Source organism: Thermobia domestica, chromosome 8, assembly GCF_964235325.1.
Source record: "Thermobia domestica chromosome 8, izTheDome1.hap1.1, whole genome shotgun sequence".
Taxonomy (NCBI): Eukaryota; Metazoa; Arthropoda; class Insecta; order Zygentoma; family Lepismatidae; genus Thermobia; species Thermobia domestica.
The window spans coordinates 13,524,854-13,585,801 of record NC_137461.1 but is presented as its reverse complement, the minus strand read 5'-3'; the positions used below and the strand labels follow the sequence as shown (position 1 = coordinate 13,585,801).

The 60,948-nt window shown below is 33.1% G+C and overlaps 1 protein-coding gene across 1 annotated transcript; it reads left to right on the top strand.

Moving 5' to 3' along the window:
* The first annotated feature begins 24,689 nt into the window (after window positions 1-24,689).
* LOC145691755 (uncharacterized) lies at window positions 24,690-52,074 on the top strand. Its single transcript, XM_081767076.1, has 6 exons — window positions 24,690-24,734; window positions 29,885-29,977; window positions 35,209-35,271; window positions 46,307-46,369; window positions 50,921-51,097; window positions 51,941-52,074. Exons 2-6 carry the CDS (start codon window positions 29,908-29,910, stop codon window positions 52,072-52,074), a joined length of 507 nt encoding a protein of 168 aa, XP_081623202.1. The 5' UTR covers window positions 24,690-24,734; window positions 29,885-29,907.
* The last annotated feature ends 8,874 nt before the right edge of the window (window positions 52,075-60,948 follow it).

The following is a 60,948-nucleotide window of genomic DNA, read 5'->3' as shown; positions in this document are numbered from 1 at the left end:
AATATTTTTGTAATTGATTATACTCTTTACCTGTTCTCTGCCAATAACAACTGTATGAATTATAAAGGGCGCCTTGTATTCTTCACAACTTCTTTAATAACAATCATTATTTGAATCAATTTATTATATAAAGCTGGTACACAGGATAACTAAAACCATTTATCTATAATGTGATGTTTCGTAGGGCGCCTTATGTAAAACTGCACTGTACTTTTCACGGGTTCTTTACCAATAGTAACTGTATGTATTTATTGTACAGAACTGCAGTATACAGAAGAGTAAATAAAATCGTTCATCTTTGATGTGGACTCGCAAGGGCGCCTAATGTAAAGGGCGCACTGCACCTCCCACGGGTTCTTTACCAATAAAACTTTAAGAATTTATTACTAAAAACCTGTACCTTTATTTATACTGTGATGTTTCGGAGGGCGCACCGGGACATGTCCCGGTGTCCCGGTGGGCCAGCAAGGGCCTGGTACTGTTGTGAACAAGTATTGAATTTCACGCAGAGATTTTGCTTGGGCTTTACAGCACAAATAAAAATAAGCATAATAGCCACATACGGATGAACTAAGACTTTGCATTTGGCTATTATTATATTTATAGTACATACAATGAAGTTTTAAGAATGCAAAATATTGTGGTACATAAGGAGGAAGGCCATAGCTGTCAAAATATTCTCCAACACCGCGATTATCAATATAAATTGCAATCCAATGGCTTCCTAATTTTGTGGATGGATCTGTATTTACAATGATTGCCAGAGGAAGATAAATCCGTGAGGGCAACTCATCGCTTGCAAATACCCCGGTAAAATGATTTCTGAATAATGGACTACCGTTTAAAGCACTAGCTAATTGTAATGTATTCAACATCGTGAATAGAAATAATACATAACGTATACGTACCTTGTAATTTAAAAGTCCAGGATAATGTTGTGCTGGTGGTCGATCTCTAGGAGTGAGGAAAACTCCCCATACACAATACAGTTTGCAGGTGCTGCTAATTTCTCTTGGAAATGAACTTCCAATCGGATGGCTCCATGTCGTTGTAAATTCCAATAGTGACAATCTCCAGCAGAAGAATCGGGAGTCAGGTCAAATACAAACAGTGTATATCCATTCTTGTAGTCGGCTCTTGAAATTGTATTTCCAGTATTGGTAAAATGTATGCCAGAGCCTGAGAACAATGTGTGGTACGATGAAATGAAGAGATTTTCTTCAAAGTTGGGTTGCAATGGTCTTGAAGGTACAGCTTTTCCATCCACGTACAATGTAAAGAAATTAATGTTTAGATGTTGAAATTCAAATGGATTGCTGGTAATAGTTCCATTGGATGCTTCATTCGATGTAAATCCTACAATAATACGATTTGGCAATGTTCCCATAAACAGGTTATGAATAGTTTTGTATTGTATATCCTTCGGGATGGTAAATGATTTCATTTGAATCCTTGTCACAGGATACTTTGCCGATGTAGATTGTAAAATTTTATTGTGTGCCAATTTTACACTAGGGCTGATGCTGACATTTTTCACCTGCAACGATGCATCTAGAATATTGATTTTTGCATTGACACCACTTTCACTGGCCATGAGACAAAAGTTTGGCTTTGCAGGAATAAGTTTCACACGTAATTCCACTCCATGAATTGAAAATTTATCTTGATTAAAAATGTCACAATAAAGATGTCCAATCATATCAAATTTCATACTTTGTTTTGTCAGTTCATAGCGTTGTTGAAATCCTTTGTTCTCCCTGGTGGTTACGTTCATATGACCAACCGTATCTTGAAACCACATTGCTGTTTGTAAATGTGTATTTTTAGCTCCATCACTATAATTGAGCAGTTTTTCCAGGTACGAACGATATGGATGATTATGTGACGGAAATGAAATCAGTTTATTGTTCAAGTAGATTTGTACTTCACTAAACATAGCATTTAGAAAATCATTAACAGGTGCAATTGCTTTATCCGTTTTGGTGAAGGAGGAACCATCTGGTTTCACATTTTGTGCTTGGATGTACAATACGGTTTGTGGCAAATCAATATATTCATCACTGTTACCACTCACTACAAATTCTATTGGTAAATTTTCAGCTATTAAACTAATTGGTTTGTAGCCAATAATACGATTGTCCAGAACACTGGTTTGCGTGGGTAACGTTGAAAAAATGTCCAATTCACTTTTTACACATTCACAGGATTGATGATGTAAGAAAGCCATCGTTGAATTAATCAAAAATATCTGGTGACGATGCCAATGATCTCTTCTTCTTCTTATGTGATAATTTACGTCTCTTCGTAGGATTGATGGTGTTGTTGATCGTTGGAAGGTCAGCATCAAACTGAGAGCAGTCATCCCATTTTCGTTTATGATATCCACTTCACAGCATAGTTTTCAACTTATTTTTAGCTTTTTCTTGTAAATGTGTTTTTGCCTCTTGCATACGTTGATGAAACGATTCTTCCGCGGTTGATTCGAGATCACAACATCATTAATCATATTGGCACCTGATTTTAATAATTCTTTTCCCACAGTTTTAGCTCCTTGCTTCACAAGTGGTAACACTGAACGAAATAAGCCACCAAGGAAACTTACAATGCCATGTCCTGCTTGATAGGGACTTCCCACATAGACGTTGCCGATACCGGACAACGCTTATTTTTGGTAGTATTGCAAATACGGATCAGTCATGACGACGACGACGGAAATGTAGTTTTGTACACACCGTTCCAAAGGTGAATGGCATACGATGACCTGTGCTATCCCTTATATCGATTTGTATTTGCTCAAAATTCATTTTTTCCACCGGAACATAATGTGCAGGATTAAAGATTTGTATTACATGCCTTCTAAAATATGATTCACAGGATCCATGTTGACAATTCGTAGCAAGGGTACCATTGTATCTCACACAATGACAGATTCAATAATGTCACAATAGAAGTACATTTGTGATGGTAAGCCTAATCGTACATCCGGTGTATATTGTCCCTTTTCCATATCTTTTAAATCACTTTTCGGTTCAAATCCAAGCATTAAACTAACACTTGGTGAGATTTGTACAGAAGTATGGATTTCCTTATTGGGATGTCTTATGAGGCATATAGTGTTAGTTGTGTCATGAGATATAAATAAATTGGTTTCTTTATGATGTAGAATAATTGCATAAATAAGATCCCGTATATTGTTATTATAGCGTACAGGGGTCGTTAAAAACTTTCACGGTTCTTGATCACTACTACTTGATGATTTGTAATATATTTTATTGTTTTTACTGTTAATGTTCAGCAAAGAATGTGGATAATGAATCTCTACTATTGCCACATCCCATTTCTGGCGAAACTCTACACGTCGTTGTAATTTCGTAATATATGAAGTCAATGTATTTTCTGGAAAATAATCCATGGAACTATTACTGGGAAGTGTAACGTAAAAATCTTGATCAGGTTCCATTCTTCTTCTTCTTCTTCTTGAATGAAGTTGCAGGGATCCACGAATTGAATGAGGAAGGATATCCTTTCCACAGGACGAGATACTCCTTTCTGCGACCTTTTGTTCTTGTACGTAATATTTTATCAATGAGGAACGTAGAAGGGAGCGGCACTGGTTGTAATTCTTCTCTGTAGAAAACACCATCGATGAGTTGATGATTTAAATCCTCTAGTCGATACACTGGTGGGTTTCTTGGTACAATGGGTTTTACTTTAAATATTTCCCAAGACCAGTTCTCCAGGTATCCCTTGTCAAAGATACGTTTTGTTTTACTAATGCGAACAGTATCACCAACAGATAAATCCGTATCTTGTTTTGAACGCTGTAGTTTTTTGTCGTATAAGTTATGCCACACCTCCAGTAAATTGTCCTGAGAAACGTTTGCAGGTGCCATTTTAATACTGGAATGCCGACTTTCATTGTATGCTTTTACAAGTAAAGGCAATACTTTGATATATTTGTATGTTTGATATTTGGTAAAGTATTTCCACATACGATGTTTCAATGTCTGATTAAATCTTTCTGCGATGCTGGCTTTAATATCTGGATCCTTTGTTGTAACATGTTGCACGTTGTGTTTCCTGAGAAACTTTTGTACTGTCTTGTTGGTAAATTCAGTTCCTTGATCACTACGTAGCACAATTGGTTTCCTGTCCTGGAAAATCATTTCAAATGCATTCACTATATCCTTGGCACTTTTTGAGTGGCGAGGATATAGCCCAAAGTGGTACAGCCCACCCGTACCGACTAAACACATCAATCACTGTAAGAATATAGCGGTAATTGTCATTATAGTTTTGAAGTGATTGTAAATCATTTAAATCACATTCCCATTGATCATAAATATTGTTGACAAGATAAAAATCTCTACGGAAAGGACGACGTACAGGACGATGTAACGTGTAGGTAGGTTGTTTGTTTAACCAAAGTTTTATTTTGGCTAGAGGTATAGATTTTCCTGTGGCTTGCCATAATTTCTTTGCAGTAGAAAACGATGGAGGATGTGCTTAATTGTAGTAAATGGATTTCAACTTTCTGTTCATGGTTTGTACGTTGACCATTGTGGAATGATACGTTTTCTTTTTGGTCGGACTTCTAAAACATCATCATCATCATCTTCTTCTTCTTCTCCGAAAGAAAATAACTCAGGTGCAGGTTTTGGTGGTGCAGATCCTTCAGATGCTGTTGTACTATTATGCTTGACAATATAGTTTAATCTTCGTGGATTACCAATCAATTCTTGAGGTGTGTTTGACGATACAAGATAGTTGAAAATCAATTCCCAGCCTTGAGGATTAGAATGTTTCCTCGGTCGAGTCACATCGCACATTACATCTACAATATTGGATCCATGTAGTTTATTTTCGTTGATGTACACTGTTCCTTTATTATCCCACGTAATTGAGTCATCTTGTTTGAAACGACGGAATAATAGTTCGGCTTTCTTACGATACATTTGTGGTAGTGCGGCTAAAATTTTTTATTTCGTGCTATCGTCAATATTTGGGACGTCACCATCAGAATTCATTGATGTAATTGTAAGTGGTATTGGTTCTTCTTGTTTACGTATCACATAAATATATTTCTGTAATATTCTATTGTACTGATTCCATTTTTCTTCATCACTTGGATACGATGTAATCAATATAGATTGCATTTCACGATCAAGAGTAGATTCTCGATTTTCACTCGCACGGGATGATGATGCATGCATTCGTTGAAGCATTTCTGGTGGCACTAAACCATCTTCTTGATATGTTCCATGATGTTTATTGTTTAAACAAAATACTGGATAACACACTTCCTGCAATAAGTGCAAGTAATGCAGGTAAGAATCCTCCTTGTTGTACGGCTAAATGTTTCTTCTTTTTATCCAATGATTTTGTATTGTATACGAGATAGCGGAACGTGTTCTTGTAACGCTTTAATCTTGACTTCTGCGCAATTGTCAGTGGAACATTGGCTTTTAAGACATTATAACAACATTCACAAATACTATGAATTAATGAAGCGTCTGCATTGGCAATAATAGCTTTACGCAATCTTGGTTTAGCTTTGTGGAGAGCACGTAGCAGATCAGCGTGTTTCACTGTAGGAGACATCGTGACAGACTAAGTAATTCTTTTCCCATGCATGTAAAAATAATTTAAACATGTTTTGTTGGTACGTAAACATAATGATGCAAATCGTCGGGAAAAATATTTGTACGAAATCGCATTTCATTGAGTGTATCTTGTTTAAGATCCATCAGTAAATAGCCATGTCGATTTCTTGTTGCGTCTGCATAACTTTCTTGTAGAAACAGTGGATGCTCATTCATGATTTGGTAACTCATGCTTGATTTGTGACTTGATGATGCGATCCTTTCGTGAACATATCAACAATATCACTACTCACCTCTCGCATATGGTCATCAATAATAATCAAATGTGGTCCATCTTGAGGCTGAAAATCTTTCATTCGTGGAAGTCCTTCGTGAAATTCTACTGGAACCGGCATTGTTGCCTACACGTCTTGCCATTCTGCATAATACCAATATATCTTACGAAATGTTGCATTGATCATGGTTGGGATATGTGGCAGTAATCGCTTCACAAAATACGTTTTTCCACACCCACTAGGTCCTGTGAGAATACAGGTAAATGGATGTTTCCACTGTGTATCCATGATGAACACTAACACCTTGTTTCAAAAATGATGCGTATTTAAAGCGAGTCCAATTTTTTTTGTTTTAGTTTGTAAATTCTTGCACTCACTAGTAAATGTTGGCGAGACACGGAAAAACCGTTCATCTGTTTATCGAATAGTTGAAAACCGTTTATTTGTTAATCGAATACTAAAAACCGGATAAAGTTTAACGGTTAACCGTGAAAGCTGATCACTGTTTGATTTAAATTCTATTTTAAAATTTTTCGTTTGAAATTTGTTTTGAAATTTTTGTTTCAAAAATTTTGTTTGATTTTTTTTTCAAAATTTTTGTTACAATTATTTTTTGTTTGATTTTTTTTTCGTTTCAAAAATATTGCTTCAAACTTTTTGTTTTGAAATTTTTTCGTTTCAATTTTTTTTGTTGAAATTTTTTTAGTTTCAATATTTTTGTTTAAATATTTTCGTTTCAATTTTTGTTTTAAAAAATTGGTTTGATTTTTAGTTTGAAAGTTGAAAAAAGTTTTAAATGCCATGAATCTTGTTCAAAGTTTCCACCTAATTCCTAGAGAACATTGACCAGAGACCTTGTCGCGCATCAAAACCAAATCATCGATCACGTGACCGTACTACACCCGAAGGGTCCTACCAAAATTGAAAGGGGATACCCGTCCATACCTTATAACCTTATCAAAGAGGATAAATTGAGTCAATAACCGAACACGTGGTTGTACTAAAAAAAATTGGCAATAGGACCACCGAAACATATTGAGGTCCAGTACTATGCTTAAATTGGACAATTTCAGTGGAACCCCTTGCCAAATTTTAAAAAGGGTGATAGAATATACCCATGTCTTATGATAGGAAATGGACCCCTTGTAATCATAGGATCTCATCAAAGGGACCTCATAGGCAAAGGATAAAATGGACCAAAAACCAAACACGTGGTACAACATATTTCTTACGTTTATATTTTGGCAATTTTGTACCCCTAAAAGGGAACCAGAAGGACCATCCAAATTTATCATGATGCATATTGAGGTCCTATACTATAATACCAAATGTTTAAATTTGACATTTTCCACAATTTAAGGGGTAGGCCAAGGTACCCATCCCGCGGTGCACCAATTTATCCATGTCTTATGATAGATAATGGGCCCCTATACATGACCATAAAACCATATAAGGTAATAGGACCTCATCAAAGGGGGATAAATTGGGCTAAATACCAAACACGTGGTTGTACTAAAATTTTGACAATTTTGTACCCCTAAAAGGGGACGAGGTGAACCATCCAAATTTATAGTGATTTATATTAGTGTACTATACTATAATACCAAATGTTTAAATTGGGCAATTTCCAAAATTAAAGGGGTGGGCCGAGGTACCCCTCCCAAATTTTTAAAGGGGTGCACAAATTTATCTATGTCTTATGATAGGTAATGGACCCCTATACATGATCATATAACTATATAAGGTAATAGGACCTCATCCAAGGAAATAAATGAGGTCAAAAACCAAACACGTGGTACAACGTATTGCTTACGTTTATATTTTTGGCAATTTTGTACCCCTAGAAGGGGAACGAGGTGGACCACCCAAGTTTATCATGATACATATTAGGGTCCTATACTATAATACCCAATGTTTAAATTGGCCAATTTCTAATATTTAAGGGGTGGGCCAAGGTACCCCTGCCAAAATTTAGAGGGGGTGGTCCTAAGTACCCCTCGGTCATTGACCCCAGGCCAAGGTCATTGACCTTTGACCTATGAGGTCACAAAGATCGGGGTCAAAGTCCAAAGTTAGGCAGAGTGCTGCCATTACTACTCCAGGCCTGCGATGAAACAAATACAAGGAAAGTCATAGCTGAACTTTATGTATTTTGTGGTCCTGAATGCAAAAAATAACGAAAACATTGTATCACTTCCCGTTTTCTTGAAAAATTCAATTTATACTTAAATTTGTATGTACATTTAACATAGTAATGTTTCTTCGGCTATGAATATCTTCCCTCCCTGCCTGAGCACATACCACTGTTGTGAAACCGACAGAATATCCCTCTATGAAGCCCCCCTTTGCTTCCCCTCCGCTATCGTCGCAAGCTTTCTCTAACAAGAATGTCGCGCGAAACGTGATCGTTATCTTTATCCGCTAACCTTGAGGAATGCGCGCCAAGCGAGCGTGGCATTCGCCTTCTATTGTTTGTAGCTTGATTTGGATTGATCCAGAACGTGTATTTCTGACGACTAAATTCTATCGACGTTTCTGGAGTCATAGGAAAAAAATATAAAAGAAATGTCCTCATAAGCGACTCCATTTATCTCTCCTTAACCCAGAAGATCTTGTACGTACTGTGTTTGCAGTAAGATGAAAGACGTGGAAAGTTTTATGTTCGTATCTTGTTCTTTAATGTGTAGCGTGCGCAGATACTGTGACAAGTAGAAACTCCATTACAGAAACAATAGAGTGTAGTAAGACGAAATACTTGGATATGTTCAATTCGTGTCATGTTACTTTCATGTGTTGTGTCGTACATGCGCAGATACACTGACAAGTAGAAACTCCATCACAATTGTTGATTGTCTCTGTGCGTTTCGTGAAACGTGGCTTCGATTTCGAGACGCTGTAAGACATCAAAGATATGGAGCGCAAATATCAGAAACGATGGAACAAAACCATGCTTGCCGACTACTGTTGGATGTTAACAGACTGAGATTCAACATAAAAGAAGAACCTCAAGAAGAAGCTTCAAAGGAAAAAGAGTACGTACTAAACAGAAACTTTTGTTGTTGATTTTGTGTAGTTTTTAGCTCAATTTGCAATTTTTTTCACATTTTCATGTACATGTGCTAATTGCTTTTTCTTGGTCAATCATCTTATTTTATGTAAGGTACCTTAATACACACAAGTTACAATTGTACGTAGCTGATTTTCTTCTAGAAACTGCACCATACTTTGATGTAAACAGTTATATCTAAGGGGAACGTTTTGTTTTTCTCTCGGCTAGATGCAGGTAGTGTGATCTGGCAACAGTGGTTTTCTTATTGCTGGAACATCTCTTTGCCTCACCAGGAATTGATTGTAAATAGATATACATATTTACATGGATAAAAACACTGCTACCAGATAGTACATACCAAATTGTTCGAGAGAAATCCTTTTCACGTAGAACTTCGGCAAAGTATCGATATCAATTTTACAAAAGTCCTGACGTGATGGAACAAAATGAAGGTCATTTTCGAAATCAGCCCACCAAATAATATAAAACTCACAGAAAACTTATCTTGTATTTTTTAAAACTTCAATTTTGCAGGCCTATGCTATTGTCTCTAATTAAATTCAAAATAAATAACAGTTTTTTACATCATATTTTAAACATGTAGAGGTCAAATCAGAAAGGCCCGTAGAATATACGTATAACCTTATTTGAAAGCGTAAGTTCTTTTGGTTCTAGCATTATTGAATATAAGCAATTTACAACAAATACATAGTGTATAGTAACGATTTTAAATATCTTTATGTTCAGCGAAGCCAAGGTGCGTATGCATATATGCTACCGATTTCAATTCAATAATAATTTGATTTATGCAGAGGCTTACTATCATACTAATATGATACTTTGCAGGTAATTAGGTATGTTGTTCCCAGTCTAATATTTTCTCGTTCAGTCAGCTCTGCAATATGCAGTCTGAACTAACAGTTGTGACATCGTATTTAGTGATTGAAACAAACAACCACTATGATTACGTGCCTTATTATTTCAATCACTTTCGCTCTTATTATTCTGAAATAAATAGCCTATTCCGGTGAAATGTGCTGGAAATATACTAGTATAAAATGTAGTGTTGGATATCATATATGCTCACGATAAAACACCGATATCTTAAAACTAAATATACCTAATAGCCATTCCTCTTTGTGCCACTAGGATTACATGCTCCTTACATCAAATTTTTGAGTTTCAGTTCATATAGTTTTGAAGAATGTTTGAAAACTTTTAACAAACTCTTGTTTAAAATTTTAATATAACAATTAACACTGTAGTGATCGCGCGGATCACTATTATGATCCAGGGATATATCTTTTGTTGCTGCTAGGAGTTCATAGAACGCTTGACCTGGAACAGAAATCTACCTCCCCCCCTATAATGTGGAACAGATCAGTGCTCTTTCAGCTTTCCTGCTGTCAAAAGTGCGTTTACCGGGTTCTCGGATTTTAGTTGGATCTCTAGAACAAACACGGACTACATTTTTTAAAACTTGACCATTTTGGTTTTTGGTATAAGTGTTTGTTTTTTATATGTTGCGTATATTTAGTGTTTAAAATGTCGGAACGAGACCTTGAACATATACGACGAACAGAGAGTGACTGTGACAGCATTGTTGGTATAGAAGACTCAGACAAAGTAGAGGAAGACCTCTTGATTGATAATGAGGTTCCTTCTGAATTCGACAGTAATGCAGGTCAACAAAACGAAGACGCAGAGGCTGCAGCAGAATCTCCAGTACCTGCAGAAGTAGCAGAGGAAGATATTCCAGTAGAAGCAAGACCTGCAGAAGAACCTCAACTACCTAATCTTGATTTACGTGAGTTTTCCATAGATAGGAAATAACGTAAGGAAAGAGAGCCAACCCATGTCAATATATTACCTCCTTTTCATTCACGTGGCCATCAGAGTGATGCTAAGATGCTTGTACACCGGTTGGGACATTTGCTTGCCTGATTGACAATAAAATAAGTAAATTTTGTTATAAGTTTTTTTATAACTTTTGTTAAAATTACAAAACGTCTTATAAATATGTGTGTTTTCTTTTAAATAAGAAAAAATATTATTAAAATGTGCGTTATACTTTGCTTTATACTCTCCGCCTACCATATAATAACAGTGCTATAAAAATAACCGTGTGAAAAAATTAAACTGTGCCTCACAATAGTGATCCGCGCGACTACTGCAGTGTTAATAAAGGGGTCTAATTATATTATAGTCTCAGAAACATAGTTTATAATTATGTGTATTGACACTAGTAAATTGTTCTTCCTCCATTATTCTCCATACGAGATTTAGTTACCAGCTTTCCAACCTGGAAGTTTCTGTGAAGAATTTGCGATTCTTAGTTACTCCATTAGTAGAATTGAGCGCAAATGCGAGTCAATTAGCAAAATAAAGGTCATCAATTATGTGGTCCATCTTAAGAACATCACCACGAATGTTTTAGTCATGCAAGGAGGTGGTAATGTAAAAAAAATCAACGCAAAATACATTCAACGGCGGGATAGGGCTAGGAGACTCAAGTTATATTTTGTCAATTTATTGTAAGTCTGAAGTGAACTTACTGAATTTCTTTGAATTAACATTAACAATAAATTCATTTTTGTTTGAATAATTACAAATTATCTTCCTTAAGAGATAAGTTAAAACTTCAGATCTTATACTTTCAAGCAGTTACAAAATGCTGTACATGTTTGTCTTTAGTACCCATCCTGGATCTCGTCTTTATCTATGATTCCAGGTATTGCATGAGAACCAAAAAAAATGTGAAAATGATAATTCCTACGTAATTTTCTTTAGGGCTATACACAACAAATGCCTCTAAATATTCCAGAAGTAATGTAAATGAGATTAAAGTAAGACGTGCAAAAGAAACCGAAACAGATAACGAAAGCGGATAGACAGAACTGACCGAAAAACAAATCAATCACTTCGCTGTTTATAGATTCATAGGAATTGGTGTTGAATGTATATATTCCTATGCTGGCCAAGCATTATCTGAAAATTACAGAGACCGGTGTAGACGCAGATTAAAATTTATGAAAACTAAAAGAAATCCATATAAATTACCCTTACTGTTAGGTTCAATATTAAGGTTCAACTTTCAATTCAAAAGTTCGAATCATTAGCCCTTCAAAGACAAAAGCAAAATATTAGCATCTGCCACGAAACCAGAAAAAAATTGTTATATTACTTGCCAAACTATTTGTTTTCTTTCATCAATCGTGTAATTACAATGTAATAAGTTTACTCCAGACATAAATAAAGATACCATTCTTTAGTTACATTGTATGTTTCGAATTAAATTGAGTTTGGAGACCACCACTCCCGTGATAGACCGCCGGGAGACCGGGACATGTCCCGGTGCTTCCTCCTAAACGTCACATTATAAATAAAGGTACAAGTTCTTTTATAATAAATTCTTATAGTTGTTATTGGTAAAGAGTCAGTAATAAATGCAGTGCGCCCTTTACATAAGACACCCTTGCTAAACCGCATCAAATATAAACTGTTTTACTTATTATTCTGTATTGCACAGTTTTGTATAATGAATATATACTGTTACTGTGGGTAAAGAACCCGTGAAGGTACAGTGCGCCCTTTACATAAGGTACACTTGCGAAACCACATCAAATATAAACTGTTTTTTTTTATTATTCTGTATCGATCAGTTTTGTATACTGAATACATAGTATTATTGTTGATAAACAACCCGTGAAGGGTACATTGTGCCCTGCGAAAAATCACATTATACATAAGTAATTTTAGTTGTTCTTCTGTGTACCAGTTCTGTATAGTAAATTCATATAGTGGATGTTGGTGAAGAAACTGCGAAGGATGCAGTGCGCCCTTATAAAAGGCTGCATGCGAAATTCTCACCTTATAAACATTTTTCTAAACTCTTCTGTACCGATGTATATCAGTTTTGTATTATATATACATACAGTTGCTATAAGCAGAGAACAAGTACAAGTACAATCACTTTTCAAAAAATATGTAAAAAGACAGTAAAGCAATTAACATGTATGTCTAATTGGTAAGATAATATAGGAGTTTTTCATGCTGCCAATCATTTATTGCCAAAAACTTTCAGAAGTTAAGTGCAATGGGTATAGCACAGTTTGAACAGTTCAACTTCCTTTTAAAGCTCTTAATTTGCACATTTGGTTGTTCCTATGTATTTTAGAGCAGTGTTCGAATAATTAATGCCTATTGCATTTCTAAAATATGGTAGTCATATTGATTTATTGGTTTGACGTTTTGACAGTTTAGCTATTTATGTTCCTAAACAAATGTGTTGGTTTTAATACATAAAATGGCCTCCGTATATATACAGAGTGTAACTTGATTAATATAACGAACGTCAGGGGGTAATTCCTGACACCGAGATAAAACAAAATGTACCCTGAGTGTAAAAATGCCTCCTTTAGGCGTCTTGATTACCCAAAAAATCTGTCGGAGAAAATGTAGAAATAGCCATAACTCAACAACAAAACGTTGGATCGAAGTAGAGTTAAAGAGAATATCCATTATTTTTAGTCGCCGGTTTTACTAGTGTACAATCTGACATAGTGCAGCGGTGACGTAAGTGACTCCCGAAACAACTGGAGTATTCCTTCGAGTATTTTATGAAATGTTGAGTCAGGAAAATGAACAACAATCAAGTAAAAAATTTCAACCATCAAAAATAATAACACATTGTTCAAATTAGGAAAAACACAACAATGGACATCCATTGCTTCAGAGGGAAATTCGAAGTATTAGGAACCGGTAGCTTCATGTCCTTTTTGTGCTCGGAATAATGCATGATGCAATGTATTTCGTCACGGTATATTTTACGTTTTCTTCAGTTATAAGCGTAAAGGTAAACATTACAGCATGCATTTTCCGAATACGGGAAGTCGTCCTGCTGATCGCCCCAAAGAATTCGATGTTCATTGCTATCAAGCCTTATCGTTTGCCTGTTTTGGAGGAATCATAAAGTCAGAGCATATCTCGAAATTCGGTTGATGGCATGTCTAGGAATTTCATCCTGTATAGAATAGTCTATACACCCACTGATAATTAATGAAATATTCATTTTTGCATTGGGCATTCAAAACTTCCTTTACGCTGATAAGGACCACCCTCCACAGTTTCTGGAATTCGAAATAGGTCCTGTTGAAATTTGGCTCTTTCGCGATTTTGGACAGTCCTAGCTATGAGAACGAGAATTTCTTCAATTTTTAATAAGTCACTTTTCGTCACTTTTCGCCATTGGTCCATATAAACTTTTTCTCTTATTTTGATGTAAGGAATCATATCTTACAGTTTGTCTGTATAGTTCATTAACATCCAGTATATATATCGGGTGTTCTAAAAGTGGCGACCACAGACCAAAGAGAAGTATTCTATAAGTCAAAATAAAGCAAATAATATATATTTGCATCCATATTCAGTTCTTGTATGAAGGCACAAATTGCACTATTTGCCAACGTTGCAAATAAGAAACCATAGATTAAAGCTACCAATTTATTAAATAGTTATATCGATTATTTCCAGCTGGCGGCTAAAGTAGTTCTTGATTGACACTAGCGTCACATATTAGTGTAGCAATCTATTCAACTGCTTGTTGTATTTGTGCAATGATACTAATGGCTTCTAGTTTGATTCCCCATAGCAGATGTAGGAGGCAACGGAAGGCATAGCTTCATATATCATTTTCTCCTTTAATTTAGCCTGTAGATTAGCGCTCTGTAGTCCGTGGGCGCCATATTAAGAATATATATATATATATATATATATATATATATATATATATATATATATATATATATATATAAGCAAAATAGTTGTACGTATATGTGATTAAATATATGACAATATACTTCTGGCATATCCCAAAATATTCTAATCAAGATTGCTACATGTGTTGTTACAATTTACTAAATGTAAGGTGGTTATACCCTTACATCATCTATGAGGAACTGGTTGGGTAGTTACATAAAAATGATCGAAAACGACGGACATTGGTGTCGAATCAACAGGTTTTTTGTCACTAATAAAATGGTAACACTTCTAATGTCGTTTAAGTCCAAATTTAGCTTCCATTAGCGCCCATTGAGCGTACGAACTTGTACATAAAATAATTAAAACAAACAACACTACTACGAAAAAAAAACATTGTTTTGAGAGTCGCTGAAAAGAATTGTGATAATCCAGATGCCATTTAAATTCACGTTGAGCGCTAGTTCGCCTAGAGGTATGCGAAAAAGGGGAGCATATTAAATGAATGAACGTTAAGTACAAGTAGTAATTAATCCGTAGTAGTTAGGGTCTCAGTGATCAATACAAACACGTCCAATGGCGTTTAAGGTCAATTCAGCCTTTATTAGCACACCCAAAGTGAGCATCATGCATGCAATGAATCATAAAGTCAAATCCACTGTTTTGAGAGTCATAGAGATGAGTAGTCACACTTCTAACACTGTTAAATAAAAATTATATCCATACCGGTAACCGGGAAGAAGATTTAACAAATAAAATGCATATGATGACCCAGATTGCTGTCGAATACACCACTGTTCATCATCTAGTAATGTGTATCTCCCGGTAGACTAAAATCTTGATTATTCTTTAGCCCAAGTTTAGACACACGTCGGAATGACAGCTGTCCTGAGAATTTACGGAGTCTACGTCGAAGGTGTTGTCAGTCATTATTTATACCATTGGTATATTAATTTGTAAAAGAAACACGTCAAAAAGATTTGCTTGTATATATGTGCGTGTATGTGGGTTTCACCACCAGTCTGAAAAACGTTGATTTATTTCAATCATTCTTTTTACACGAATGTTATAAAATCTAGAAAAAAAGGTTGTGAAGTATGACACACATAACTTTACTAGCAGTGGGGCTAGAAAGGAGTAAGGCGTAAACATAGTAAAAAAGAACATATATAATGTCGAATTCATAGTTTACATGAGTACGGAAGTGAATACATACAAACTCGATGTTGTTATTTCCAAGTTCAGCCCTGATTGTGGGTACAATACTCTAGTACCTTCTTGGTCGAGTCGGGATGGAATAACACGTAAAGATAATAAAAACGCCTATTACAGAGTAGAATTCATAGTTTTTAGAATCCATAAGTTTTGTACTGATACTCTTCATCGTACTTTCGTGCACTTCATCTTGCATGAGCATGATAGGTGAGGTAGGTGAGGAGGAGTGAATTTAAAATAACAAACACTATCTATAATATGATCTAATACACCATTTTTGTTACTAGGGAAAAGGCTAAACCGTTTGTTATTAATTTGTGTAGCACAGTTCTTATATACAGCAAGATGGAGTTTTACCATGTCTACTTGATTAAAGTATTTTTATTTAGTAGAAACTTGTATCTTACTTTAAGCCAGAAATAGATTATGCTTCGAATTATTATGACTATAGTTTCATTGGAAAAATGACTCTCGTAATCCCCCTAACTCTGAAATGTACGTAAAATATAATTAGAAAGTAAAAAAACTTGTGGGGTTTTAATATTTATAAAGGTTTCCTACACATGCATAGTCTTATTTGGACTGTGTAAGAAACATTTTCTTCATTAACGAAAATAATGTGGGTTTCACGATTAAGAAATACCCTCAGATAAAGTTTATTTTTACCCGAATGTACTTAGTTTTATTCTCTTCTTTTATAAACTTTACATATCTGTTATAAGCCCAGAATCATTACGTCTAGTGTCGACCGAGTTACAAACTCTACACCAAAAATCACATTAAAGGATTTACTTTTGGCATGATCGTTGGCCTAAATTCCTTAAGTCTGATGAAATTTATGTATTGTTCTAATATCTATTAATACATTATCGTTATCAGTAAGAATATGTTACCATTAGACATATTCTGTTTCTGTTTGTTGAAAATATATGAATTAAACAATATTTCGCGTCAGTAATATTTTATCATTTATAAAGCGTAGAAGGTATAACGATAAATATTGGAAACAACTCTAATATGTTACATTTCGTCAGTATTCGCAATTCACAGTTTTGAAATAGTTGAAAATTCGAGGTTATGTTCCATACTAGTTTTAATGTCAGTTCTTCGCACGAGAAAAAAGTTACGAAAAATACTTTGAGGATAGTTTTATATAATATTTTCCCCTATACTACACGTATATGAATTAATAGTTAAGAATTATAAAAATAAATGGAAATTTAAAAATGTGTTCAGATCGTAAAGATGCTGTTTTCTTAAAAAAGGTTAAGATACTGACTGCCTTAAAATACATAAATTATAGAAACCCACGGTGATATGTTTCCAAAATATACTAATAATTTTATTTTAAATAAGTCAATTGGTTTATCAGTTTGGCTGAATTGTGAATAGAAGAGAAATTAGAATACATTTTAAGTTCTCTACGGTGCCTTTTAAGAGCGACACTTTTGATATCGGTCAATTTATCCGTCAATGCCCTGAGTACGAAAGTTAATATAGAGAGCTACACCTACCTAAAATGATATTCCCATTAGGTTCTATACATCCATCTTTATCCTTCTCAGTTAGGATTCTTTGAATTATGACTTCCGAAAATATGTAATTTCTTTTAGTAAGAGGTTCATATTCCAATAATATCTTAAAACAGAGAAAACTTATGATGTTCTGACTGTTGACCACTTTCCATCTAACTTAGAACCAACATTTAAATATAAATGGTAAAGTGTTATTATATACCATTCAAGAGCAATGCTGACTGTATTAATTATTTCCAAATTATCTTTTTTTTTTGGCCCTGCTTATGAGACAGCGAAGGTTCATTTCAATGTCTTAAAATATATACTTTACCACATCTCTATACAAAAAGGAGAAGTTTCTGAAACACTAAAAAAACTGTTCTATTAGTTCAGTTAAAAGTCTAAAATGTATTACTCCACCTAGTTCACTATTCATCTAATCTTTATCACCAAATCTCTATAACTATCTTATCACATTTTTCTCTGCATAAAAAAGCAGGATATTTTTAAATTATAAAGATGGCTTTATATTTGTTATCAAACATTAATCTCAATGCACCAACTTAAGCATATTCTTACATTGTTTCTACAAAAAAATAAATGAATATTAATATTAAAAGAAGTGTTTCACTTCGTGGAATGTGGTCGAATTTTTTCAAACATAAAAGCACAACCACGATCATATTGTGTTTGGAGTTAATGCAACTTTCACATATTCAAATTATTACTAATTCTATTCTTCTCAAATTTCTATGTGTGTTTGGTACTGAACTAATAAAACGGTAATGCATGTTTCATTACTTTTAATGTCGAATTCTCTCCATGTAATTCAGGTATTCATGAAGCTCCTATGTTGTCAGAATATTTGATATTCCTCACACTTTTAATATAAAGATCTACAAACAGCCATCCTTATATACTGTTTTCTTGAAAAAATTATATGACTAATCAAATTACACGTTTCTGCCTACCGAAGAAGTAAATGAGCTACGATCAAGTAGCTACATTTATTTTGACGTATCAGTTTGTTTGTTGTTTTTTTTTCTTCAGAAAATGTTCATTCTTAAAGTCCACTTAATTTCTTCTGAGTACTAATGATCAAGAAAGTCATAACATATTCGGCCAATGTAAACTAATTAATTCACTGCTGAATACTAAGTAACTGAACTAAAAGGATAAAATTAGTACTTCAATTTTCGGACAGGAAATTATATTTTGAGTCTGTATGTTAACTTTTCATTATCACAAAAGAGCGAAGAATCTCAAGTGGTAGAGCATTGAGTTTGCTTTCGGGAGGTCTTAGGTTCGATTTCCACTGTCTGCCGGCCATTCTGACTGGGATTTTCAAGTGTTTTCCTCAGTCCTACCAGGGAAACTCCGGGATGATATCTACTAAACAGACCCTGGCTGATACCTCCCCAAATTCTTTCCATTCTTACTGTTGTTGTTAAATATCCACTATAAACTGGCCTCTGAGCTGTTTGTGGTGATCGTGAAATAAATAAATAATGTTTTTGCTTTGCAAAATAGTTTAACAATCACAAGCACTTATTAATAAGACATTTTCTTTATCGATTATAGTTTCTTTCGATCGTTAATATAAAGAAAGTAGGTTTCCTAAGAATTCTGCAATAAACTAAAATCAAGGGGCCATAAAGTCAAAAAAATATATATTACGACAATTCACTGTATGTCATCTAAATATCACACGTTATCTAAATCATATTTAGAATAAAATATATGTGATGCTTAACAATTAACCCTAGAACTCCCACTGGGGTTCAATGGACCCCAAGACTGTGTTTGACAGTTTACTGTTCGCATTGATTTCGCTCGTGTTAAATGTTAAGCCGTTACTTTTTCTACTTTTTGTTTATCTTTTCGCTACGTAAGTATCATTATGTTTCATTATTATTTTCTCTGAATAAATGAATGATATAGCGCTGTTTACCAAATGGGGTCCAATGGACCCCATATTTTGGATTTTCGCTCTCTCTCATTTCTTAAGTGTGCCATATATGGCGCCATAAATTTGTTACTCCTGTTAGTTATAAGATTATTTATTTTAGATCTTTCAAGTGCAAGTTACGGTAAACTATAATATCAATACTCTTAAAAGCACAATGTATTGCTTATGATTTTTGTAAGTTTCTTTCAAAATTTAAGTAAAATAGAAATTCTAGCTGTGGATTTTACTTTTAATGTTTAAATTTAAATAATCTTTCAATGCAACATACACGTCAAAACAGAATTGCGATTGCAAATGTTTCTAGTGATTTTGGGAGTGTTTTATTTATTAGCAATGAGTGGGAGAGCACAAAAGTACCTTACTTATGAAAAAGTTGCTCAATTGCTTCGTATGGAAGAAAGTGTGGATTCTGAAAGACAGTGACTACTTATCTTCAGATAACAACAAAGAACCAAATTATGTTTTTTTTGAAGGAAGTGGCAGCGATAATGGTTTAGATGTAAATTACAATCAGCGGGAGACATTGGGTCAGCCAAGTACATCAGGTAATGAAGAGAGATTCCATATCTCACGAGGTGGCATGTTTAACTACATACAGCTTTTCAAAGGAGAATGCCAAGCAGAAATATTGTTCCTTTGAAGGTAGAACCTTCACACTTTGCAGCTCGAGAATGTGACTTAAAATCATCTGCATTTGTATTGTATTTTCGGCCTCAGTTGCAGAAAATGATATGTAAATAGACAAACACAGAGGAACGGACATCTTTCTGTGATCGGTGGAACGAAATGGATGAAACTGAAGTGAGGAAATTTGTAGGTATGTTGTTACTTATTGGTGTGTATAATACTTATTCGTGTGTGTAAGTCCGAAAAGGTATGTATCAGTCAATTGTGGAGTCGCTCGGATGAGCGTCCAATATTTTCCAAGATAATAATTTGTAATAGATTTCAATCTCGATGCAATTTGATAATGCAGCCTTGAGACGCAGAAAAAAAATACCTTCAAAGGGGGAAAGAATTGTACTAAAATTTGGGATATATGTGACAGTATAAAAAACTATGCCTTAAGGATGCAAATAAACACGAAGAAGAGCTCAGAGGATTCCAGAGAAATTGAACAAGTTAAAAAAAATTGGTCATGGATCTCACGGAAGAAATTAAGAACAGTGGCCACAAATCATATGCGTTAATTTTTCACAAGTGTAGAACTTGTACAGGATTTGCTTTCAAGGCGCCTGATATTAGTTGCACAATACGACGGAATAATCCAGAATTGCCATCATATTTCTAGGTTTCTAAGGAGAGAGAGAAATTCATAAATATTTTTGGATTTGAAGATAATGTAATGATAGTATCTTCCTATCCTAAGCCACCTAAAGTTGTAACTAGTCTTAATACAATACATTCTCACCCTGCAAAACTCTAATCACAGAAGATTATCATGCAAAGAAAGGAGAAATGATGGCATGGATCAAAATCGTTCAGCATTTTAGCTTCAAGAGAATGACAAAAAAGTTGCCCATGTAGACGTAAGAGCATTGAACGCTTATATTTAGGGACTTATCTTCACTCTGTGCCTTCAAAGAACAACTCAAGAAGGAAAGTCTTAATAGCGCTTGGAAAAGAGAAGGGGTTCAGTATGAAGACATTTGTGACATTCCAATTACTCAAAGAATACATCCAAGGATGTCATGAACTAGCTCGAAAGAACATATGCGACCATGGAAAGGACGAAGAATAGCAGATAAACTTGCACGACGTGCAAACACTAGGTTTGCAATGAAAAATTGTGTGTGACATTGGCTTAAGCTCTTTGTATTGAACGTTACGTTATTGACCCAATATATTCCATCAACATGTTTAACAATTTATGTATTCTGAGTTTAAAAAAGGTTAAAATGTTGTTTTGCAAAATAACATAGTACGTATAACAATGAAATTAGTTATTATGTTTCCAAAACCTATACGTATTTGTAAAGAGAAAATTAAACAAAATGAAGAAAGATTTGGAAAGTGATAAGATGAAAACTAACCTAATCCTAATCCTAATTCAATTATATTTTAAGTATGCGAAATAAAAAAAAACAATTGTAAAAGCACTTTTGGAAATAAAAAAATAAAATTCTTATTTAGGATATCTAATTATCAATTTGAAATATATGAACATTAAAAGAACTATATCTAAACCACTGTTATACTATGATGACCACAAACCCTAATAACTATTTCATTCATCATTTACAAAGAGAAACATTGCATTTAAATAATGAATTTCAGTCCTGGGGTCCAATGGACCCAAGTTGTATTTAACTTCAATATTATTTTCCGGATTTCTAAGGGTTAATAATAATATAATATTATAATATAGTATAACAATATAATAGTGTGTTTGCTGTAGCAAATGCGTTATAAAACAGTACATGTACTCCTTTTTCAAATGAAGCACGAGCGCTTTTCCTATTCAAAATCAATAATGTGACATTCTGCATTATTAAATAAAATGTGTATTAGGAATGAGTTTGTTAACATATTACTCAGAGGTATACTAGTGCCATTTTCGGAGAAAGAAACACATTTGTTTCTATTTTGAAGTATTGTGCCATATTTAGAAGAAACCATCACTTTAAGGAACGATTAAAAATTTGGTATAAATAAGAAAAATAAAATGTGACAAAAATAAAATACAAAATTATATTAAAACTCTACTCAGTTACTATAATACACTGGAGAGAGTTTATTTAACTATTCAAATAATAGTAACTAATTTGTAAAATTGATGGTTCTGTTAAATATAGGCCTATATGAAGTTGATTTCATCTATAACTAGTGTCAATACTAAATAAAGCATGGATACAAAAATTAAGTAATTTAATATATTTATTGTAGTAAAATAAATAACACAACATTTAGTAAATATGTTAGAAATAGCTGATCTTATACATATTTTTGTGCATACAATACCAATTAATATTCTTGTGTTGTTTAATAAAATTAAACTAATTTTTATTTGGTTTTTAAATTGGTTAAAATACATTACATTTAACAAGCTTTCTTGCAATGAAAGGAAAAACGTTTGACATGTGTAAATGCAAAATTATATTTTAAATAATACAAAAAGTATCTATTTGGTTTCGCATTGAATTCATTTGTGTAAAATTTTGTGAATATTTTATTTTGTGAATATTTTACTCATTTTATGAGTATTATGAAATCTTGGCATACGTATTTTGTTCTTGTACATTTCATATCAAAATAATGTTTAACTGAATATGACACAATAGTAGTTTGTAAGCTTGCACGTTTGTTGTGTTACAAATTCATATTATTTTCATAAACAAAAAATACAGTAAAAATAAACAGCCATATTATTAATCACACCTATGTAGCTACGAATTTTTAAAAGTTTTGCGCTTGAAATGAACAATTGAATTCTTAAACATAATTACAATGTTTGCTTTCGTACTTTTATTGATAACACAAATTTTCCACAACGGGAAAACCCAATAGAATCAAAAGTGGTACAAAAATTAACAAAATTGTATCATCCAGGTTCCGGGCAACTTATATATACATCTTATAGTTAATAAAATATAATAAACATTGTAAGGTCCTTACTAGCACATATAGGGAACTGAAGTATCCACCAGCTGAGACAGAAACTTACAATGACATATAATGTATATATATATATATCCCATTCGATTTTATTATAATTAAGTTTCTAGTCTAATATATCACCTTTCTTTAGGTACCAATAAACTAGAACTAGAAAGCATATAACGTAATGCAATTTCTGAAAATAACAACGTACGAGATTTTCTCGGCAATCACCTAGGTTACTTATTATTAACTACAAACAAATTTGGAAATGTTTTACAGGCAATTCGGCTTCTCTTAAATTTTAAAATCATTTTACATCTGCTGTACTTATGTGGACAAAGAATTTCATCAGCTATTCAATTACCTGCACCCCATTGGTGAAGAAATCAGCTAGTACCCTTGTTTTGTCAGAATGGTATCCATTTGAGGTAAACGTCAACTTTTCCTGAACACTGACCTGTGAAGTTACCAATGCTCTAATATCACCGTTTTCGTGCACAAAATTAATGGACCAGACCTCTGTGGCTGAATTTGGTGATATTCTTAAAGTCGTAAAAAAACTCCATTCTAAACTATTTTCAAGCAATATATTTCCTCCAAGCAGAAGAGCCACTTTGACCTAGATGAAGTTCATCATTACCATCACAGTAATTGTGGATGTGGACTAGGTTAATATTGAGACATCTGTGTTGAGCAGTTACTCTTGCTTTGGAAACGCGCAATTGTCATCACCTCTAGAAGTAAGCAGGCTACTAAATTTCAGCATCAAGTTGTAAAATAACTAACATATCGTTTGTATTTCAACACTGTTTGACCAGTTGTAAACTTTATTAAAATTTTCCAACATCGAGGAGGCTTAGAAAATTTCTCTCCTGTACAAAACGCAGAAATGAATATATTAACTTTTTAATTTCTAACCATTATATAATATATACTACCTCGGCCAGCATTTTATTTGAATTTATAGAGTACAATTAAAGTCAGCATACTGGATTACGGAATTTTTAACCCATTAGCTGTCTGGTTCTTATTTGAGCATCACGCTTTAGCTGTCTTAGTAATGCTATATATCTCTTCTTAGAAATCTTGTATATTAAATGCTTTTGCAGGATGTATGTGATCGATAACTTACATTCCTTACGTGTATGTTGTGTGTGGCTTGCACTGCTCATTCTTTGCTCCCTTTAACAATTCTTATCACAAAACTTGACTTCTTTTTCCTAATTGTTGTTCAGTGTTGATTACGATAGTTGCACTTTTTGGTGTGAATATGTTGACACAAATCTGCTTATGAACTACAGTTATTATTCACCTATCAATCCACGGCGTTCTTTTATAAAATAATCACCCTAGATATTTTAGTAGAGTAAAATAACAAAAAGAGAGGTTATATATAATATTAAATTGAAAAAAATACTCTAATGTTTCAGCATATTTGTTTCTTCTCTTACTTTCAATAAACACTCAATATAAAACAGTAAAACATATTGTTTCATACAACGTTATTGTTTAATGCTGTTATTCATGTTTTCACAATATTTTACTGAGACTATTCTTTTGCTTACATTACATTTCTATTGTGGTTGGATATGTGTATGCTGATTTGTAATAACAAATACAAATTAAATTAATACATTGGTCATCATTACACAGACTTTAAAACTTTTTAAAACGACGCCATTTAAGTAGTGAGTGACTCATTGTAATTAAGCTTTTAGAAAATTTTGTTCGTTATTGGCAGGCATTATTGTAAAGTATAATAATTCTAATATAGAAAGAAAACATATATTCCAATACAGAAAGTTGTGAAGAAATTTATATTTGTAACATTTAAGTTTATATTCTTAATGAATTAATAACTAATACCTTTAGCTGATTTTAAGCTACAAATTTTAATATGAAATCGATTATAATAGTTGCATATTGAATCACAGTTTTTTAAAATATCGATTATTTATTTTACTTACGGTCTTCGGTCAGGAAGATTAAAGGCAAATTGTTATTTTTCATAATCTCATGTAACAAAAATTAACTCCACATGAATATATGTTTGATTTTTGTAGCGTCAAAAAAATGTTTTCGTTATAAATAATTTTGATACAAGAAAATTCAGCATTCTTGTTTGGCTATATATTATTGCTTACAGGAACATTATTTTAATAATCACGATTTCGAGTATTAATGTATTTAAAAAAATATTTTAGGTCGAAATATAATTTATACTTTTCTGTGATCATGTCGTTTAATACTCCATATAAAATAACAATGCCAATTTTGTCAGGATTGATTACATCACTTTGAGAACTAACTCAAAAATAAGTTTTCACTAACGTTACTTTCCATTTTCATGACCATTGTTTTTTCTTTCTTCTTTTGGACTAGCAGAAATTTCTTGTCTATACGCTAAAGATTTAGCCTCACGTACAAATGATTGTTATATTTTATAAGTGTTTTTATTTTCCTTTTATCTCAAAACAACGTGGACTTAGCAGACACATGTATCTTTTCAGGGCCGAAAGAGTAAAATTTTCTTTTCCGATTATACCAAATAAATTTCAAAGCTACATTAAAACTATTGCATTTTAGATTGTTCATCCAGTTGATGGTTTCATTCTTATTCCTTTTCCCTGATTCGAATTAATATTTTTGGCAGTTTCGGATATTCCATCCGAACTGCTCACAATTTTCTCTTATTCGTCTTGTTTATTTCTATTGATGCGTGCCCTCTACCATTTGGAAAATTTCAGGTTTCAAATAATAATAATAATTAATTTTATTTAGTCATTTGTTATACACGTAAACTTTTGTACGTGGCTTCTCCATTTACTTGATATTATCTAGGCTCTGAAACAGTTTTAACTCATTTACCATATTTAAACGTTACAATGGTTGAATATGTAATGCTTGTTTAATATATATTTAAATATTTTTGCCACTATAAGAGTGACTAATAAAGATAAGTTTTATTTTTGAAATTATTATGTATATATATTACATGCAAATATATTACATTTAAATGCTTAATATCCATGTAAAATGCGGGCAATGGCAAAGTTATCGAACGAAAAGGGCACAGCGCCGATTGAAATTCATCGTGAGCTGTATCATTGAAAAATATCAATGCTGACCCTATGCGCCCTGCTTTATGTTCTGAGGTCAGTTGATTTGGCACCAATCTGGCACAAGGTGTTGGGTCACACGCAGTGGGTCAGATGCTGTTGACCCACGACCTAATAAGCAATAGAAATTACAACTGTTTTTCGGTTCGGATTAGTTTGGGTTAACGGATTGAAAATGAAATCTTTACGTTCGATGTCCTAGGATTATGCCTATTCGGTTGAGGAATACTATGATTAAAGCAAGTGAATTATGATGTACGAATTGGTAGAATGAGAAATTACGAGTGTCCCGAGAAAACCCACGAGCACGATGTTTACTTGTCTTGAGAACGAACCAGGTCCCCGCCAAATCAGATAGTTCAGTACGCGGGCTCTTAGATTCGATTTCCAGTGGAAGATTCTTTGAAATATTACATGTCCTTGATGTATCTGTGTTCATGTCTCTTTCGTTCAATGTTACTGGAAGTAACTGTAAAACGAGAACGTCCAAGTATAAGAAAAGTAAGTTACGGAGGTACTTTCCTGAATCAAAACAAAAGTGGTCTGCGATACCAGGTTCCATTTAAGGGGTCGAATCACTATTAAGACCAATTTCCTCTTCATGTTCTTTCGTGTTTGCATGCCTTTTTTAAATTTAAGTTTTACTTCTCTGGACTATCGTATTTTATCATGACCGTGAACAGTCTTTCATCGTTATCAAAATATTGGAATCTTAAAGTTGTTCAATTTGCTACATACACGAGTGTTTCTTGACTCTTACTTTACAGAGCAGTCTTTGGGTAGAGGTTTGAGCTTTCATTTCGTAATTTATGGATCCGCGGTTCGATTCCCTCTGTGGAAATTAAGAAAATATTACCCTTTACAATGTTGATATTTCCGATGTATGATATTGTCAATTTCTCTCTTTCTTACAAGTTAGAGTTTACACGACTTCCTTCACAGAGGAGAAACTAACAACGCGACGTCACAGTCTATAATATCGATTCCTACAATCTGAAAACTGCGTGTTTCGTAAACAATACATGAACACAAAAGGGTCAGCTTTAGGGTTTAGTATGAATCATAACTTTGTCTGAAACATCATTGTGGAGTGGTTTTAAACTCCTTCCATTCTTACTGGAAATAATGATAATATTTTCGTTCGCTGTTTTCAACACGTTCGATATATTAGTTCAGCCTAAATCGGTAAATATGAACTATTTTTTTATATTTGTATGTATATTTTGTTAAAATATCAATATAACGCGTACATAATCCAATATCTTTTGTCCAAAGAAAAGGCGTTACTATGCATCGTGATGAAGACAAATCCTACTAAGTTTCTATTAAGGGATCCAAAGGTTTAATTTTCATATTGTCCAGTAGCTGACATTTTCTTTTCCCCACTCTTTTCCTTCCAAAGTATCTCTTATAAGGCAATACATCCTTATGGAAGATCTAAACATTTTCCTTAACAAGAACATTTTCATTTTTCTTAACTTCAGTATGCTTATTTGCATTGTAATAGAACGTAATATTGAGGAATCAAATATTCAGTAATAATAATAATAATAATAATAATACAATTAATAATAATAATAATAATAAAGATAATAATATAGAAGACAAATTCCGTATAAGGACGGATTGTATTAAAATATGTAAAATCGTTCCTAGGGTCAGAGAAAGTTACAAAATTTTCGAGATTCGAGAGAAGAGTCAGCACCATCACGACATACGCTCTGCATACGTTCCTACAAGTATCTAAATGTTAAACGAAAAGTTTCCAAGCAAACTTCATGTAGAAAGTAGGAAACTGAACTCACAAGAGCCCTAAGAAAATTTGTTTTTAAGTAATGGTTATCCCGGCTAAGCGACAGAAGACGTCGATGATGAGAATGATAGAAATAATGGAATGAAGAAAGTGGCAGGAAAGCGAAACTCGGAGAAAACCGACACACACTGCGTAAATCCAGCCCACTAAGTGGGGGCTGGGTAGAACAGGGTGAACTATTAAATTCACAAGACTTCAGTAATAATAATAATAATAATAATAATAATAATAATAATAATAATAATAATAATAATAATAATAATAATAATAATAATAATAATAATATTATGGAAAGATTTAAGTTGTCCTAAAATTTGGCTAAACTTACTTAAAGGTAGGAATTTCGGGAAAGCGGTTCTGTACCTTCCAGACATACCTCTGAGACTACCAACATTTTAAACGAAAGCGTTTCCGTACAGTATAATGTAGAAAATATTCCTCTGTGCGTTTTAAGGAAAATAACTGTAATAGACAATAACTGAATATCATTGAACAGTAAGGCATATAACAAATTAACTTGGAGAATATGCAGATGTAATTATAAAAGCTTTGCTTCAAAAATATATACACAGATCATAACTCAGTGAGCTCTAAAATACAAGCAACAAAATAGCGTATAAGATTCAGTCTAAAGAGTAGTTGTTACTTAAAAAGTTGACATACACTATTCGAGAGTCTAGGCAAGACGAGAAATATTTACGATACTTTTCGCCTCGTTTCGATTCTCATCTCCAAAGCGAGATGATAATTTGAGATATCTTTATCCCGTCTCGAATGTAAAATGTTAATTCTCATCCCGATTTTTTAAATTTTAGAATACAGATACGAAATTCCTCTTCTCATGGGCAACATTAAAAAAAAACAGATTTTTTTGGCAAATATAACGTTTCTGCTTGTAATGGTATGATATGAGCAATAATAAGTTTCTAATATATTCTTCTACGAGATAACAATAATACTTATTAGTTTATTATTATTACTATTATTACTACGTAATTTCATCTTCTCATAGACTAGAATGGATTCAGTATTTGTTTATGTTGTTCGTTTGAAGTTATTGTTTGTATTGTACGATTGCACACTGTACAATATGTGAAAGCTCATCGAAAAATAAAAATAAAGGGCGAAAAGCATTCTCTTTATCAATTAATTTTGTGAATGATTAAGATGAGAAAAAAATAATTTCCCGTACGGATAAGCATACCTGCTGTTACATATCAGCTGTACCACTTAATTTTCCAGTGGATGATATTGGCATAACTTTTTCGTGATTTCATCTGCAATTATAATTTTAAAAATAACAACAACGATCGGTCTCTCTTAAAGCAGTGCGGGGTTGTTCTGGAATATTTGCTTCATGGAGTATTTTGTCCCATGTAAAGACGGTGATGTGAGAGTGAGAAGAATACCACGCATTGAACTGGCAGGACTCGTATGGACACCTGATACAGCATAAATAATCTGGGAAGCAGAAGAAACATCTTTCATCTCCAATCAGAAAGCATTTTTCGAGCAGTGATTCAACATCGAGTGAAGCGGTATGTAATTGAAGGCTGTAAAAAATATGAAAACAGCTTTACCTAATAAATTTAACTTTGGCTTGGAGACGGATAACTTCACTTTAATGTCTAATGAAACGACTACAATTGACATTAATGATAACAAACATTAATTTACGAGGTTATGTTTGTTTTGTGTGTAGAGTTTTGTAGAACTCCTATCGTTTATCTGTATAGTATTATTACCTTTTTGAGGGAAACGCCAAACTGGATACTGCGATTAAAGAAGAAATTTTCCACATTAGTGTATGAAGATGTATATTATAAATTTATTTGTTAATGAATGTTGTTTAAATTAAACTTCGGAAACAAGTTAATTTAAAGATCAATAACAACAATAATGATGAAACAGTATTTTTTCTTAATTTGTAAATTACTTTTCTACTTTATTTCGATTGAAACATTTAGAAAGCTGAGATCAGTTGTTTGGAATGATCCTGAGGCATATAATCTGTATCATCATTTTACTCAAGTGGAAAATTTGTTCAAGTTATGCTACAAGTAAGTAAATCAAAAGAATAGAAAGTTTCAGTACTGTTGAAAAATAATGTAGTAAGAGGCATATTCATTTCTCAGTTATGCATATATAAACTTAATAATTTGTATTTGTTGATAATTTTATTTGCATGAAGTTCAGGTATTACAATATTACGTAAAAGAACTAAATTTATTTGTTACGGCTAAAACACAGATTGTTATAACTAAAATACAAATCCATGCATTCTACATGTATCGCTTTCCTACAAATATTACTTTTTTTACAAATTAACTCCACAGGTTAAAAGAGGTATATATGTGCTGCTTACAGTCAAGTTGCTGCTACCCCATGCATGCACATAATGGATTGAATATTAATTAACAAATATTAAATACAAGATTAAGATGGTATCTGGTTTGAAACAGCCATCAACTCATTTATTTTTTGATATTTTTCATTAACTTAACTGAAAGAAATTCATTTTAGTTTAACTGAAAGAAATTCAAATCTACGCTATACGATTTGAAATTAATAGAATTGATCAGTACCCAATAAAAGGGAGAGTTGTTTTGAAGAATGATGTTTGTGATATATATAAAGAAAAAGTTTACAAAGAGTGTCACAATTCCAGTGTTCCTTTAAACGTGAACTGTTCATAATTTTGCAAAGGAAAGAATTTTTTGTGCAATACCTAAAAAGTAAAATAAATTAAGAAAAAAAGATAGAATATCGTATTATGATAATAAACTCTACTAGGAATACCCTGAGAAACAAATGTATACAAGGTGTTTGGAAACAACACCCAACGTTTGGGAGGTGATTCTTGAAATCAAAATAAAACATTTTTTTTTACCAAAATGGGTGCATAAATTCTTCTTTCGGAGTTGTAGGCTGCGGAAAACGTGAAAACATGAAATTTGAAAGTCCGTAGCTCTAAAAGTATGAGAGCTACTGTCCTCGTATCAGGTCCTCACTTAGGAACTAGCATGTTCCCTATCCAGATAACCAAGTTTCAGAATCCTGTGATACTTCCGCAATAATTTTAGAGAGGTTACTGGTGAGTACTTCATATTATATGACCGAAGCCAAACTCCTTCTGTAAAAGCTGTCGTGGACGACCGCAGGATTCTGAAACTTGGATATTTTCATAAGACACATACTAATTACTAAGTGAAGTCTTGACCCGAGGACGGTAGGTCCCATTTTTGTTTGGAGCTATGAACCTTCAAAGTACATTTTTTCATGTTTTCGGCATCGAAACGAAGCATTTGTGCACCCGGGTTGGTCTATACTTTTTGTCTTATTTTGGTGTCAGGAATCACCTCTCAAATGTTGTCGGTGTTTTTTGAAACACTCTGCATATATTCATTTTGCAATAGTATTTCTCTTGAGCATCATTGCATTTTTTTTTTAATATACAGCAACTTGCAGCCGCCGGTGTCCGGTCTATTTTTACAAAAAATGTTTCCTAAAAAATGTTTCAATATCAGAAGTAAATCAACTATCTACGGTTACAATGCAACTTTTCTGACCACAGTGAAAATTATTTTCCATGTCTCAAGAAACCTTGTGAGTATACTTGATTAAAAACATTATATAGTGTGCACTTGGATAATAATGTTTTTCTATGAAAGAGAAATAAAACGAATCACTTATTATAAACAACTATTCTAATAAAAATGATGGAAATATAAAATATCTTGGTATTGCTAGAGATAAAAAATATCTTGAGAGACTCGTGCCAAGCAAGTATGTACATTTATTGAGATATTTAAAAGTCACAATACCAACAAATGTTTAAGAGTTAATTTTTATACATTCTTCAAGCAAAATATTTGTCGTATTTTTAAAAGTGTATGCTTCTGTTTTTTTGTTCTAATATTTAAAAGAAAGGCTATTGAATTAGTGACTGATGTTTCCCACAATAACAATTGCAAACCAAATATCCTATATTAAGCATTTCACAAGTAATGAGTCTATGCATCTATGTGGTGTTAATGTACACAGAATAGGTTATTTCCACTATGGTACATGCACAAAATATACATCCATAGACTAGTATTAATACTTTATAACAAGATTTTAAACAAGATAATCTATTAACTATAACTGAAAGCAGCTATTCTATTCTATTCTAACATGTGTAAGCATGTTATCTATTTACACACACTATTTGCTTATGTATAAACTTTAAATTAAAATCTTAAAATCTCTAATATCAATGAATCTCTCAAGCATTATGATCATTTATTGAATCTCAAAACATATGTACATGCTCACCTTATATACGTACGTCCTACCATACAATATGCATTATCTCTCAACAAGTACGGATAGATTGTGGTACGATAACAGTGATTAATACAACATACATTATATTCGGGGCTACGGTGGCTCAGTGGTAGAGCGATCACCTCTGCTGAATGGAACCCTTCATTCAATCGAAGCTTCCGCCATATAAGCTTTCTGGTAGACACACACTAAGTACGCAGGTTTCCACTGGGTTCTCCCGTTTTTTCCCACACTTTTCATTCCACCATTATATTCATTCCACATCATCACTGTCTTCTTTAGGCTAGTCCTTATAGTCATGGACGTAAAATTTAAACATTTCTTTTTTTCATTATCTTCTATTGGCTGTGTACATTGCCTAATTAAAACACTTATAAGAAATATTCTATTATGTTTTATTTTACATTAGGATCTTTATTGTTTGTGATCAAATCTCGTACGATATACGTAGATGACAAAAGCGAAGTAGATAATATTGACTTTTTATTGAAGCTATTGTTAGATTATTCTTAAAAATCATCTACGTAATAATCTTACCTAAAGTTTTAACCCTCGGGGGTACTTTGTGCCCACCTCAGTATACTTTTTGTAATGCCTCTTTTAATCGTTTCTTTAAAATTGTAAGAAAATATGCTATTGCTCACCATGCTTGGATATAGCGTACACCTTACGGTGGTTCAAATTGAACTTTAAGGTGTCATAAAATTTGCTATTTTAGGTTGGTGGGCAGAAGTACCGCCTCGTTGGTAGAAGATGAGATTGACCTTTTGTAGTGTCACTCCTAGATGACAGTATAACAAATAGAAGAATTCCGCCTGTTCTGAATTTGGCGAACAGTCTCATATCGTGTACTGCTCATTTTCAGTTTCATCTTAGTGTGTCTTATAAATCTACTATTTTAGTTAGTGAGCACAAAGTATCCCCGCTGGTAGCAAATATGACTGGCATTTAGGTTTGAAAATCCTTCATGACACCATAATACATAGCTGTTACCCTCACCCTGTGTACTGTTCAGTTCAGTCTCTGCATATTTTTTATAAGTATATATAATTTGTTACTACTGTATTATGATATTATTTAACCATAACAAACGGGCTGACAATTACTCCCCTTGGTAGTTCGCGTTACAAAAAAATGGCGAAGTAGTGTGCGGTTAAATAAATTGACATAAATAGACGTCTTAAGTTTCTTAACTTACTCATACCTCGGAGAATACTGAACGATCATTCATAATAACTACTTGCGTACGAATATCAAGTGAGGTTTAATTCAAGACATGATAATAAATTATCTCTATGATGAATGTTAATGTAAATTATAATTTTCCATAACTTCCACTACCAAATATGAAAGGATGTTATAATTTTAAGCTTCATGTTAAATATTTCTCTATTTAACACCGTAGAAGACATTAATACATATACATTCTCCAATAACATTATGATTACAGAAATTGTTAAAATAATGGCTGTTTTGAACATTCAAATGCAAATATAATAATAGCAGTTACAAAGCTGCTAATTCATTGAAGCTTTTATAGTCAACATATTTTTTAGATTATGAGTTATGCACCAGTCAAAAGACGCAAGAATCAAAATTGAGTTTTTTTAAAAAAAAATCTGTTCCATACGGAGATAGATTATCTAAATGCCATCCTACACTAAGTACAGATGTGCATTAATCGTACTTTGTGTAAAGGAAGTAGGAATCATGATTTATCTTAATTTATGCAATTCTATTCGCATGTTATATTTTTAGTTGGTTTGATCATACTTATTTTTGCTGTTTAGTTTGTACTGAGTTAATTTTATTCGTAGTGTCAAAGAGACGTACAGTGGAAATCATCTAGCTTATAGTGCTTACTTATCGAGTTATGTGTGATAAATTATGTTCCACATGTTGTCCATGTTGTTTCCGAATAACATGAGCATTTCCTAAAGATCACCTAAGCCTAACCCATGGTTAAACATTTCTTTAGTATATGTTGTAGAGAGTTCTTGAAATTTCCTAGCTATAATACCATTACCTTGTATGTAATATGAAATTACTATGCAAAAGTGAATATTTACAGTGAATCTATTTATTAAATTTTACAATGCGGTTTGTCCATTCTCTAGAGAAAAATCATATTTCCATTCTTTATTCATGCAGGATATGAACGTACTTCCAAGACATTAAGAAACATGCCAGATTCGAGTGATGAAGGCATTTCTTTAGATTTAAAAATATAAGAAAATAAGTTTCAAAAGTATATTAAAAATGTTCATCGGCATCAATGCAAAAATATATCATCTGCATCTCATTCTGAAAGATGTTTATTATCTTACTTATTGAATACGATGTATCAAAAACATTCATTTAAAATTAACAGATAAAATGGGTACGTAAAACTTTTAATACAACTTAATAAAAAATACTACGAGTCTAACCATCTACAATATCATGTTACATGGTGTTAGTGCTTTAGGTCATACATTTATTTCTTCTGTTAATAATCAACTGTGAAGAAGATATCATTTAATAACCAAATGGGTAGCAAGTCCGGCAACAGAAACCTAGGGAAGACTGAGTTAAGAATTATATACAGCATGGTGCCGCAGTCGATATGACAGAAGATAGAAAGATTTGGAAGCAGCTATCTCAATATCCGACCGGAGCTAATTTGAAAGAAAAAAGACTTCTGAGAAGCTGAACATTACTTTCTTAATAGATGAAACACATATTACATTTTTTTCATATTATTAGTACATAATCATCTCGAAGACACTAGCCATGAGGGACAATGAAAGCTATAGTTTACTTTGAGCATAATTATATAGGAACTCAGATTATTTACTTGTATTTTTTGTTATTTTTAATCAACTACACTAACTAAATATTTCCTAATTATTGTAATTAAAGGATGAAAAGGTTGACAACTGATTTAATGGAAAACCAACTCAATTCTTTCTTTTCCATATAGATCTACAGTTAATGGTCGGTGTGTTATTTGGAATTGGAAAAGAACGCCATGAGGAACCTAAAGGTGCGTACTTAAAGTGTGAAGTAAGAATTTTTAATTGTTTTGTATGTAACATTTGAAGGGTCAGGGGGAACAACACTTTTAGTCCAAAAAAATCGATATCTCCAACACCAATTTTCTCCAACACCAATTTTCTAATTTGCTGTAAAAATAAGTTTTTCTTTACATATATATAATATTTACCGTGATATAAACTTAAAACTATTTTTCTAACAATGTAATTACAATGGTTATTTAATGAATAAGTTGTTTTTATCCTCTCCTGAAAAATTTCATTAAATGGACCGAAAGCGTTCTTCCCTCTAACCCTTCATTTTTTTCCTTACCAGTAAAATTTACCCTATTTAGAAGGCAATTGATTATATGGTTTCCTCTCAAATATTAGTGATCAATGTAGACAAGTATAAAATAGTGCAATTATCTCATTCTTTATTAATCTCCTTCGTCTGTAAAATTTCCAATACCTGTATGAAAACTAAGACTCTCAGTATAAATTATTCTTTTTTTTTATTTTTAGTGAACTATTCACATTGAAAAGTTGAATAGTAAGAAAACCTTAAAATTTATTTATAAATTATATTTCCATAATTTCCATTCAAATGTTCTTAAAACATTTAACATTACTCTTTTAGTTTACTCCTAACACCCATCCTACGCATTCTGAAGTTAGTCAGAAGAAATAAACAAGATTATTCTAGATAAGAGTATAGTGGGTGTAAACGAACTAGATTGAAAATTGAAATAGGCGATTCCTCACATCAAAATAAGAACAAAAGTCCATATGGACCTGTGATCTAAAGTGCACACTTTCAGAGCTGCAGCTGTGCATAATCGCGGGAGAATGTACTTTAGGTGGGATATCTCCAAAACGATTAGCTATTGAGCTGAGGCGACATGTTATTTTTTTAGACTTGTAATCTACTGGATCCAAATATGCATTATTCTGAATTGTTCAATAGTTGCCACCGAATCTTGAAAGGAGTCTGATTCATGACAGATGGATCAATGTATCAACATGTAAAGAAAGGTCGTTAACAGACCATCAATATTTTGAACATTTTGAACAGATTCAAAATGTGCAGGATATTTGTTGTGTTGTACGTGGTTCAACAATTACAATAAAGACTGAATGCAGTGGATAAAATAAAATTAAATCACTACATCTGTAAGTATCTGACTCAGAATCATGAACCGTGGGCTAAAGGAGACAAATATTAATAAAACGTAATGCTTTTCAAAGAAGCGACACAATGAGGATTTGGCAGAAAACGGGAATATCTTCCACAGAAAATTGAAAAAACGAAAACATCAATTGATAGAAAATCCTTAATCGCAGGTTCATTTGGTCGTGGGTATGAAGTGGGCTCCCGTGCCATATAGATTTACACTACCGCTGTATTATCATGCACCCCTTTTCTTCCAACCATGTAGCAAGCTACGTATTGTTGACAACATATGGGAGGTGATGACACTAAAAATAGCAGTAATAGTTATATAGGAAAAAGCGGGAAAAGCCGTGTTAAGGAAATAGATATCTGGAGAAGAGTTTGTAACTTATCCTCCCAAAACTGTTTTTAAATAATTATCATTCACAGTGTTGTATTTTATGTTAGGCTAAAGGAGTTGGATTATTAAAGAAATGTGCAAATAGTTGAAGGAATGAGAATATTGTAGACAAGACGAAAACCGCGAATAAAACTAATGACACTCCCGGAAAGACGTCAGTGATTAACATGAGAATTCCTTGGCTATCTGCACCACGTAGAAGGTAGTAATAGGAAATAGGACACACGTTATTGCCATTGATTCACAATGGTGAGAGTGTCTTTGTATATCACGCGACTCCTGTAAAAAAGGATCCTGGGTTCGACTCCTACAGGTTACAAGAGGTTCAAAGCCGACGTTAGATTATGACTATGAGTAAATAAACTTTCGAGATTGATAATAGCACATACTAAAATACTACAGTATGATAGTGACGGGTGGCCCACAAAGAAATACAAGACTGACTGTACTAAAATGTAGTGTTACAAGATCCGGTCTATCTTGACGACAAATGACTCTATGGAATAGCCTGCCATGACTCTGTGTAACAATACATAACACTCGGAGACTGCTAAGTCAAGCATGTAGGACAGGGAAAGAACTAGTTTAAGGCATTTAGTAACACTAATCACTCATAAATGTGATCCTTAAAATCACTGTGTCCTTCTGCTGTACATGCGGTGCTTAGACCATTCAGTAGGAGCATTCTAAGTGTACAATGATGATACTAGATGTGAATTTAATACATTTGTATTTAATATAAATGTATTAAATTTACGCCATTCGCATTTAAATATATTTGTATGCTCCGTTCAAATGTCAGAAAAAGAGATTCTCGTAATGGTGGTTTAGTACTGTCGATAGGCTTCTAGGGAAAGGAAACTAGTAAGTTAACGAGCTTTTGCTAATTAGGCTGTGATTCACATGTCTGAGTTTCTGTTTTAAATTATGAACATCTATTGTTGTTAGGACATTGGGCTACTAAATGCCTGATACGGCACGCATGCACCTCATTCACGAGGAAGCACGATGTACCACTGGATTTTAAAAAAATATGTATGGAGAACTATTTGTGAGATTGAATATAACATCACACGTTCTATTTGTTAACATGATATTAGCCAGCAATCGAAGGACATTTTACACTGTGACATGGATAAACTCGGTCAGTACACAAGAATAATTTTTAAAATAATAAATTTGCTACGATAATGGTACCACCCGATACTAGCACAATTGCTATAGACCTGCTGCTTAGCATTCACTATGCGAATGTTAGGCGTATTCTCAATAAGAAAGACATGTCGTCATTCACGTTATGAGCTTCAGAATATTTTCCGACGATAAAAGTTCCTCATCCGCAAGTATTTTGGTAATAGTTTATACTGCAAAGGATCTCTTTTATGGACTATCCAACTCATGTGTTGCTGATCGACTATGTAATATTTATTACAAGAGATGTGTTCAACAGATCAAACTTCACGTGTGTATGTTGAAATTTAGATACCAAAGTTTACAAACAACGTCAGAGCAGGTCTTTCCTAGGACAACTAGATTGGCTCCTTATACGACATATCTGAATGATTTTATGTTGATGTTTTTAATTTACTAAATCAAATATCCGTAGACAATTGAATGGTACTGGTAAACGTAATCATTGGCCAAAATACTTGCCCGACTTAGTTAATATTTTGTGTAGGGTAAACAGTGTGCGCTCTACACCTATCGCAGCATGCGAGGGCTTCATTTCCATGTGGTTTAGTTTATTCTGTTGATCTCAATATGCCAAACGTGTTTCACTGTACTTAATTCATCGATCTCATCAGCACAGTCAGACTAGTGATTTAGTTGTTCTTCTCAGTCTCTGTGGTGTATCTCATTCCATCTTGATTATACAAGTATACAACTTTACAATACATTTCAGAGGATTGTAAGAAGTAGAATCCCAAGGAGCCACGCGGTAGTGCCCCATAATACATTTTGCAGGCAACACTTTGTGTACTCAACAGTTTATATCGTTTCTATGTAGCCGCTCGTCAGCTTATTCTATAGTCGTCTTTGCCAGTGTGTATATGAAAAAAAATCCACCAGCCTTCTGGAGTGTTTACCTACTTAATAAATCCGTTTACTTTCTGTTAAATAATCAGCTTTGTTTCTTTCATGTATCACTATCTCCGGTGCACACCAATACATTTTCTGTAAATAGAAGAGAAGGTGCATATATTTTGAATCTCAGGTCAAGTGTGAATGTAGTAATATAACATGGTGAATGTAGGTGTTTTGGTCTTAAAGGATACTCCAATTTTCTCGCACACTGTCCTCAATTAACTTTTACATGGGTTATGATCGTTAAACATTAAGTTTGATATTTTATTTAATTTCATTTATTAACTAAATCCATCCTCGTCTGTACTTATGAAACCACACACAACACACCAGAAACCTTCGACATCTTCATTCTGATCAAGATATCGATTTTTTTGTAAAATATTTCTTTTACTAAATATGACTTCATTGCGTACGTAATGAATAGAGCTTACCTATTCTAACATAATATTCGTAAATCCATCACGACTTTCGAATTTCTTGAGCCGTTACTGAAGGATTAGCAATTATGCATTATTGAATACACATATAGCCAGTTTAAAATGATAACATGCCATGTCACCTCAATGACTAGTATTGTTTGAGATATTCATCGTTAAAATTAATTTTCACATGCTTTAAATGTCCTGTAACTCTGAATCTAAGCAATTTGTAGTAAATGTTTAATGACATTTATCTTTGAATCTGAAATAATATTTTAGCCCAAGCAATGCTAACCCTGCATATTAACAAAATGTGAATATGTACATGACATGTACATTTACAGAGTGTTCTTTTGCAGCAAATACACAGTATATACAAATGACTCATATGTATATAAATGTTCTTGTGTGTTATAGATGTGATAGAGTTAATAATAGTTTCAGGACTTACCGAATACTTTAGTATTAGCGTGTGATTTTCAGAACATATAGTACATATAGAGTGGTTCATTAATGTTGATATGCCCTTCCAAGTTTTAAGTTAAGAAATATTTATGTTTACTAACATCCAAATATCAAACAGGGAACATTGTAAGCATATTCGATATTACCACTATTATGTATCAAACACTAAATGAAGTTAGATTATTTCAAACGTTGTTACGTTACGCTATTACACATTTTATATCTACATATTAAGTAAAAAATACTATATAACATTTGCTGTGTAACACGAATATCATAATTTTGATAACCTGTACCAAAGTAAAAACGCAAGTGATGCGTAGGGGCTAGTACGCATCTCAGGTGCTTACTAGCTAATACTATGGTCATAATTTTGGGTATTTAAGTTGAATAGCTACAAAGTTAAAATTGATTGAAAATTGAACTATTTATAAAGCATTTATTTCGGAAAACTTCTTAGATACTTACGTTATCAACTTACGTAGTGTATTGTTAATTAATAAAGCCATTGGTTGATGGTTTGAATTTTAATGATGACATCAGCATCGAAGATATTTGCTTCTGCGACGATAAACACGATGTTGAAATAGAGACTGCACTAAATACAATTTAGAAACGAATATATTCAAACACAAGATAAAACTACTGCGAAATAGAAACCAATGAGATTATCAAATATATGCCAACAACAATAAATAGTAAATAAATAACAATTCTAATAAATATTATAGAATTCGCGCCGAGTTATGAAGCTTGACCTAGATCTACCGATTTCACCACCCAATAGAACGCGAGGGTGTGTTCCAGTCGTCAACCCCCACCCATCAAATTTTGTTAGTGCCTTCTCTCGCACTACACGGAAAACATCTCCCGAGAGTACAGCGTTTTCGGATTGGCGTCAACTTCCGTTTTGTTTATTCTTTTTTGTTGCGTTATATTTTCGTTGTTACTGTTTGTGCTATTGTTACCATTTTAGAATAGTTGTTACAGTAGTTATTGTTGTGCAGTGTTATTATTGGCAATTTTTAAATGTCTTTTTTATATACTCATTTACTATGTCTACAAAGTTTGGCAACATTGTTGGTGAATTTTAGCTGTTCGACGTTTCCCCAAGTGTGCGCTCGGGAACCGGCTCCACGAATTGTACCGAAGATTTCCGATGTGTTGGAGCTCAAGCAAAATATTCATATGATTGGTTTAGAGCCCAAGCTTCATGACTTGGGGCGAGTACTATAATAATAATGGAGAAAATATTTAACACTAAATATAGTAAAACTCAATAAAAGGTTAGAAATCATTCTTTAAGGTGAAGTTTTCAATGTGGGCCGACTATCGTTCATACGCTATCCATCAGATCGTCTTCCACTATGTCATATTTCTAAGAAACTAAAGGTTCATTACAAAAAAACGTGCTGTTTTTGTTCTCTTGTGAAAAAGAGCAGTGCTGTTGAGCTGGCGTATATAGTGACTAAATTTTAGGTGGCTCACATAAGATGAGTAATGATGAGCTGTCTAAATTTCTGTATTTCTGTCGAAAACAAGATTAGGTTCGGCACAACTAATAAAAAACGCGGTGTTTCGGGGAAACTTGCACGTCCATGCAACTGGTCTGGTCTTAGCGAAACCAAATAAAGCTAGGAGAGAATGCTTTCTTTTAAGCTATGCTTAGCATCCCCAGCGAAATCTTCTGAGTCGTTAGTTCGCAGACACATGTCATGCCGAAATTTTGAACAGTCCCAAGACCAAACAGAATGGTGGCACTTGTAGTTAACTCTAAGCGGATTAGTCGATATATATGGCTCGTCACCGTGACTACCCTGCCCACAGTTCGCACAAGAAGGAGCACTAGAATTACAGGACGAGTTGATGTGCCAAGAATATTGACATTTGAAAGAGCGCATCGGATTAGCAATATAGGAAACAACCTAAAGTTGGCAATAACAAGGTTTCTCTTAACCCAGAAATGTTACCAATTAGAATACCAATTAGTGATTGAGTAGCAAGGAATTCGCCTAATTTCTTACTTTTGATACGAAATACCTTTACAGCATGTTGGTCAGCCAGCTTTGATTTAATCTGCTCGTTGGTGGCATTTAGGAAGTTGCGACATATCACACCACTGCGAAAGTACAGTAGATATGTGGGTATACCAGCATGTTCAGGGATACAATGATAGTCAATTCGAGTAGCTTCAATTTTTGCATCTTGTCAACCGTTTCGACAAATAAAGTATCATTCCGAACATTCGTACATGAATGTCATTTTAAGCAATATTACGTATATTGCAATTTTTGTAATATTTCCGTAGTTATTTTATATATCAAATTGATATTATTGTCTTTTTCTATGTTTAAAACAATCTGCATAGATTTATATGGTACCTACCTAAACGTTTTTATATTTTTGAAATAAAATCATTTAACATATCCATGTTTCAATTATTTAGAACTTTGATTTTACTCGTTCATAATATGTTACAAGAAACTGTGGTATTAGAAACTAAAGTACTTCAGATGTGCATTATTTCGCCCTTCTCATTTACAGTATTACTGATATAGAAGTCTTTGGAAGTATTCGATATTCGTGATACTGTAACAATTGTAGATGCAATACTGGATAATAAGTGCGAACATTTCAAGATATCGTGCCTATCCAAAACATGTAATAACTTGAAGTACAGATATTTGAAAACTTGTAAATTCATATTAATATTGCAACACTATATGCTGGTTATATTACTGAATTTTGAAAGAAATAATAAACACTTCTGACAAGAGTATATAGACTTGTTTTTACAAACTAGTTCACAGTGTAACGGTTTTGACAACTTAACGTTGTCTTCATCAGACACTAACTGAAAGAGATATCTTAGAGCATAGATATTTATACTAAAAATGAAAGTACTCAAATTCCTTGTGTGCATACGAAGCCACCTGAGTCGTACTTCCCCGGGCGTCATCTGTCGGCCACCTGCCTTGACTTAATTACCCTCCCTCCTGTGTTTATCTTTTCCAGACATCTGTGACTCACCTGTGATTTATAATTGACCAGTTGCCTTAATATGTTCTCTTAATCTTCCTATGATATATATTAGATATAAATAACAGACTTTAGTACATACAACCTATTATAAATACAGCAATATAAATATATATATAGACATTAAAAATAAACTATGAAATACATATAAATATGTTTAATCTTCTTCTTTTACTTCAATTTGTTCCAACAATTTATCCCATAGATCATTTATTAACAGTCCACTGGTCCAGTTCGTTAATTTTCCACTTTTCTCTTTCTTTATCCTTCGTACTTCCTTCCATTTCCTTATCATTGGTCTATTCTCCCTTTCTAGCCTCTTTATACCTTCCCAATCTATATCATGCCCTGTTTCGTTAACATCCTGATATATGGCATTATTTTCTCTCTTATGTCACACCTCATTCATTTGCTTTTTAATTCTGTCCTTAAGTGTTTTCATTGTTTTTCCTATGTATATCGTATCACAATCTTTAAACGTTACTTTATACAATACACCTTCATGTTTCTCACTTATTTCTTTCCTTCTACTTTTTGCTTTCTTAATCACTTCCAAAATTCTTCTTCCTCCTTTTCTCTACGTTTTCACACCACCTCTTCTAAGTAAGCTTTTAAGTGCTTCTGTCTTCTCCCCTATGCTTTCTATTCCATGTCATGTGTTCTCCATTTTCTTCCTTTCTCTCCTTTCTCCTTCCTTTCCTTCTTTCCTCTTCAATTCTGTTCTTCCTTAACTTCTTTTGTTGTACCCGTTCTGCTCTATCAGGTTGTTAAACTTCTCTATGTCCTCCTTTTCCTCTTCTTCAGTATCAATTTATTCTATTCTTCTCTCCATATTCCTTATGAAGTTTATTTTGGTGCTGTAGTCCACATCACTCCTTTTTTGACAGTAAACTCCTGTCGCACATTCTTTCGTATACCATCTTGTTGTAAATCGTCCATCTTTTCTCTCTATAGTCATATCCAGGAATTTTGTTATGTTGTTCTTCTTCAATTCCATTTCCAGTCCTATTCCTTTTTCTTCGTCTTCAACCTTTTTTACGATTTTTTCCAGTTCTCTCTTTGTGCCTATCCATATCCCTAAACAGTCATCCAGGTATCTGCAAAACAATATTAGTTGTTTCCACCTTCTTCTATCACTTTTTCCTCCCATCTGTTAATCACCAGTTCTGACAACACTGGACTTAATCTTGAACCTATACTCAGTCCTTTCTTGATCTTCACTAGTTTGTTCCCAATTGTACTAAAGCTATTGCGCCACATTACTCTCAAGGCTTCCATTACTTTCTCTTTCTTCCAGTCTCTTATTTCTTTCACTTTTACCTTTTCTTGTATGACTTTCACTACGTAATCAATCTCTATACTCGGAAACATTTCTTTAACGTCAATATTAAACCTAATGGTTTCCTCCTTCTTATTTCCTATACGCTCTAATATTATTTTCACTTCCTCTCTATTCTTTACTCGATGACTCTTTTGACCTATCCGTATCGCTTTTGCTATTTTTCTTAATTCTTCTTCTAATGGTTCTAGATTTTTTTCCTCTACAGTCCAAAACTGACTTTAGCTTAATCTCTTCCTTGCGTATCTTCTGCGCAAATCCTTTCATCTTTTGAATCCTTTCTTCTTCTTTCACTCATTATTAAATCCTTTTCTTGTTCCGTTCTCAACCACTTCCTTGAGTACCTCATCTTTAATCTTCTCTCCTATGACTTCATATGTTTCATCACAAATTTTATCCAATTTTCTTTCATATCATTCTTTATGCATCACTATCACTGCACCTCCTTTGTCCGCTTATTCAATAACCACGTTCTTCGTCTTCCTCAGTCTGTTTAAGCCCTCCCTTTGTTTTTTCCTAAGGTTCCCCTTTCTAACGTAAGAATTCTGTTTCACTATTGCCACGGTTCTTCTCTTTATTTTATCTCTATCTTCTTTGTCTTTCACATCCACGATAGCTTCTTCAATGGAAAACACTACTTCTTTGATATCCACTTTTTTGTGATTCTTTTTAAATTTGTGTCCCAGTTTTAGGAACTTTATTTCTTCCTCCGTAACATCCACATTTCCTATAACTACCACTCTGTTCTCTTCACCCACTGCCTTATCCTTTTTCTCTCAGCCTAATCTTTCTTCTTTCCTCCTTAATCTTAGTCTCTCGTTTTCCCTAAAACTATTTTCCCATTCTTCTAACTTCTTTACTACCCTTTCTGTTACAACCGCTGATAGTGTATCCACTATTACGTGCCACATTATCTTGGTCGCTTTGTCACTCTCTTTACTTTCCTTAGTTCTTTTTTATCACGTGCCAAACCAACTCCTTTACTAACTTTCTCCCCAGTTTCTTGTATTTTACTGAACCACAACACACACCTTTCTTGTTCACTAAAATAGGAATTGGAAAGAACGTGTGGAAGGGGTTTACTGTCAAGAAAGGAATGATGTGAACTACAGCACCAATAGAAACATTTTTCATAAGGAATATGGAGAAAAGAATAGAAGAAATAGATACTGAAGAAGAGAAAAAGAAGGAGGATATAGAGAAGTTTATGAACCTAATACAGCAGAACGGGTACAACAAAGAGAAGTTAAGGAAGAACAGAGTTGAAGAGGACAGAAGGAAAGGAAGGAGACAGGAGAGAAAGGAAGAGGAGGGGAACAAATGTCACGGAATAGAGATCATAGGGGAGAAGACAGAAGTACTAAAGAGCTTACTTAGAAGAGGTGGTGTGAAAAAGTACAGAAAAGGAGGAAGAAGAATTTTGGACTTATAATTTGTATTCATATATTTAATATTATATATAGTTTAATATTGTATATAGTTTTACTTATATCGAGTTTATATATTGTTAGATTTTATAGTCTTTTATGTCTATATATATATATATATATATATATATATATATATATATATATATATATTTACATTGCTGTATTTATAATCGGTTGTATGTAGTATAGTCTGTTATTTATATCTAATAGGCATCAAAGGAAGATTAAGAGAAAGTTTTAAGGCAATTGGTCAAGTATAAACAACATGTGTGTTGCAGATGTCTGGAAAAGGGTAATTAAGTCAGGGCAGGTGGCCGACGGATGTCGGCCGGAAAGTATGACTCAGGTGGCTTCCCATGCACACAAGGAATTTGAATACTTTCACTTTTAGTAGAGATATCTATTCTCTAAGATATATCTTTCAGTTAGTGTTTGATGAAGACAACGTTAAGTTGTCGAAACCGTTACACTGTAATTTAGGTTCTAATAAACAAGTGTACATACTCTGGTCAGAAGCTTTAATTATTACTTTAGTGAGTTCCAGAGTCGTGATGGATAGAGTTATTTTAATATTATATGTGTACTTCAGCGATATGTGCCTATTAGTTTCAAAGTTATAAGATCGTATTAATTTAAATGACTGACCACTTATATAAGAATATCAATGCTTGTTTATTAATTGAATTTTTCAGGTGACAACTACGAAACAGATGTATATACTGGAAATAAGCTCAGAAACTGGTACGGATATCAAGGTATGTTAGCTCCTCTTTTGTAGTATAGCAACTACGCATCACTATAATAATATTACTTTCATTTTCGTATGTAAAATTCTACTATTATTGCCTGTTTCTACAGAATGAAACACGCTCAAAATCTGAGAAGTGTTCTCATGTGGATATATTTTTAACAATAGTAAAGAAAGTGGATTGTTTTACAATATAGTAACATTCACTTTAGTAAAGGAATTAAGTCAAAATTGAATTCAGTAAGAACTGAATTAAAATTTGAAGGATTTTGAAAAGAATAATTGAATAGAAGTATACTCTTTGACTCTTGAAAGACGTGCATTCTTCTACTAAACACTGCTAATGTAATATATTTACATACCTTATTTACACATACCGTATACCGTTCTCTCAAGTAGGTGGCAGATTTTAAAAGTAAACTATCCCTTGTTAATGGACAATACCACGGAACTATCTAGCATTATGTAAATTTTTCCTTTGTCATGTAATAATTTGAGTATATAAAAATTATGTGTTTGATAGGCGGAAGGAAATAATGCGAAGTATTTTAACTCGTATGAAAATAATTACGTTTATCTCTTATAATTCCTGAAATCAATAACTTATGATGCTCCACATAAATATCCAAACCCACTATTTGAAGTTTTATTTAAGAGTGAATAATCTATCAAGAAATTGTGAATAGTAGCTGATACTTAGTTCAAACTTCTTAGTATATCCTAGTTCAGCATATATATATATATATATATATATATATATATATATATATATATATATATATATATATATATATATATATATATATATATATATAAGGTAAGGACTATACAACTATAGATCATTCTTCGCAATGAAATAGATCATTTCTGCATCACCCAGTTGGAATGCATTAAAAGTTATCAGAGTGTATTCGGCATAGTCTAGCGTTATACGAGGTGCAGGAAAAGGATACTATCGTACCGTAAGCAAGTGATCTTGTAAGATGAAGAATATAAACAAGAAAAATAATAAATAATCCAATATAGTACATATCACCATCTTAAAACCAATAACAACTTTATAAAGAAATTCCACTGTTAACATTTGCTTTAGCTTTCTGTATTTTAAAGATAAATTTGCACAAAACTCTATAGACTATGAATAGTATATTCACAACGGAGCATGTTGAGGTAGAGGTGGAGTTGAGGAACAACATTGATACTAGTCATTGTCTTCCCGTACTCAAGAGAATCATCCTGGAGGTTTTTGTATTTAAAAGTTCAGAATAGCATATCTAAGTAAATATTAATTCATAATTCGTGAAAGCCTTTCTCGTTCTTCTGAGGAAGTGCATTGTTTCTAAGGAACCACTCTATTGATAAGTAGTCGTTAATGATTATTCATGTACGAAAACATAGCCATTCCAGTTTTTCCGGCAAAGTATAACATTATCATTAAACAAGACATTTAACACTGTTTTAAATTATAAGAGTCAAAATAATTTATATGACGAAAAAGTATCCATCACAGACATTGGTATACAAAATTATTATTTCGTTTAGTGTAAAATAGATTGTGTCCTGTTGTTATGTGCAAAGTACTCGACAATAGAAGCGCTGAAATATAAGACTACCCTGAACCATGGTTGCGCCAAAGTTGGTCCCGACTCTTTTTTTATAAAAGAAACAATTGGAAAATTTGCATTTCTCTAACTAGGAAAGGCACATGTGGAGACTATAAAAATGTAGGCACTAATTGAGTAATATAAAGCAATTTATTGAAACCTTGTATGAGCAAATAATACATTTATAACATTTTTCTTCTTTCTTTTTTATATTTCAATGTCACAAACGAATATATGTAAAATGATATTTTGCAACAATGTTTAAATAAATTTAAAAGTTCATTCCCGTTAAATGGTTCAATCAATTAAATTTGAGAATAATAATTTCTATAGAAGTGTTTAAAGTTGCATATTCACTTGATTGTAAAGGAAAAATATTGAAAAAAGTCATATATTTATTCTTCAGTTTAGAAAGGCCCTAACATCTAAAAACAATTAATAAAAACTCCAATTGTGGCTCTTTTGTCCACATTTTACTGTAGTGTTCATCCACTTCTAATAATATGAAATTATTTTATTTTTACTGAATATTGATGACTAGAACATGTTTAAAATCACAGCGGTGCATTTACAGTTTGCGCATAGGGACTAAAATTAGTTAACGTTATGAGAAGTTAATTTTGAACAGTATCAAAAATACAGTGTGTCCATAAAATACTATCATAGTTTAAAGTGGTGTTACGTAGTTTTGGATAATTGTATTTAAACGAAAATTATTATTGAAAGAAAATCACATATTGTTTTTACTATATCTCATAGACATTGAATGTGGGCCCCACGAGTGGCGATGTAGGAATCAAGACAATATTCCTATTCCTGTCACACACTCTCAAACATACCTGATGAAACATACTGGATGACAGCACTGATACGAACTTGCACTTCTTCTAGGTTTTGAGGCAATGGGGGTACATAGACACAATCTTTGACGTAACCACATAAAAAGAAATCACAGACTTGATAATCAGACGACCTCGGCTGCCACTTGTAGAAGACATTATCATCATTTCCTGCACGTTTAATCCAACTTCATAAAACACGCTCATTCCGAAGTTCCCGAACATATAAATGTTAGTAAGGAAGTGCTCCATGTTGTTTGAAAATAAAGCCATTGCCTTCTGTTTCTTTCAATTGTGGAAATAACATATTAGTGAGCATGAAAACACAACTGTGGTCCCCAATTATAGAGCTCAAAGTAAACATAAGTTTACTTACATTTTCTGTGTTTCATCTTGTCCATTATTGGCATTGTTTTGTCCATTTTGTTCAATGTTGACATGCACTAAATCATATGCGCTTTTCTTTAAAATGTGATCAATTTCATTTAAATACGATTTTCTACAACAAACGTAATACCATTTTAAAGTATGATAGTATTTTGCTCTGTATATACAACGCAACTTTTAACAACTATTCTAGAGTGACTATACATATAGAAAATTTGATGTGACAACTTTATCTTATAGCTTTCAGCCTATTTCATAAAATTAGTTTTGGCCGAAATGATCCATATCTCATCATATTGAAGTGGCTATGGTCACATGTTATTGACAGTGTGTGCTAAAGCCAATGTATTCCGTTAGTTGGCGAAATTGTTACACAGTTACTATTTTCAAACAAACGGTGCTTTGCTCAGTGATTTATTTTACTAGTTCGAGTTTTTTAGACTGAAAAACTATTTTAGTGAAGCGATATTTGAAACGGGAACGCTAGAAACTTCAGATTTACCTATGAAAACAGGATTTTTGATAGAAGTAATAAATAAAAATGTTCTAAATACTGTATTTTGATTTCCACGAACATTTGTTGTCATAACTTTGAAAGTAATTACACAAGAACATAACATACTACAAATTCAGTAGGAGTTAATAATTAATATTATGTATTATATATATAATATATATTATGTAATTAATAATTCAAAAGTTATGTTGTTATGTAATGTGTACGAAGTATACCAACAAATTGTAACAAGAGATTCGTCTCATCAACATTAAATAATAAGTTCTAATGCACCTGTGTGGAAAATTTCGTAGTTTCAAATTTAAATGTGTACAATAATCGTAGAAAAGATACATTTCAACACATGCTGATTCAAATTTGACAAACTGTGGAATTGCAGTCTATAGCACCATAAAAGAAATTACGCATTTGGAAACTAAAGATTAATAGTTCATGAATGTCCAATATATTTGCAGGAAATTCCCCAAAGGGAAATTTATTAGGTATTCTCTCAACTATATTTTGCAGATATACCTTTTATTTCAAGGTGGGTCAGGCACACGGACTGAAGTGTAGGAAGTATTAGAAAGGGACACGTTTAGGTTCCTTCTGTTAGTAATAAAGCAAGTTACAGTGAATTTTGATGCGGTAATATTCAATTTTTCACCTTTAAGGGTGATACAAAAAATCGGAACACCTACAGCAGAAACCATGGTGCTGGTGGTTCGGTAAATATCTAGCTTCTCGTTGAAGCACTCCGTGTTTACTGCCTCCGTCTTATCTTGTCATACTTTGGATCCATCTTAAGATCAGAGTAAAACTAAAAGATCAATTGTCGGTATATCTGAAAATTATAACCTGTATTGAATCTCCAGCACATCCATCGCACTTTAATGAAATATGCATGATTGGCTTGTTATGTATGACTTGCTTTACGATATTGAGTCACATCACGTGGTGTCTCGAGTTCGAAATAGCAAGTAATGAAGGTTAGTTTTATGACAATTTTGATCAGCCCTCTATTTGAAATTAAGTACATTTCCTTACAGGTCCATATGAACTTTTCATTCTTATTTTGATGTTAGAAACATATTAGAGTTGGTCTGTATAGCTCATTGAGCTAGGAAAATTGATATTTAATAACTGTCTAATTGTTCATATAATGTAAATAACCCTATTATGTAAAGTGCATAATTGGGCATAAATAATTTGTAAAATTTTACTTCTCATAGAGTGTGGAAGCACCGAACGCTATGATCCTTGTGGTGCGATGTGCCAGAGAACCTGTGAGTCTGGAGAAGATTTCAAATGTTATCTAGTTTGCTTCCCGGGGTGTATTTGCAAAGAAGGATACGTTCGAAGTGAATACACGCACAACTGTATTGAAAAAGAGTATTGCCCTTTTCGCCGTAAGTGACCAAACTTATAAATACCATGTTTTCTATTTGTAATTTTTTAAGTCACAAGGTTTTAAAATTTTAGAATTGTTGGTACTAATTTCCATAACTTCATCAAAACTTGTGTAGGCCTTTCATTTTTTATCAATAACACTGTTTTAGAAAGGTTTTATTTCTGAAATGAAATTTTGTACTATGAAAGGAATGTGACATGGAAGTTCAAATGGGACATCCCATTTGATCCGTCAGGGATAGTTTACGACTAATTCAAGCATTCAGGTACTGCATATATTCATATACATGCCAAACACAGTATATGGTGACAAAAGGGAATTTGGAAAGTAAGACCTTACAATATTGAGAGCTTTCATTTTTCAGAGGTTGGCGAAGCTTGCCTGACAGTGTTTTGTTGTTGCAATGTGATGTTGGGAGTAGTTTGTGAGTTAAACTGAGCGTGTGAATCTGGTATTTTATCGGGTGTTAGTACTACTTACTGTATGTAAACTGAATGCTGTGGATTCATTTTGTTTGTGTTTAAGTGAAGTAAAAAAATGCGTCGCACTCGTGGTTCTAAGTACACAGCTAACAACTTCTGTTATGTTTGTGGCGAGTTCACCTTCGTGAGGAACAGGACGAAAATCACACCCATCATCAAGAGAGCATATAAGCAGTACTTTTGCGTCGGAGCTGGTGATTTTGATAAAAGCAGTCACCTAATATGTGTTGTGCTACATGTTATTGCAAATTAATTAAGTGGTGGCAAGGAAAAAATGTTTCATTATTTGCTGTACCGATGGTTGGGAAGGAACCAAGGGACCATTGACAGACTGTTATTTCTGCTTAACCAAAATTCAGGGATTCACGAACAGCAAATCAAAGAAACATATTGTTTATCCAGATCTGCCGTCAGAAGACGACCTGTGGTACATTCTGAAGCTTTACCAGTTCCCCCAAAGCCCACAGATACAGAAGAGATGAGTGATAGATGAGTGATAGTGAAGAAAGTAGCACTACAGAACTTACATCTTCTCCGAAAAAGGGAGGGATACCCTGTATCAAGGCACGAGTACGCCCACGCCTCTATTATTTAAATGATTATTTAAATGATTATTTAAATGATTTAGTGCGAGACTTAAGCCTCAATAAAAAGAAAGCAGTATTGTTATTCTCCAGGTTACAGGAATATGATCTTCTCCACGAAACAACCAACATAACCTTCACGAACATAGAACGTGCTTTTATGTCTTATTTTGCCAGTGATAGTTCCGTGTCATTCTGCAATGATGTTCATGCATCAATGACAGCCTTGCACATAACATACGAACCTGGTGAATGGAGATTATTTTTTGGATGCTTCGAAGAATAGCTTAAAAGGTGTATTGCTGCATATCGGGAATAAACTGCCTTCAATCCCAGTTGCATATCCCATTTTTACCAAAGTGAGTTATGAAATTTTGAGAAAGATGTTAACCTTAATTAAGTACAGTGAATATAAGTGGAACTTGTGTTGCGACTTGAAGGTAATAGCATTAATAGTGGGGATGCAACAAGGTTATACGAAGCATGCATGCTTTTTGTGTGAATGGGATAGTCGGGAAAGAACTTCCCGCTATGTGAAAAAGGAGTGACCTAAATGCAATTGGACAGTTGGTGAAAACAATGTGCAAAGGGACAGTCTTGTAGATCCTAGAAATGTTCTTGTTCCACCCCTACATATAAAACCTGGACTTATTAAACAGCTTGTGAAGGCAATGGATCCCAATGGGTCAGCTTTTGCATATCTTGCTGACAACTTTCCTCAACAATCAGCTGCAAAAATAAGAGCGTGTTTGTAGGTCCGCAGATACGAGAACTGCAGAAAGATAGAGGTTTTCAGCATGTCTCACAGAGAAAGAAAAGTTCGCATGGATGAGTTTTACAAAAGAAATCCAAAATTTCCTTAGGAGAAGACGGGACTTTAAATACAAGGAGGTGATGGATGAAATGCTTACAGGTTATCTGGATCTAGGGTACAAAATGTCCTTGAAAGTGCATATCATACAATCACATCTGGATTACTTCCCCAATAATTGCTGTGACATTTCCGATGAACACGGAGAAAGATTTCATAAAGATATATCCACCGTTGAAAAATGCTATGAAGGGAAGTGGATGCCCATCATGCTGGCAGACTATTGCTGGTGTATCCTTAGATACAAGAGAGATGCTCAGTACAAGAGAAAAAAATAAACCATTACGTACGGTCGACAGCTGTTTCGCATACCTACAATTCTATGTAATATATAGTGTCATCATATTAGTGTCAGCAATATATAGTAATGCTTTACAAACACAAACATTACGTGCTGATTACCCAAAAACTATCCCTGATGCAGAAAAACTAAAATCAGATTTGAATTCAGGAGTGATAATCCTTTCAGAATCACTACCTTGCTACCCAGAAATAGAACTTTTTTGTAGAACAGTGTAATTCAAGGAATTGTGGACCATAGTGTTATTGTTGGGCGGAAGATAAATTTTGTATTTATATATCAGATAGGGTGTATCTGATAACTGAACATTGGAAGGGCGCAGTTAAGTCGTTTCATAAAATCATTACTGTGAAGTAACAGATAAATACCATAGTATTATGTTTGGCCAATTCACTATTTCATGCCTTTAGTAGCCACAGGATACTATTATCAGTTGTTGAAATTTACGATCAAAAATCGTATATATTATACATAAAATGCATATTTATTAAACTAGCCATACATTCCTAATTGTCGTTACTATCAGATTAATTTAGTTCATTTTTCTCAAGTTAGTAGACTTTCCAAATCTTTGTACTTGGATGACACTAATATCATGCTGATAACGAATCTAGATAAAACATCGAAAAAATTATAAACCGTGATGTTTTGGTAAATATCTCAAAACATGTTAAATTATGTTTACTAAATTTTCTACTTTCAGAAAGCAGATTATAATATACATTAGGTTACTTTAAATGGAAAAAAGTATTTTTCAACATGTTTTATTAGCTTTAAAACGTAACGATTGTGCACGCAGTCTATACTGCTCAAGTAAAAAAAAAATATGGAAGCAACTTGAGAGTGAAATTTCGAATGTGAATTAAATATATTTTGGTTATCCTACATTGTTACTCCTAAGATAATATATATATAGTGTGTTGCAAAGTAAGTGTTACAACTGTTGGGAGGTGACTCCTGCCACTGAGACAAGAAAAAAGTTATCTTGAACTTTCGGCTATCGGACATAGTTTCGGATCTACAAGGTGCCGAAAGCGTGGGAAAATTACTTTCGGACGCCAATAGTACGGAAAATATCCAAAGTAAAGAGGGCGGGTATAAAATTCACTGAACAAGTCATACCTGCTGTATTGAATTTTGCATGCTTCACAATCCTACCATGCACGCGCCAGGGATTCCCCAAAGGAACGTAGGGAATTCCGGATAATCTGCCAAGTAAAAATTGGTCTAAATGAATATGAATTGATAGAGTTTCTACCAGGTAACAATAATTCGTTTGTATTAAATCGATATCTTGAACAAATTCAAAATGGCGGACACCTTCATGCCCGTTGGGTGTGGTTGCATAATAGCCAGATACGGACGCTGGCCAACAGTGACGATCTGAGTATTAAGTGTAGCGAATTTGTACTCAAATGCTCTAGAAAGAAATCTGGAGTGTCGGTAGAGCACAAGAGATGAAGCAGGGTGATTCACATGTGTGGAAACACGTAACGAAAAATACCCAGAAAAACTGCACTCATACTAAGTAAACGTGAGTGGAAAGCGTAAGGAAATGTAAGGAATTGCATCAAGAACATGAAAGCCATGCCAATTCACCTATAATATTCCATCAATCCGATGCAATATTATCTGCTCGGTTACATACTAATAAGGATGCAACAACTGAGGCCAAGTTGAAATTGGTCAAGGGGACTCACAAAGAAACTGGGTAAACTAAAGGAATGTCACTAGTGGGATCGCATGATTGATATTGAAATGTGGCCAATGTGTGTGTTGATATCAACATGTAATTAATTGACAAATGTCAACATATCTCTCTACTGCTGGGACACCGTCTCACGTGCGAAAACTAGGAAAATAACGTTATACGCTCTGCTATTACATCTGGTGCACTTTTTGGTAGAAAGTAACTGTAACACGATTGTATAAATGTCCTTCTTTGTTTCACAGTCGACAGATATGAAAGGAAATCTCTTAATCTAGGGTTCAAATGCGGGATTTGTGACTCACAGACATGAATTTATATGAGTAAAAGTAATTAAATCTTAATTATAAGATTATTTGCTGTAATTGCATGTATCAAAACGTGGAATAAATAATTGTTTTTACGCCTATACGTAGTAAGTCTGATAGTAATTCTATACTCGTACTATCTTAAACTTCCCAAAACTCAACTATTGGCTTATAATGAAAGGAAAAATCAATGTTTATCATCGCATTAAATCTCTGATTTAGCCCCTAAATCTGTAGCAAAAACCGGCATTTAGTGCACATGTTTCTTAAAATCAAACAACATTTTAATAATTTTATTGAAATATTTGTAATATTGCCATTCGATATATTTTACTGGATGTAACTATTTATGACTTGCTTTGAAGAAAACATAAAGAAATGCTACTGTCATCACTATCAAATTGAACACTAACAGCGTCATTATCATCATTGCATTCTATTTAAAACACAGTCACGACCACCTTTTCATCAGACCGACTGACGAGGGCTTCCTTTAATTTCTGTCAAAGAGGAGACCGGGTGATAGAGTTCCGCCATAATTTCTTCCAGTGTCATGACTTTCCACATTTTTCTGCCTTCCATATCTAAAGTTAATATTAGGAATAATTATTTATGACGTATTTTTTTATTAGGAACCGCATGTTACTATAGCATGTATCGATAAGCACCTATTAAGAACAGCACGTAACTTCTACGTGCGGAAATTTTACGCTTGTTAGGAAGGACACACAAAAGAACGTAGTAGGTTTTAAACGTACAAAACTCAGCAGAGTCTGTTTAGTAAAATACTCAAACAATTAAAAATTTGTATACAAAAAAGTAGGGTAAAGCATAACTATAGGCTGTAAGTCATTGGTGAACACTTCTGTGCGGCAAGAGATTAAGTTTACTTATAATACGTAAATTTATAGGTGGTTCCAGTTTAAACTTTAAGCTAACTATGAAAAAATGAAATATTGTTTGAGTTTCACCTCTTTCATCTTATCGGTGTATATAAATCCAACGTTATTTGCCGAAATTTCGTATTACATGAAAGAACTGATTTCTTGAATACAATAAACAACTATAAAGTTTTAAAATCTATATGTCATTTTGTATGTGTGTGGTATGTTTAAGTGGGAAATGAAGCAATATATACTTCCTAAAATTTTACAGAAATGATTTGAGCTGTTACAGATTTATAATGGGAAACATTAACTTAAATGATAATACAGAACTCTTAATATATACCTGACTGTTCTTATGTTACTTGCATTATTCGCAACGGAAATCTAATAGAAATCTATAGAATGGACTATTTTTAAATCGTGTGTGCAACATAAAATAAATCAACATTTTTCTTTATTATTTGATAATTCCTTTTAATATTTATTTTCAAATTTATCTAACAGGTGATTTAAAAGGTAAGTTGTACATTAAGGCAAGCAAAAACTGAAATAACACTAGAATATATTTTACAGTTTTACAGTTTTTTAAATTTTTTTATCTAATTGAAATATTGTTATCCATTAACTCTAGTATCAAATATTTGGGGAGTGCATATGTGTTATTCGTTGAAATTTATGTTAGTATTTATAAAGTATTTCATAGATTGGTGGATAACGAATAACCATCCTATTCAAAAATTCCGTAAATATCAATTAACAATTGCAATTAAAGGAATTTAATAGCTTAATAATTGAAAACTTTATACTTACAAGTTCCTATCAGTTAATTGTATCTGATTGTAACGAATCCCATTCACATTTCTTAAATATTCCGAATGTTGAAACATTCATAATGTTCTGCGGAACTTTCTGCAATTATTTTCCCACTTCTCTGTGTATAACGATATCTTACTCCTTCGGAATATTAAGTATTTTAAACTTAGTCTGGTATGTGCTTCTATCTTTAGCAATCACGCAAACATAAATACACTATAAAATAAAATAAAATCGTATATATTGTCTAAGTGTTTAACGTTAACAAGACTAGTTTTCTTTTAAGATCTTTACTAAGTAGTGAAAGATGAGAACCATTTTCGAAAGAGTTACAAATTACTTCATATTTTGTTAGTTATGTATGATACCAAGGCATTAATTTCGTATAGTACACAGTAAAGCTAAATTCAATTTTTCAGATTTCTGTAGCTTTGTTTGTGACAAAAATGCAAGATCTTACTACAGTACACATATTAGTGGAATTGCGTTCTGTACGTTAAAAGATTATCTGCTATCGCACATTAAACATGTATTTCATTTTACATGACATTTAGATTTTCTAAGATGGACAGTTCATAGTGCTTGCATTAGAAGGTTACGTTGGTCAATGAAGAAACTTCAGTCATCATTTGTACCGTGTCCTGCGAAAACGAACTAAGCGCCACTTTCATACTTTTAAGAAAATTGCGTATAAAGGTTGATGTCCAGCATTAATGTAGCCGTAATCAAAAGTGAAATTGTTTCTTTTTTGGAAATTTGTTGGTTTTCCTCTCTTTTCGATTCTACAAAACGTTCTAATGCTTATCAGGAACCAATCGTCGCATTTACGTGGACTTTCAAAGTATGGCGCTTAGTTCATTTTTGCATAACACGGTACATTTATGAAATAAGAACAAATTAATTAACTGACAGATGTACTATTTTTTAAGTGAATTTCGTGTTTAAAATATGCTAATGTTCTCTCAACAAAATAAAATTAATTACAATAAAATAACATATTAATAGTAGTCATTTTATAATAGAAAGATTTATTTTCATATTTGATAATTTCATTTCTTTACGACTGATTAGATGTATTAAGGATTCTTGGATATACTTCGTGAAATACGACGGACACAATTTAGTAACCAAAACCTGATTCTTGTGATAAGTACTACCTTATTTACTTTTCATTAACTTACTGTAGTTCAACATTGTTATTCATGAACCGAGTACCCACATTTTGAAACTTTAATTCATCTTTATTCGACGTTATGCATAATGACAATTTCTGCCGTAACGTAAAATGGGTGAATTTTATAACATTCAATTTTTGTTTGCATATAGTTCTATACGTTCCCTTCTCACTACTAATTATATACCGAAATTCCGTTATGTAAGGAAAATCAATAGGTGACATATAAAGTATCATATCCTAGTAGACGACGTTCCAGATTTTGAGCGTACAATATACTCCAAGAACCACACGTATATGAATCCATCTGAAATCAAGACCAATATGAATAAACATAAATGTATATATGAGGATATTGTTCGTCTAAAAGTGTCTAAAATACGAACGCATTGTAATTGTATTAGAATGTCTTTTACAGATCGATAATAGCTCAGAAAGATTTGAGAGTCCACAGGCGCGTAATAAAAGAAAAGCGATAGAATACACAGTATATTAATTTATCATTAAAAAGTAAAAAAATATACCTTTTAAAAATAAATAATTATTTCTTTCAAAAACAATAAACAATATAAAACAAATTTTACGCAGGATAAGATAAGAATTACGAATTGAATAATTTAACTTTCAAAATGAAGAATATTTATGCCTCACCAAAAGGAAAATCACAGGCATTGCTAACATAGACTTGTTACTAACACATTTAAGAATGTTTCCTATGTCTTTCTTTAGGGAGACGACTAACAAATTTTTAAAAGCATTTTCTTGAAAATGTATTATCTAACTTCTATTCTTAATAGATTTTTTTGCTTTACTTTTATTATTAGTTTCTTTACTTTTGTATTAAATATTTCTTTTTGTTTCCATGTATTTTTTCTATTATCATGAGCCGGCACGAAGTTACAAAATATGTTGAAGTCTACACAATATATATTTACTGAATTGTTTTAATATAATTTACCATTAGGACTCTAACATAAAAGTATAATATTATTATGAATTTAGACAGAAGTGAGTATGCTGTATTATTTATCTTGCTACGTCACTGAAAATTTAAAGTTAATAGAAACAAAACACAGAAACATCATAGCATGCAATTATCAACAAGAAGGCATTGTATGACACACTCTGTAACATTACAAGACTGACAATGTTGCTAACCCAACACAAAGTTCTATTTTTTAACGGTAATTACGCAGTGAAGTAGCGGTTATAAGTTTGTTTCCAAGAAATCTTTGCAACAAATTGATTCATTAGTATAACTTTGTTCTCATTTCTTATCTCTACTAACACGCGTTGTTTATTTGTGGTATACCATAGTTTTTGTTCTCTTCACAATCACTTCTGTCCAATTGACTAAATCTTTATTGAAGTCATTTGTTTCAATTCCAGATATTAAATAAAACTATATGACAATACAATAATCATAATGAAACTATATAATAATAAAAAACTATAATATAAAACTATATTATTCCCATCCTTCGATTTCATAATGTGATATTGCAATTCATTATTAACCCTTTCTGTCCGGCATTTAAATCCAGCGGTAAACAGCTTTGTGCCGGGATTTTTAAATGCGTTGACGGACACAGGAAGGATGGTTTTGTTTAAATACCTGTTACTCAGTTAATTAGAAATGTATTTGGATGGAACGAAAACCACTTTATAAGCCAAGAATCGCTGCACATCAAACATCTTAATAAATACGTATTACACAATCACAAATATTTTAATTTCAGAGAAAATATTCAATGTACTCACCAAATAAAATTTTTTCTGGACTTCTTCAAAGGACATCTTTTATTGTGAACTCCATAATATCTAAAAGTTTCTTTTGATGTGGTATACTTCAAACCAAGGATCAGTACACGGAGGTATATGGCATTCCTTACACTCAAAAGATGATTTCTTCTTTCTTTTTTGAGAGCACATATTTTTTTGATTTCTTGTGCCAGAGTTCCGAACGTTTGGCACGTATTGTCCGTAATATCGATTTGTTTCCGTTACTAACAACTATACCAAATGTTTATCAAAGGACAGAGAAAAGATTGATAGTCAGAAGGGATTTGTTATGGTGTTTAAGCCGTATTTCTGTATAATCTAGTTTTGGATACTGTAACAGAATGTACTTCTGCTTTATGTCCAGGAACACGCGGTCCCCTGGTTGCACGGCCTACAGGTTGTACCCCACTTTGTCCCTAACCCCTCGATATTATCAATAGCATTGTCACTATCACGTTCTTTAACATTAAGTGTTCTTATTTAATCATTATCTGCTCTATCTTCCTCTTCTCTCAATATTTTCTTATCACTGCTTTCGTCCATAAATACAAAGTCTTGGGCTTGTTCTCATCAATAAACAATTTCCTCCTTTTTCTGCTTTCCATTTTCAGCACACACGCACGAAAAACAGACAATAAAAATATTTTTCTATGGTAAAAAATATTATCTTTACGCGAGGAAAAAGTAGCAGCTGTACAAGAGCAAAACTCAGAAGAAACAGTTTCTCATCTCACACTCAGTTGAATTGTTTTGGACAACCCTAGAAAGCCCCTTACCTAATGTGACATGAAACAATCAAAAGGGCCTCTTTCAGCGACGTGACTAACTCATATCTCCGATAAGGAAATCATAAATATACATCTGTCATCACATTCTCATAACAGAAGCTGTCTACATTTAATCTCGTTTCATTTCCAAGGTTTAGCATATAAGGACAGG

What these genes read in the sequence shown, in the direction of transcription:
- LOC145691755 (XM_081767076.1), top strand. Translation starts at nt 29,908, where the DNA reads ATGATCCTGAGGCATATAATCTGTATCATCATTTTACTCAAGTGGAAA. An exon ending in TTGTTCAAGTTATGCTACAA is followed by an intron (nt 29,978 to 35,208) that starts GTAAGTAAATCA and finishes TTTTCCATATAG; the next exon opens with ATCTACAGTTAATGGTCGGT. An exon ending in AAACTGGTACGGATATCAAG is followed by an intron (nt 46,370 to 50,920) that starts GTATGTTAGCTC and finishes TACTTCTCATAG; the next exon opens with AGTGTGGAAGCACCGAACGC.